This window comes from Pinus tabuliformis, chromosome J (genome assembly GCF_031772625.1).
Source record: "Pinus tabuliformis cultivar Carrire ecotype Pingquan chromosome J, CPIR1, whole genome shotgun sequence".
Lineage (NCBI taxonomy): Eukaryota > Viridiplantae > Streptophyta > Pinopsida > Pinales > Pinaceae > Pinus > Pinus tabuliformis.
Genome location: NC_142295.1, coordinates 1,623,203,127 through 1,623,275,215, shown reverse-complemented (window position 1 = coordinate 1,623,275,215; position 72,089 = coordinate 1,623,203,127). Strand labels below are relative to the sequence as shown.

Sequence of the window (72,089 nt, the reverse complement as noted above, 5' to 3'; positions counted from 1 at the left end):
AATAGAGCGAAGCTCAAAAGGGTAGAAGGTAGCTTTTGGGGAGTTGGAATGAGACTTCGTGTTATGGGTCTGTGAAGATAGTATATTCTGTGTCTTTAAGTCTGAGTCAAGGGTGTGTTGGGTAGATAGAGGCTCTATAGCTATGTGAGTAAAGGCCTGGTCGAGTCCACAGCTGTTTGCGCGGACCCCTGTAGCTGAGTGCACAGGGCAGATCTGGATGTATTGGCGAAAGGGTTGAATAAAGATAATTTGGTTCTGAAATACTGTGTCAAATCTAAAATATTGTGGATCTGGTTAATTTATGGTTGATATATCTATTTGATCTATGTGTTTATGCTTATGTTATGAGTTTATGCAATTCTATAACTTTTCTAGGTGCGCGAACTAGTTATCTCTATTAAATGTTTGCTTAAAAGTAGATCTGATCTATAACAGCTCATTAATAATAAGTATTAAGGAATTTCCTGGGTCCAGATCTACACGGAGCAGAGTGGCACGAAGCCACAAAATGGTGCGTGAACCTTCCAAACCACATCAAGACATCTGAATGGTGCGAAAACCTAGTTCCAACACCATCCCCTGCTACCTCGGGTGAGGCCTTTGTTGAAAAACAATCTGGACATCAAATTCTTAAGCTAAGATCTAATAATGGCGGAGAATATGTTAATAACAAATTCATCAACTTTTGCACTGAGAATGGAATTCCAATGCAACATATTGTTCCATATACTCCACAACAAAATGGTGTACCTGAAAGGAAGAATCGCACCTTAAAGGAAATGGCTAATTGTATGCTTCAATCTAAAGGACTTAGTCTTAATTTTTGGGCAGAAGCAATTAACTGTGAAAATTACATAGTAAATCGCACTCCTACTAAGGTTTTAAAGAATATCACTCCAAAAGAAGCATGGAGCTCAATTAAGCCAGATGTAAGTCACTTTCGTGTTTTTGGAAGTGAAGCATGGGCCCATATTCCAGATGAGAAACATAAATCTTTAGAACCTAAGAGTGAAAAATGTATTTTTGTTGGATATTCTGAAGATGTCAAAGGATATATACTTATTCCACTTAAGTCCAATTTTTTTTTTTTTTTCTGTGAGCACTTCCAGCTTCATGAGGACTTGTTTGTCACTCAACTATTTGTTTTCCTGCTCTAAGTATGTGATGACATACTTGGCCCTCTCTAAGTTGTTCATCAGAGCCTGCACCTGAGCCTCCTTTTCTTGTATGATGATGTTTTTTATTGTCTCCCTCTCCTGGGCCTCTAAGTCAATGGTCTCAATGTCATGCTCCTCGGGCTCATCATGTTCTACCAAGTCAAAGTCACTTTCCTCCTCATCATCATCCGACATTTTCTCCTTTCCTTTGTGCAACCGCTGCACCTGTACCTGTTGTGTCAATGAAGAAGGAAAATCCCCTTCCACATCCTATGGAGTTAGAATTTTCCTATGGGCTGATGAAGAAGGCAAAGCCCCTTCCACATCCCGTAGAGAAAACACTTGCTTATCTGCTGCAAATAGTCTCCTAGTGCCCCTTTGATAGGTCAAGTAAACTAGCACCTCAGCAATTCTTGTCTCCTTGGCCTCCTCACCTGTTTCCACTTGACTAGAAGGTCCCCTTGCTTCTTGAGACACTGGTGGGGGAATATGAGGACCCCTGAATATGTCATGAGCAATAAAAGTCTCCCAAGGGATGTTGAGGAGACTAAGATGATGAAGCACAAGGATTTTGATTAGGGAGTAGTGATAGAGGTTGGTCATCTGCTGGGGGTATGGCTTCTTCTAGAAAAAATGAGCCATCTTCTCAATATTCTTGAACAAAAGTTATGGGAGGTTTAACATCTTCACCCTGGTAAAATGCATGAGGAGCCAAATGTGATTAGTGTACAGCCTAGAGAATCTGCCCTCACAAGTGAAATATTTCATGATGATTCTCATCAAGGGGACATACTTGTTCTCAAGAAACTTGAAAGGAAATAGTCTCTTCACCTGATTTCCGTACTGTGGTTTAATGTAAGGCTCATAATAGTGTTCATCAAGGTCCCGGGCCTTATACCACTTCTCACCAACATTAGAAATCCTGGTGGCATCTGAAATGATAGATGGTGAAACTGTGAAAGTTACTCCAGCAAGAGTCACTCTGTTGTGCTGAAGGTGGGCCACAAAAAGACTAGTGAGCTCTGGGTGATATTGAACTCTCTCCACCTGTTCACAGAACTCATAGCAGCCAAGGTATCTGAAACATGAGATAGCTAACTCAGAAGCCTGCAATTCCCTAAGGTTTAATGGCTCCTCTCTGATGATCTTGCCTCCCTTGTGTGGTTTTCTTGGTTGCCTGGTTCTATCTGCTGAAGTATCACTTCCTGTGTTTTCCTCCTCATAATCCCGTCTTCTTTATCCATGTTTTCAAGATCCAAGGTTGCACTCTCCTAGAAAGGGATAAAGGGAATGAGTAGGAGCGTTTTAGGAATGAAGGGATGTGTTAGGGTAAACTGGAAATGAAGGGTAAGATGTGAATTATGAGAGTGAGGGAGGGGAGTTTTAGGATAAGAGGATATAATGAGGGAATATAGATGAGGGGATATGTAGTGATGTAGAGAGGAGTTTTAGTTTCTAATGATAAGTGATGGGGACAAACAGACGGGTTTAGGGTTTTTAGGATGAATGGAGTGAAACTAGGGTTTGATTTTTAACATGGAGAATGGCACTTATAACTTTGATATGCAAACCAAAAATAAAGTAAAGGAGGTTAACTTACTTGGAATGAGGGAAAGAGAGAGCAATTTGGAGATTTTTTGAAGTTTTGAGGGTTTTGGAGCCTTCCTGCTCAACGCACAACGCCGGTGCCCAACGCGCAGCGCCACCCTCTACGTGCAACGCTAGTGTTAAAATGCACTATGGATTTCTCCCAGATGCGCAACGCCAAGTCTTAAACGCGTAGCGCTGACCTGTCTCGCCCAGAAGTGCAGCACCACTCAGCCTACGTGCTGCGCCACTGCTCCACTTCTCCAGAAGTGCAGTGCCAAGCTCTAAACACGCAGCGCCAAGCTCTAAACGCACAACACCAAGCTTTCCTTCGCCAAAACTCACTCAATCTTGCCTCTTTTTCTCAATTTTTAGACTCCTTGCTTGCCAATCAGAATAATGAACTTAGAAATGAAACGTGGGAGCTTAAATAGGAGTAGATTTTGATTTTTCATTTGAAAAACCCACTTTCTAATGTTTCTTGTCCTTCTTCAAAACTCTATTTTAATGCCTTTTCCTTCTTTGTGTCTTTGCAGGTGAATGAATGCTCAATTTGACCTGAAATTTGTAGTGTTTCTTTGTTTTACAGCGAAGAGAGATGCTCTGGTGCAGCTAGGATTACTTATTACATATAGTGACTTAAAATTACATATAAAATACAAATAAATAAAAAATACTATGTTTTCACCTCAAAAACATGTTTTTGAGGTGAAAATTACATTAATTTAAAAGATAATATTTTCAGTAGCTATGACTTACAAGCCATCATGCTTGATTTATTAATCATCATCATACCCTTGCTAACCTTTACTTATACTTTAAAATCAAGTGCTTGCCTCTGATGATGAAACCCTAAGACCTAATGAAACCATGCCTTAAGACCTAATGGAATGGACTGCAGATGATTATGAAACCATAAACTGAAGACAATCTGAAGAAGGATCAGCAAGTATACTTATGAGGGAAAGACTTTCTGAAGAACAAACAACCATCAGTGGACCAATATGTGATGACCTAATGAAATGATGCAAAATTTTCAGTATGGGACCCCTACTATGAAAATGTAAAGAGTGAATTTTGATCCCTGACGGAAGTATGAAAATATTGACACTAACAAACACTACAGTTGGAAGGAGACAACACACAAAATCCTCAAGGCATGATTTTACTGGCCCATGCTATTTGGAGATGTTTATTCTAAGGTCGGGTCATGCCAAAAATGCTAGTTGTTTGCTGAAAGACAAAAGTTTACTCCTCTCCCCATGATTCCTATGCATGTAGAGGAGCCCTTTAGAGAGTGGGGATTGGACTTCATCGAAGAAATCAACCCACCTTTTAGCGGCCAACACAAATCAATTTTAACAGCAAATGGATATTTCACCAAGTGGATAGAGGCTATCCTAGCTAGGAATACTATTTGATTCAGTGATGATAAAATTCATGGAGGAGAACATACTATCCCACTTTGGGTGCCCTTTTAAAATCATCACTGATAGTGCTCAGGTCTTCAAATCTTCCAAGTTCACCAACTTCTGCCGCAAATTCAACATCATTGTTGGACTGTCCACTACATACTACCCTCAAGGGAATGGCTTGGCTAAGTCTTATATTAAAACTGTGGTGAGAGTTATAAAGAAGACCATCACTGAAAATCAAAGGAACTTAGACTCTCAACTAAAGTTTTCTCTGTGGGATAACCGTGTAACACCCAAAACATCCACTGGGAAATCTCCTTTTGAGCTAGTATATGGCAAGGTTGTTGTCTTCCCTATCTAATTAGCAATGTCAGTAGCTAAGTTGCTGCAAGAAGCTGAGGAAGAGCCCAACGCCTTGACTAGAAGAATAAATCAGCTGGTGGAACTTCACGAGAACAAAGAGCAGGTCGAGACCAAACTGTTAAACTACCAACAAAGGATGAAATCTCTATTTGACAAGAAGGCTAAGGACAAAGCTCTTCAACAAGGAGATTTAGTTCTCAGGTGGGATGTCAGACGAGAAGACAAAGGCAAACATGGGAAGTTTGATCCACTATGGTTCAGCCCTTTCATGATTGCAGAAGAAGGGGGAAACAACACCTACATGCTTAAAAACTTGGATGGTGAACTACTGGAACTTCTTGTAAATGGTCAGTTTCTAAAATTTTATTTTCAGAATTAGAGATATCTGTCTCTTGCTCATTGTAAATATATGATGTGTATGTTGAGATTGTTATTTGAATTTTTCAATTTATTTTTAGAAAAGTCCTTTTCACATAATTATATTTTTTTTAAGAATAACTCCATGCCCAATGGAAGGAAAGACTACTAGTCTACAGGTCCTCAGCACCTTGCCAGCAAAGCAATGTCCCCAGTTGGAGCCAATGTTGTCACTCACTGCATTATGGGTTTCAAATGGTCAAAGTTTCCCAAGAGCAGTGAAATTTGAGCCCCTTTCTCAGGCCATAGAAGATATCAGCGTTGAATCAAACCCTCTCCATTGTGTAGTGTTCGTAAAGAGATTTCCAATGGTATATGGAAGTCCAAAAATGGAATCCTAGAGAAAACGATAAAGCGTTTTGAGGGTCTACCTTGGAAAATCCTAGCAAACCAAAAATGACTAAGTATGGAGGGAATATCACAATTGGAGGTCCGAGGGGGGGCGATCGCAAATCGGCTATCGAAAGGATCCTAGGACACATGCTTAATCCAAAACTTCAAAGACTTGCGGGGGTCGATCTATGATATAATGTTGTATTTCCAAGAAAGGGATGAAAATGTTAACAAAGGAAATTCTCAACAAAACCAAGGCGGGCAGCCCACTTTCTCTCTCCTCCATGTGGCATCGGCGATCAACTATTGACAGATCAGTAGGGTTTCAACTTAAAAATACCTGCAAACCATCAAAATCGCGATACAGTGGTGCATCGCTATGAGGTTGAGAAAACCAAATACAAAGGAAAAGCATGAAAAAATAGGGACGGGCAAGCCTTTTTCTCTCTCCTCCAGGGGGCCACGTGGTGACCTATGATTGGTCCTCAGAGTAGACATGGAAGCTGACATCACCAATGATGTGGTAGTATGAATGCCAAGTGGTAGTATGGAGGACACGTGGTAGTACAGATGCTGACATGGCAGGATGACACGTGTCACCCAGTTTCAGCGTTTTCAGGGATCCTATGGGACTATTTCAAGGTGACACGTGTCACCACTCACAGGGTGACACATGGCAAATATGACATCATCCCGCATATCAGTGATCGCAACTACTTAGCAGAAAAAATTAAGGGAAAGTGTATTCAGTACCTGATGCGGGATTGTGATTGCGATAAGAAAAAGGGCCCCTCGAATGCAATGCAGTGTAAGGGGTTATTAAAGGTTTTTTAAGTAACAAAGGAAAATGCCCCTGCGCGACAATTGAAAGCCTTAGCACCCAAAGAACTAAGTGCTCGGTTCAAGCCCTCGATCACATAAAAGAAGAAGCGGAAGGGGATTGTATTCCCAAGGGCATAAAGGGCAGTTAGGCTCCCTGTTTCATGGTGTTAGGGTCCAACCCTAAGCCCCTTATTTATGAAATAGGGTCGAGTCATAGTTATAGTTAGTTAAAGAGTCAATAAAGCCCATATTAATAATTGTAAGTGGTTGACCCGCATTAAAAGAAGGGACCACAATTAGTTGAAAATGGGCCATGGTATTAGATAGATGGTATTAATAAGAACCTTGGTACTAACCCATGGTATTGCATGTATGAATCCTATATAAAGGATAGAGACTCCCCTTAAGGAGCATCGTGTCTTATTTTGTAATTGAGCCCTGCTCTATTGGAGGTTGCCCCCTCGAAGAGGCAAGTGAACATTACTTTCCTTTCTGAATAATAAAATGCATGCTGTTATTTCTCATTGTTCTATGTTCTGGGTTATATTTCTTTGCATATTTGGTATTCTAGTATCTTCTCGCAGGTCAAGAGCATAACAAGTGGTATCAGAGCACTTTCCAGGGCCGGTGGGATTTCCATTTTTAGCAGATTTTTTTTTTTGGCTAGAGACGTGTTCTTGCATCTTTAAACCATAGGATTTGTCGTTGAGCGCATAAACCTATGGATTTGGGGAGGCATGCACGCAGGAAATACAAGAGGTGGTCATGCTTATTGGACTCCCTTTTAACCCATGTGGCTACCCCTTCGAGTAGTAGCGCATTAGACAGAACCGCGCATTGACTATCTCCAAGTACCCTTTGGGTATATCGAAAGCCCCCTAGGCTCACCTGAAACCTCGCCATAGATAAACCATCGGTCATCTTGTTGCTACAATGCACCGAGAACAGCACACGGAGAGATTACTCATGCATACGATAGGGTGGTCAGGTAGTATGGCTAAGGGTACGATTGATCCTCCTTAGTTAGTGCCCTGAAAGATTGGGTCGAGTACTATTGTTGGACCCTTATGTATATTGTGATCTGTAGCACCCGAACTCCTTGAGACCATAGTTCCCTTGTCTCTCTATAGATCGCACATCATCTTCTTTGCCAGATCATATCTAGGAGGCTGGGTTCTGTCGCAGCCGCAACAATCAGATCCACCATTCAGATCTAGCAGCGGGGGTCCGATCACTGCCACATTCCTACTCATACTCTGCAGTTGAGGGTTTTTTCGATATATTTGACTATTTGTGTAGGGAGGCTAGTGGCTCCTATACCTAGGAGTGATTTTCGTGGGACATTGGGTAGCATTAACTTTTCTGGGAGTTGGCTACTGCAGTATTCCTAAGCGAGGAGTAAAACTCCTTTCGGAGACTTAGCCCATAAGAATCAGGTCAACGAGCTGAGCAAGATGGTACCATTCACTTGCTAGCATCAAAATTTCGGGTGGTCCCAAATTCTTTTTCAGAAACGACCAGTGCACCAGATCTGTGCATGGTACAAACTAGAGCTCAAGCTATGGCAAATGAGAAGATGGACACCCTAGAACAAAAGTTGGAGGACTTAGCGAAGTAGATCCAGTCCTTAAATGACACAATCACAAAGGGAAAGTTGGAGGTACAATCAGAGGCATATTTTAATGAAAACCATGAGGGCGAATCTAGCCATTCTCTTCACTTCTATGGAAACCACCAACAGTCCCATCATCAACCACCCAAGTTGGACATGTATAAATTTGATGGCTCTCATCCGGTCATATGGCTATCACAAATGGAGCAATATTTCACATTAAATCACATCAGAGATGATGCGACTAAGCTAAGTGTGGGAAGCATTTACTTGGACCAAGAAAGGTGGCAATGGTGGCACTGGCATCAATGATTCTATGCAATGCCAGTGACTTGGAATATATTCTCAAAAGCCCTTTTCTGATCGCTTTGACCATGAATCTAACTTTTTGGGTTGTCTTACTAAGCTCTGAAAGACAGGCACGGTGCAAGAATATATTAAAGCCTTTGAGGCATTAGCCTTCCGCACATTAGGTATCGCAGATGAATTCTACTTGGAATGTTTTATCAGTGGTCTCAAAGATGCCATACAAGCCCACGTCTGGATGCACCACCCAACCACATGGTTGATAGCTTGCACAAAATCTCATGAAGTAGAATGTGCATTAGTGGCCCAGTCAAAGGGATGCCCCACCTAGGGTCTGAGCACTACCCAAACACTTAAGGTTCAAAAGGTGTCACCAGCGGAAATGGCAGAAAGAAGAAAGCAAGGATTGTGTTACTACTGTGATGAAAAATACTCCCCGGGGCATAAATGCAAGGAACCCAAATTCTTTCAAATTGATGCTACTGATCACAGTTCATCTGAGGAAGCTCCACCATCTAAGGGACCAAAGGAGGAAGATGTTGACACCCAGTAGGATAATGAGCTCCCAACTACACCAGAAGAACCAGCTATCTCGCTTCATGCTTTGGCAGGTATTTCTTCTCCCCAAACTCTCAAAATCAGAGGTTTTATTAAACATCGCCTTGTAGTAGTCTTGATTGATAGTGGCAGTACGCATAACTTTATCCATCAAAGGGTCACCGAAGCAGTGCATTGTTTTGTCAGAGCAGTCTCTAATTTCTAGGTCCAGATTGCTGATGGGGGGACAATAAAATGTGATGGCCGCTGTGAAAATGTCAAACTTCAGATGGGGGACTATCACCTAAATACCCACATGTTTCCCATCAACATGGGTGGGTGTGACATTGTATTGGGTGCTAAATGGCTTTGCACACTCGGCCCAATCACAATGGATTTCTAGGAGTTATATATGAGATTTAAGAAGAATGACCACACACATACCCTCTGCGGACTCCAGGCAGGTGTTCCTTCTATCATAAACTCGCATAGGATGGAAAAGTTGTTAAAAAAGGGCCACCATGGAGTTATATCCCAATTTAATGCCATCCAGGCTTTCGAGCTCACTTCTCTTCATATTCATCCTGATATGCAACAGGTCTTAAACAACCATCTGCAGGTCTTTGGTAAGCCTCATGAGCTTCCACCCTCAAGAGGGGAACATGATCATAGCATTACTTTGGTCCCTGGGGCACAACCACCAAATTTGCACCCATATAGATATCCTTTCGCCCAAAAGAATGAAATTGAAAAAATCATCAGGGAGCTCCTCGAAGCTGATGTCATTCGTCCTAGTATTGGTCCTTATTCATCGCCTATCGTCATGGTGCTCAAGAAATATGGGGAGTGGTGGATGTGTCCAGACTTCAGAGCCCTCAACAAACTGATGGTCAAAGATAAATTTCCCATCCTAGTTGTTGATGATTTGCTGGATGAACTAAATGGGGCTCAATTCTTTACTAAGCTAGACCTTCGCTCGAGCTATCACCAAATTCGCATGAAAGAAGTAGACATTCCAAATACTACTTTCCAAACTCATGAAGGCCATTATGAATACTTGGTTATGCCATTTGGTCTTTGTAATGCCCTATCCACTTTTCAGAGCCTCATGAATCACCTGCTCAAACCATATCTCAAAAAATTTGTCCTGGTTTTCTTTGATGACATCCTCATCTACAGCTTCACCTGGGAAAAACATCTTCAACATGTAGACCTGCTCTTGTAACTACTCCGAAAGCATAAATTATTTGTCAAATTGTCCAAGTTCTCCTTTGGCATGAAAGAAGTTGAGTATTTGGGCCACATTGTGGGGCGTGACGGTGTCAGGGTGGATGCCAAAAAGATCCAGGCAATGCAAGATTGGCCCCAACCAAATACCTTGAAGAATTTGAGAGGACTTTTGGGTCTCATCGGCTACTATCGCAAATTTTTTCACAATTATGGTTGCGTTGCTAGACCCCTCATTCACCTTCCCAATAAAAATTCATTCCTCTGGAATGATGAAGCGCAATAGGAATTTATAGCTCTCAAACATGCCATGTGTTCCACTCTCGTATTGGCACTACCCAACTTCACCAAATCTTTTTTGATTGAATGTGATGCTTAAGGTACGGGTATTGGGGCTATCTTAATGCATGAAGGTTGACCCTTGGCCTTCACTAGCCAACAACTAAGTGGGACTAATTTGAGACAATCTACCTATGAGAAGGACATGATGGCCATCTTACATGTAGTGGATACCTAGCAACCATACTTATTGGGGTGGTGTTTCCAAATCCGCACAGACCATCAAATCCTTAAATATTTTTTGGAGCAACGCCTATCCTCGCCACAACAAAATAAATGGCTAGCCAAAATGTTGGGATATGATTATGAGATAATTTACAAGAAAGGGCATGAAAATGTCATAGTGGATGCTTTATCATGCCAATTTGAGGAGGAAAGCACCCTGCTAGAAATCTCTCTTCCCATTCCAAAGTGGATTGAAGAGGCTCACAAGGAATGGTTTTCACATCCTTCGCTCTCCAAACTCATTAATAAATTGCAGGAAGATCCAAATTCCACAGCGGGCTACTCTTGGCAGGATGAGATTCTTCGCTACAAGGACAAAGTAGTGATCTCACCAACATCCACCCTCAAAAGTCGTATTTTGGCAGAGTTCCACTCATCTTCCACTGCAGGCCATTCAGGCTTTCAGAAGACTTATGCTCGCACTCGGCGTTCATTCTTTTGGACAGGCATGAAAAAGGACATTCTTACTTTTGTAGCTAAATATGAGGTGTGCCAGCGCCACAAAGGAGAAACAGTCATATCCTCAGGAACTTTACAGCCATTGCCCATCCTTACCTCAATCTAGACGGAGGTTTCCATTACTGGTCTTCCGAAGTCAAGCAACAAGTTAGTCATCATGGTGGTTGTGGACAGACTTTCTAAGTATGCTCATTTTTTCACCCTTCCCCACCCTTTTACACCCACTTTGGTGGCTCAATATTTCATGGACAAAATCTTCAAATTGCATGGCATGCCCGCTTCCATTGTGTCTAATCGTGACCCAATCCTCACCAGTAACTTTTGGTAGGAACTCTTCAGGCTACAAGGTACCCAACTACAACTCAGTACTTCCTATCATCCCCAAACTGATGGTCAAACGGAAGCAGTCAACAAATGTATAGAGACCTACCTCAGATGCTTCACCTCAGAAAAGCAACATCTATGGCTACAATGGTTACCTCTAGTCGAATGGTGGTATAATACTAACTATCATGCCACCACCAAGATGACTCTGTATGAAGCAATTTATGGTCAACTCCCCCCTTCACCTACTTCTTATATCCCAAGATGCTCTAAGGTACAAGCAGTGGATCAAATCCTATGGAATTGTGCAACCATGCTTACCCACCTCAAAGATAATCTCCATCAAGCTCAAAATCGCATGAAGCAACAGGTAGACCAACATCGTTCAGAACACACATTCCAAGAAGGGGATTAAGTATTCTTGAGGTGGCAACCATATAAGAAAAAATCACTCAAGGACAAGAGTTGTCAGAAATTATCTCCAAAATTCTACGAACCGTATCAAATAATTCAATGCATCGGAGAAGTAGCCTACAGGTTAGCCTTGCCAACCACGACAAAAATCCATCCTGTCTTCCACATCTCCTACCTCAAAAAAGTGGTTGGGAGCAATTGCAGAATTCAAACCAATCTACCGGAATTGGATGAAGAATGTTCAATCTGGATCCAACCTGAACAGGTTCTTGATAGGCAAGAACGGCGCCTTCGCGGCCACACGATCAAGGAAGTCCTCGTCAAGTGGAAAGACACCTCTCCAGAAGATGCAACCTGGGAACCATCCACTGTTCTTCAGCAGTGTCCACAGCTTCAGCCTTAAGAACAAGGCTATTTTTATGGGGGAGGGCATGTTAGGGTCCAACCCTAACCCCCTTATTTATGTAATAGGGTCGAGTCATAGTTATAGTTAGTTAAAAAGTCAATAAATCCCATATTAATAATTGTAAGTGGTTGACCCGCATTAAAAGAAGGGACCACAGTTAGTTGCAAATGGGGCATGTTATTAGATATATGGTATTAATAAGAACCATGGTACTGACCCATGGTATTTCATGTATGAATATGAATCCTATATAAAGGATAGAGACTCCCCTTGAGGAACGTCGTGTCTTATTTTGTAATCGAGCCCTACTCTATTGGAGGTTGCCCCCTCGAAGAGGCAAGTGAGAATTACTTTCCTTTCTGAATAATAAAATACATGTTGTTATTTCTCATTGTTCTGTGTTCTCGATTATATTTCTTCGCATATTTGGTATTCTAGTATCTTCTCGCAGGTCAAGAGCATAAAAAACGGTATTCCTATGTTAAAATGCCAACATTCAAAAGGCTCCTTGGTACTCCATGAAGCATGACACTAGACTTTTCAGGGCACCGATTGATCCATCATCGATATTTTCTAACAGAAAGTTAAAAGGGCATATGAGTTGGTAGTTGTTTCAGAGGTTGCTAAATACTGAGAGTGACCTAGATCCGACTGAGAGAGGATTAACCATCACTTAGTAGGAACACACCAGGACCAAAGGCCAGCAAAGAAGAGTGGCATAAATATATTTCCAGAAACCATCATTTTAGTTGTGATACATTAATTATGTTTTGTTGTTTTTCTCATTATATTGTTATTCGATTTTTCTTTCAAGAAAGGAATCTCCCTATTGTAATAGTTAGAGGATTTATGTCGAGATAGCCCTTCATACGAATAACTGTAAATTTCCACTTGAAGATATTTCTGTAACTGATTTTCTTACCCTCCCTCTCATTATAAAAGGGAGGAAGAAACATTGAAGAAAGGTTATGAATTGTAGGAAAGAACTACATGTGCTTATGAAGTTGTATGGATTCCAGATCTACATCTTTTTAAATATGAATGAAACAATGGTGATTCCCATGTTCAAGTATTACAATATGTTGTTTCTTTTTTAAAATTCCATTATGTTTGCACTTCTTCTCTGATTTCAAGCAATTTTAGCTACCAGAAATATCTCTTATATTCTTACAGATTCATTGGTGTTAACTAGTTAATACATATGCATGTATGTAAGTCTGAGATTATACCTTTAAATGCGCTCTTCTAGAAATCATATCATTCACTCTTCTTACATCCACCTGTCTATCTTTAGCTCAGATAAGTATAGAAATATTGACGTTTCAAGCTCCATGTGATGAGTTATTATTCTCATTCTCTTCTTTCATTATTCTGCAAAATCTGATTAAACTGTAAGTCCCTAATTACTCGGCCTCCACTTGTTTTTTTCCTTATTCTTGTGAGTTGTATATGTGAAAGGATACCAGAAATACATGGCTTATATCCTTCGATGAAGGAACCAACCCTTGTTATTATGTGTAGATTTGTATATTTGTAATTACTATGTGTAGAAGATGCATATGATGCCTTCAATTTCTTGAGAATCATATGAGATACTTAGAATTTAGATGTGCCCAGGAACTGGTCTTGTAAGTAATCCATGGCTATCTCTGGGAGAGACAACACCATCAGTCCCACATACTTCCTCACGCAGTTTTCAATCTCCTTTCGAACTAAGTGCCCTGTCTATTCAAATCAATGAATTCTTGCAAATTAGTGAAATTGTCTCCCTTGCAGTCTACTTCTTTGATCATCTTCTTCACCTCTTCTTTGGTTGCCTCTCAACTAGATGGGAACCTAGAAAATGAAGTTTGTTCCACAAAATCTGAACATTTAGGCCACAGTCTCAATTTATGATATCTTCACTGCACAGTGATGGCTTCACCGAGGGCGCTTCACAGCGCTTAGGCTGTGATGACTCTCTAGTTCAATCTCCACAACTAGATTCTTCACAACAGAGCTCAATCCTTTTCACTCACGAACATAACCCACGATGGGCACCAAGCTCAGTCCTCTCTCTCCAGCTCAATCCACAGTGGGCTCACACGACAAGCTCTCATAGCAAACAACAATGACTACGCTTTTGATAAAAACACACTGCAATCTTCACCTTCACACTGACAACAATCGCTTGCACTACAATATTCGCCTAGTCGATATCTTTGATTTGTAGATCGAGCTTATCTTCACCTTCACGTTGTCATCTAATGGCAAGAAGATCACACTCCCTCACACTTGTCTTATGAGGGGATACATGCACAACTAGACTCGAAATACCGAGCAATTTCTCACAAAAAAAAGAACAAGAAAGCAACTCTAAAGGTGAAAGAAAACATGAAAGGTGGTACATTCCAAATCCCATGTCATTCCATATCTTTGACATGATGGCCAGATGCAAGGCTCGAGTCAATCTAATTCAATATGCCACTTGTGAAGAAAGAAACCCTCGAAGATCTTGAAGTTTCAGGTTTGGAGGCATGAATATTTTCTTGCTTAAAAGCTTGATTGATGACAATTGTGAATCTGACTGATGTCAAGGAATTTAGTGGTTGGACCTAAAGGATGATGGAAAAAATACTCACAAATTACACTCTCTATTCCCCAGCACGCCCATGAGGGAGGCCAGGCCCAGGCCCATACGGGCTCTAATACCAAATAAAAATTTGCAGATCACACACTATATTAAACAAATAATGTTACATATAAATACATGTAGTGTTTCCTCAAGATAGGTAGACTATATTGGATAAACAGTCACTTTGTTGAGAGAATATATCAACCACACACCAATCTATGAAACATCTAGATCTCAACAAACTCCCAAATACTAGGAACAAACTCCTACACATAGAAAGCATCACAATGAAGACAAGTAGGAATTATATTTTATAAGTTTATTGTTAGGTTTTTTTTTAATTTTATTATTTTTATTTATTTATTTATTTATTTTCTGATAAATGTCTTTAAAACCACATAAAATTTCGTAACAACTAATGAAAAACAATAAATTTGATTCCTATAAAAGTTAGAAACTAATTTTTTGTTTTCAGAAATTTATTTTAATATAAACTTTTGAAAACTATTATGAAAACTTTATAAGTTTTTTTGGTTTTAATAGAAGTCAATTTTTTTTACCAAAATTCAAAAACAATATAGCACTGCTTTTCACAGGTATAAAAAACTAATCTGGTGTTCAATTGATTTGGTTTTCTCAGTAAACAAAGTTTTGAACATATAACAAAACAAAGACAGAACATGTGGGAGTTTCTCTCTCATTTTTTTCACTCAGCATTGTAAAATCAATGAGTTGCGTTGTTGCTACACCATTTTCTCAAACCCAGTGTAACGTGTTCATGAATGCATTTCAACCATTGAATGTTGTTTGCTGAACTGGAACGAATCAATACAGTAATGACTACATTGATAGAAGACTACCTGCATGACTTGCCTACTCTTATGTGATTGTTCAAGTATTTATAATTAAATTAAATAATCAAAACTATTGAACCAAGAGAGTTATCTCAATTGGTTGGGAGTTCTCATCATTAAAGCACCTTTATTATTGAAAGGTCACAGGTTCAATTCTCGACACTCACTCTCGCGCAAGCTCCAAATTTGAGCCGACATAAAGTGATCCTAGTTGGAAAATATAATTCCTACTTGTCTTGTGGTTAAGATATTCACTCAACCAAGAGATTGTATGTCCAAGATAGATTAGCTATCTCGAGACATAGTTTCTTGTATTTATATTGTATTATTATTTTGATGTGGATAGAATAACTTTGTGTGAATTATATTGCAAATTTAACTTGGAAAATATAATTCCTACTTGTTCTTAGTGTTTAGGAGTTGGTTGGGCTCTAGTTGGTTGAGAGATTCTCTACAACTAGTTAGCCTCCTAGATTGGTGTGTGGTTGAGATATTCACTCAACCAAAATATTGTATGTCCAAGATTGATTAGCTATCTTGAAAAATATTTTATTGTATTTATATTATATTATTATTTTGATGCGCATAGAATATTTTTATTATGCAAGTTTAACTTGCTATCAAAGACCGTATGGGCCTCGGCCTTGGCCTCTCATGGGCTGAGGAAAATAGGGAGTATATGTATTTGTTCTAAGAGTGTATAATGCGTTCATTTTTAAATTTGCACTATGTTGTGAGTGGTGTTATGAATCCTGTGAGAGCCACCGAGAAGTATGATTAGAAGAGTCCACATACAGAGAAGAATCTATGTAATGATATTTATGGTGAGGATATAACATGTTGGAGTGTCGAACATCATTCTGGTCATGTGTTGTGGTCGCGGGTCCATGCCCCGTGGTGGATCACCATTCTACCTATTGAGAACCTCCATTCAGTGTTTTCCTTACGTGAATGGAGCATGGGAGCGTATATGTTTGATGATGTGTGGAAGACCTGTGCAATGAACACACGAGGGATTTCTTGTTAAAATTTTGGTTGTTTTTTGGTTAGGTCTCTACCAGTTTGTGGGCTCAGCAATTTGGTGCAATGAGCATTCAACATTACAATTTGAGTCACGGAGTCGTCGGTGGTGCTCATCTTGTGAGCCAATGGAACTGTGAGCCATGGAACTGTCGATGGTTCTTGCTGCTTAGTTCCCTTGTGAAGAATGAGTTGTATTGGAGCATAGAGTGGATATATGCGTAAATCCAACCACATAATTGGGTCGGATCCATTCTTTATGTGCTCCGTTCTGTACGCCTTCATTTTGTAAACTTGCCAACGTTCCATTATGTGCATCTACTCCTACTAAGGAGCTTTTCAATTGTGTGCATGAGGGTTGTTGCTTGGTATTTGAAAGAGGGAGAACACTCAATCGATTTGTCTTATGTTCACTCCATAATCAGTCAGATCCATTCTTTGTTGGGAAAGGTTTTGCAGAAGGTTTTTTTTTTTTTTTTTTTTTCTTTCTTTTCGGATTGTAGTTGATCCATTTTCATGATCCGACAAGAAGTTGTTTGACAAATGAAAGTCGCGCTCTATGCAAACGGAGGTGTGTTGAGGCTACCACTTATGTAGCTTCCAAGCTCCTTTCGTTTGGGAGAAAATTATGCTATAAGTGATTTAAAAGTGATCAATTGATTTGATTTGAACACTGTTTATGAATGGTTAATTTGGTATATTTTAAATTTTTCATGCCATATTTATTAGAAGTGACATTTAGTTTGGCCAATTATTGTCACGAATTTGAGTTTGTGTTGGAATTTCCCATTTCAATAACAAACATGCTTATTTGCATGACAAGAATATGAAAACAATGAAGATGACATCAAAAGATAGTGATTGGAGCAACATCAAATATTAAAGGATGATGGACAATCAGGTGAAAGTTTGTCTGAATATGTGGAATAGACTCACGATGGTGGTGTATTATGTGTCACACACATATTAGTAAGCAAGTCTATGACGTTTTGTAGTGGTCATTTGAAAGTTTTTTAATAATTTGTACCTGGAGTTGTGTGTACCCCCATGAAGTTTATGGTAATCTTAAAACCACTTTGTAAGTGCAAGTTTGTGGCAAGCTAGAAACCACTTGTGAGCGTGTATGCAAGTGCAAGTTTGTGGTAAGTCGGAAACCAATTTGCAGTTTAGGTTTTCGGTAATCCAAAAACCACGTGTGTGAGAAGTGGACATGGATTCATGTAGCGTGGTTTAGGCTCAACCAACAAAACCTTAGGCATGGTTTAGGGTAAGCTGATAAAACACTTTGCGTGGTTATGGGTAATATGAGAAAACCCGAGTTGATAATGATGGAGGGGGACTTGCAGGTACAGGTAAAAGGATGTAGATATAATGGTTGACTGAACCATGTACATGAAAGACATCCTAGTAGACTAGCGGTTGCAGTGGTTGGTACCCATGCATTCTAGTAGATGGTTATTCCTTTATATGGATGTCGACATATTCTTTTTTATCATATTTGAAAATATTAGGACCACAAATAGACTTTGTTGACAGAGATCAAGAGAAGTAGTCATTAAGGGGGGGAATTGGAAAATATAATTTCTACTTGTCTTAGTTCTGATTCTTTTTAAGTATAGGAGTTTGTTCCTAGTGTTTAGGAATTTGTTGGGGTCTAGTTGGTTGAGAGATACTCCCCAACTAGTTAGCCTCCTAGATTGGTGTGTGGTTGAGATATTCACTCAACCAAGACATTGCATGTCCAATATATATTAGCTATCTCAAGACATAGTTTCTTGTAATTATATTGTATTATTATTTTGATGTGAATAGAATAATTTTGTGTGCATTATGCAAAGTTGACTATCCCTTTGTGTTGATCTGCTTGGTACAACACATGAACATAGCGGTTACCATTCTCTTGAGACCATAAACCACATAAAAGAAAAAATAAATAAATAACATAAAAATAAAAAACTACTGATATTGACAACGTATTTATAATTAGACGAAGTATTTAGAAGTATTTTATGTTCTATTTGCTCAAACATTTAATAAATAAATAGTTTTTTCTTAGTTTAATTAATAAATAAATAAGAAAATGGTAAAATTTAGAGAAATTTTAATATTTAATATAAAAGCAATTATTATTATGTTGAGTGGTGTGTTTGGTTTTAGAATAAGATTTCAAAATTTTTAATTTAATTATCAATATTTATTAGGTAAATGAGAGGGATTTAATCTCCATGAAATATTCACGAAATATTTTTAATGATTGTCATGATAATTTTAAAGGTGGTTATGACTATTTTAATTTTAATTTTAATTAAAAATGTCATGGCCACAAGCGTCATATATGTTCAACCTATATGTTTAAATTTTTTATAATTATTATTATTTAAAATAAAGTTCTAATATAATTAATTTTTATGATGTGTTTAATCCTAACAATGTGAGATGTATCATGAGCTAGGTGTTTTGATGCTTATCGATATTTATCAACCATTTAATTTATATGGATATCATACAAGTCTTAAATTTTGATCTATTTTGTAAACCTTGTAGAATTTAGATTTGAAGCCACCCTTATATGAGAGATAAACTTAGTTAAATTTAGATTTGAAGCTTTCTTTATACTAATATATTGTTAGGATCACATAACACTAAGAGAAGTGGTGATGTTTAGAGACACCATTGTTGTGTTACCAATGGCCACTAGGAAAAAATAGCATGGAGCTTTTTGGCCTTTAAATAAGCTACATTGAAGATAAATAACATGGGAAAAATCACTAATAACTGAAATTGAGTCAAGTTTACTAGAACCACACTAACGATCCCCACCTTAAAATTGACTTAGGGATATTGACCTTGTCTTAATCATTCATCAACCATCTCACCCAAGATCTCACATCCCCTTTCTTAAGCTAGGATACCAGTACACTTACCATCCTAGTACCTCTCCAAGTGGTCCATTCCACAACTTGATTACTCCATTCACCAGTACACTACATGTATGCCTGAACAAAGTCTTCAGGCTTTACAACAATGCATGCTCTTGCTTAACATGTATGCATGAACATCACGCCTTACAATTTCTTGGGGAAATAGATATGCCTTGGACCAAAACCCTTAGGGTGTTCACACACCATACACAAAAACCTTCACTCTATATGACACTATCTTCATGCTTTCTCTTGTTTATACCACCCCCCTCTCTCTCTTGTTATATCTTGTTTGATCCATACCTTAACTTGGGTTTTTCTTTCTACTAGTCCCCTTACATGGCTATCAATCACTTTGGTCATGCTTATTGTCTTCGCTACCATTATCTGCATATTGGTATTCTTTCTTATCCACTAACATTTTTGTCCCAGACACACAATTCTCAATCTTGAAGTGAACTTATGTACTTCAATAGTAACAATAAATCTAACTAGTCTCTACACCTTTTAAAGCCTTGTCCATTACCACTCCAATGTTAATATTGCCTCTAAAGCATGAGTTTTATCACTGGCATCATTTCTATATCCTCCACAATTACCATAACCCTTGTGGAAAATTCCCTTATAGATTTGAAGTGTGAATTTCTAAAGACAAAAGAAATGTTGGACAAATGCAAGAGACTGTTTTTTGACACTGCGAGATCAAGGTAGCAAATCGCTAGGACGTGACTCAAGACTCAAAAGTTCGTGATGCAATAGTCCTCAATTTCTCCATAACTCCAACAACAAATTTTATTGAAACACTATAACTTTATTGACTATACACGCAAAACCAACCATTCATATTGAAACACGTGTCTAGGCTAGATGATCTTAGAAAAAATGGAAAAGAATAAATTTGTGTAAACAGAAAATGTGTACAGTGATACAAAAGTAGTGTGTATAAAAAAATACATACAAAAGAAACTTTTGCATCTTCCACACCTCCCATCCCATCCCATTACAATTTATTTATTTATTTTTATACATTTTATTTTATATATATACATATATTTTCCCACGTGGTCAACCCTCGTCAAGTCTGACACACCTTTAGGCGCCCCAACTACCCCTACCCGGGCCCGACCATATTCAGACCTTCACACGATTTTTTTTCCTGTGTGAGCCGGACCTCATTCAGACCCCGCACCAACATTGTTCGACCTATGCCTTTGATTTGGGCTCCACACATTTGTTGTTTGAGCCTAGGCCTCATTCTATCCCGCATATTCTGGCCCAACACTCCATGCACTTCCACACCACACTTTTGCATCAACAATTTAACTAGATCGAATAATTCAGGATTGTTAACCAAACTACCATAGAATCCATACTCGACATTGACAACAACATTAGCGACTGCAAAGTTAGACCCTTGGGAATTGGCCTAATCAAGCATTGCAAAAGTGGGGAGCGATATAAACTAAAGTAGTTGACCTTGAATTCCTCAAGCCACACATATTCAAGCGAATATAGCTAACCAAAATAATAGTATTGTCCTTACGTTCCGATTCTCATTACTTTCTTTAACTAATATTTGTATCTACATTGTAGACGTACACCCTCTTCCCCACTCTATAATTAATCCCTACGCAATAATCCTTTACTTTAACCTTCCAATCCATTATCAAATAGTTTACCAAGAGTGACGGAAATATATTATAGAAGTTGACATGTTCATTGTATATCCATTTCATTGCTTTAATTCCAACAAGCTTTGAGTATATAAAATGTAGAATTTTATTAAAAGTTTCAAATTTATAAATATTTCTAAAATCATATGAATCAAATAAATGGAGAAGGTTTAAGAAAATATCCGAACTTAGTAAGCCACCTTTTATATAACAAAATTTACAATGCAGTATATAAACGAAAATATGACACGATACTATGATAATCTATACGTGATGAAAATATGACACGATACTATGATAATCTACCTGAGTGATATTCTAATGAAGGGAAGAAACCTTCACGATTGTTTTACAAATTTTAATATGAGAAACTCTGAAAGAAGAACGACTTTAAACAGTATGCTTAAGCGTAATAATAGTAGTGATGTTCTACAGAGGAGTGGAGGTATTACCAGTGTGGTTGCCTGCACCTGCAGAAGAATCTTTATCCCAGAAGAAAACGACTGGACTGTCGTCACAGATCTTGAGAGAGGAGGGAATTGGGGGAAGAGGGGGTACGTCTACAATGCCTTCCAATATGTGCAACACTTCACTCATCGACGGCCTCGCGTCTTCGTCGTCCTGGATGCACCATCCTCCCACTATGGCAGCCCTCTCCACTTGTTCTGCGTCTGCATCGTTCAACAATTTCTTGTCGAGTACCTCCATGGCGTTTCCTCTGCTGATCTGAGCTGCAGCCCACGCTGGAAAGAACAGCTCGCCGGATTCCGAGACCTTGTCCATGTTTCTTCGCCCTGCAATTATTTCGAGCAATGTCATGCCGAAGCTGTAGACATCGGCCTTCACAGTGATGGGCAGGCCTGAGAGCCACTCGGGGGCCAAGTACCCTCTCGTTCCTCTCATGGTCGTCAGGACCTTACTATACTCTCTGCCCAGGAGCTTCGCCATTCCGAAATCGGCCACCTTGGGGCAGAAATTGGAGTCCAGGAGGATGTTTTCCGGCTTGATGTCGCAGTGAATAATGCAGTCCCTGCACTTCTCGTGCAAGTAAACAATTCCCCGGGCAGTCCCCACCAAGACGTCGAAGCGCGTTTTCCAGTCCAACCACTTGTGTTGCTGATGTGTTTTGCCGAAAAGTAAGGAGCTGAGGCAGCCATTAGGCATGTATTCGTACACCAACAGTCTTCGGGAGCCCTCTGTGCAAAATCCCGGAGCCTAACCAAATTCACATGCTGGATAACTCCGATGGTACTCACCTCCATGCAAAATTGCTTCTCTCCTTGGCTCACACCCTCCAACTTCTTAACCGCCACCAGAGAGCCATCTGCTAGAGTTCCTTTGAAGACAGAGCCAAAACCGCCACCTCCCAGATGCTCAGAAAAATTCTTCGTTGCACTCTGCAGCGCTCTGTATCTAAATACAGTAAGCCCAGCAGGCGTGTAGTCTCTTCGAGACAAGCCCGGGGTACGCTTGCAACACCAGAGAAGAAACAATACAAAGGCCAAAATAGCAACTAGCCCGCCCATGATACCTCCCAGCACGCATCCGAGGGACGCCTTCCTATTGGAATTAGAGGAATGAGGCACATCAGCGGCATTTAACCGCAGAAACAGAGAGATCCCGTTGGAGGTATCGTACAGATTTAACAATTCACCGAACCACATTACACACGTCTGCAAAGTGTCGTTAACGTAGGCATATGCGGTGCAGGAGCAATTGCTGAGACAGTCTTCCTGGCACTGCCTTTGCCCTTTGTATTGAACCCCTCTGGGGGGCATAGATTTGCCACTTAATTCTACAAACACGTCGGTGGTGGTCCCGTTTTCGCCATGGCTGCATCGTAACGGCGTCTTCCGAACACAGCCGCTTGACCACTGCTGAGATTCCCATTCTTGGCTGTCTCTGGGGACAAAGCCTGGCACGCAGCTGCAGGACTGAATATTGTTATAGTTGCACGATCCATAAGGGCCGCATGCAGCAAAAACGTCGCATTGAGCGGCGGGCATTTGAACGATCATGATCCATTCTTTATTTTCGAGCATAATGTACGAGAGCAATTGTCCCGACTTATCCAGAACGAAACGGGATCCCTGCCCTAGTGAAAGGGTGAAGTACTTACACGAACCGTTATTGAAATAGCCAATATGGTACGGCCAACGAACATCATTCAATGCGGTGTATGTAATATTGCTGAAATATTCGCCGTTCCAAACACCGCTCTCCCAATATGATGTGTAATTTTTCCACATCAGCATGAACTGGGCGGCTCCGTTTGGATCGATCCCAAGGCTGAAGGGTCCAGGTCTCGGATCCCAAGAACTCCTCCACGACGATAGCTTTTGGTTATTACCCAACTTCATGCCTGGCAACCATGTATTTTGCGGATGGTCAAAGCTCTGCCAAATGATTTCAGTGTTATTCTTGGCACTCAGAACGACCAAGTTACCAGAATCCATTATCACAGCCGAAGAAGGCTTCTTCCCATTTCCCTTGGAGGACCAAACCATGCATCTCCCATAAGACAGACGTAGATTCCCATCCTCTGTGAGATTAAGAACACTGGAAGCGTTCTCTAACGGTTGTTCCACATTGGCCACCCAAGCGATTGTCTGCTGTGAAGCCTGGGCATACCAAATACCTACATACCATTTTTTAACGTTGTTGTCGTTGAGATTGAAAAATCCCAATTTGAAGATACCGCCTTTAGAAATCCTGGTCTGATTACCAGTGAGAGAGGTGCCTAATACTATGATGTCGGAAGCTGTGTCTGCCTCATAGCCGGGCTTTATCTGAAGCAGCAGCGCGAGGAAAAGCAAAAAACAAGACCAAATCTGCGGGAGTTGCTCTCTCATTCTCTTTTCATTCCCCATTATAAAAGCAAAAAACAAGACCGAATCTGCGGGAGTTGCTCTCTCATTCTCTTTTCACTCCCCATTATAAAAGCAATCAGCCGCCCTGTGCTACACCATTTTCTCAAATTTCTCAAATCCATTATAACGTGTTGAAGGGTGCGGTCAGGCCTATGAATGTTTTAGGTTCAACTTGAACGAATCGATACGGTAATACCTACACTAATGGCGGACTGACTGTATGACTTGTCTTCCACGTATGGATGAAATCTTCAACCACTCCATAATTAAAACGACGACTAAGATTGACAAAATATTGATTTTATCATTCAAATTGTTCACACTTGGAATAAATAAGGTGAGTCATGTTGAACTATTCCCTGAGACTTGTAAAAAACTTATTTTATTTGTCATTTTCCAACGTTAGCATATAAATTAATTGATTTATCATTTGTTTGGTTTTATCATTATCATACAGCTAGCTGCATGAAATTTCTAATTTGATTTTAGTTTTATAAAATTTATGAATACCAATTTTCTTGCTTTTATTTTTATAAAATTGATTAATAGTAAATTTTCAACTTTAATCTATTAAATTATTTGATTTATCATTGAAAATCCAGTTATATTAAATTTGTGATTCGCATTGATTCTAATGGATTGACATACCAAGAAAACTAATTTGGTGTTGAATTGATTTTGTTTGCCCGGTAAGCGAAGTTTGAAGATACAACAAAACAAAACAAAGACAGAACTTTGTACCGTGATCATTAAAAGCTTTTGGAGGGCCACAAACAATAATGATAGTTGGGGGAAAACCATTGGAGATAAATATATGAACGAACTAATCCTCTCAATTTGATTTATGAGATGGTCCATCGGAGATGGCAAATTGGCGGAGGTTGGGTTGGACGCTTTGAAGGGATTCGTTGCAATCACGCCTTTTCGGCTCCCCTCATCTCCATCCTCCGCCAAAAGGAAACTATAACTTCCGCACACATTGCCAATATATGTCACACTATTTGGCAATGATTAAGTTCAATTCGAATTCAAATTTTCTGAATTTTCAAATGAGGTTTGATATTAAGTTCAACTATATATATTTTTCAATATATATATGATATAAAATAATAAAAAATCAAAATTAATCGATAAAGTTATATGAGTCGCATTGAGTACTCATGAGCCACAAATCACAACCACTATTCACTTCACGCTTTGGGTGGCAGTGACAAGCAACATCTAGAAATTGAATTCAGGGATTACTAAGCACAATAGAGCAAGTACACTCACACTGAAGTTGGCTTGTGAAAATCTATCGACAACCATGGTAAATAAAGCCAAACGAGTGGCCACTGTGGGAAACTCACTGGCGGGAAGCAAAACAAGAGAAAACTATGTGTTGCCCATGGTTTTTCTCATAAACCTTAAGACAAACGACAAAAACAACCTAAAATCTAACATTGAACCCGAAAACTTTTTTAAAAAATTATAAAATTTGGCTTTAAGTTCGCCTTGAGGTTCGTCTTCAGGTTCGAATTCGTTGAGGTTTGAATTTGAGGTTCGACTATCAGGTTCGCCAAACCTGAAAGGATTTGAATTTTTTTTGGGTTCGCCGAATTTTGAACCTCAAGGTTAAAATTTGGCAAACCCTGTGACATAGCCAACAGGTACAATCGGTTCTCTGGTCACCCATCTTGGATGCAGGCCATTGATATGGGATTGTGCGACAATTTGACTATTGAATGGGAGGCTTTTCTCACAAATTTATATGATTCAGGTGCCTATATTGGTGATGGTGTGGACAGTTTGCGGTGGGAAGGCCTTACAAAGAATGGAAACCCCAAAGTCAATGACATTTACAACAATTTTCCATTGGCAGAAAAAACATTTCACTTCAAACTATGGTAGAAGGCAACGTGGGGATGGGAGATTCAAAAGAAATTTTTTTGTTTTGGGTGGCTGGTCATTCACAAAAGAATTCTTACCTAGATAACTTATAGGGTAGAGGCTTTCAAGGCTTGGACATTTGTCCCATGTGCAGGGTATAGGAAGAGGAGACAAACCACCTACTCATTGGTTGCACATTTGCTAAGGAGGCATGGACTCGGGTGACGGATTTTCTGAAGCTACTTTGTTTGGGTACCCCACACACACTGGAGCATTGTTTCATTAATTGGACTAAGGACAAGCTAGAATATCACTCTCTCTCGTCTATATTATATGGGTCATATGGCGTAGTCCGAACACTTGGTTGTTCAAAAACAAGATCTCAATGGTTTGGGAAGTGGTTAGGAAGGCCATCACATATTTTTTTGAGATTGGACCTATAAAGAAAATATTAAAGACAAGGAAGATCATATCTAAGAATATTAAGGGGCTCTACCCCATAGGATCCTTTGATGGGGCATGTTAACAGAGAATATGTGGTTGTGGAGTGGTCACTATTCTAGAGCCAGGGCGATTCTATCATTTCTGATGGCAGGGTGGCATGGGGACTAATAATAGAGCTGAGATCATTGCACTTTGGGGTGCACTCAATTTTGCAAACTGGCTTGGACTGGAAAACATTTTTGTTCATGGAGATGCAAAGAGTATTATTGATTGGGTCAAAGATTACACTCTTTTCTATTCCCATATCTTGTCCAACTGGATGAGCCACATCACAATCCTGACTTCCACCTCCCAGAACATCACATATACACACATATACAGAGAACATAACCAGGTAGCCGATCTTCTATCAAAGAGGGGTATCGATTCAGAGACAAGTATCACTTTGCGACATATGTGGAGGATAGACTCATGAATGCTAGATGCATTGACATCAACTAGGGTACTCTCCACATAATTTTGATGAAATATGTTGTAAATTTCTTGACTTGTTGTATGCCACAATGATAAGGAACTGATATCTATTTTGTATTTAGTAGTATAATCTAGCAACATTCTCACGGATAAGATAGGAAAATATGAATTTAGAGACCATGATTTGGAAAACTTATTTTTATATATATAAAAACTAAGACAAAATACTCACTATTTTGGACAGGTGATGTAAGAAAAAATACTTGGAAACCGACAATGTACTCTCTATTGATAGCTTTTTTTGTTAAAAAAAAACAAAACAAAGATAGAACATGTGGGAGTTGCTCTCTCATATTATTTTCACTCTGCATCGTAAGATCAATGAGTTTGCCCTGTTGTTGTTGGAATAATGTAGAAATGATATGTTCAGATAGAGTTAATGAGTTGTGTTCTTGTAGTCAGTGTTTGAGTCTATCTATCATGAGTTGTGTCTTCGTAGTTGGTGTTGTGAGTTGGTGATCTGAATTATTTGGATCTAGATTGTCCTAGAAGTTGTCCATGTGTGCCTATATAATGTACTAGTTGTCCAAGCAATTTGATCAATGAGATTTGATTTCATTCTTGTGCATCTCTTTGGTTTTCTAATATGGTATCAGAGCGAGAGAGGGAGATCTAGTGAGACTTCAAATCTGAGAGAAAGAGGGTTCAGATCCCTAACGAGGGCTTAGATCTGTGAGGGCTGTGAGATCTTGTGAGATCATGTTGTTATGGTGTTTCTCCCAAGTTTTTTATGTTTTTTGGTTGAGAAAAATCGTTGGAGTGTTCCCTGTCTGCAGCCGTTGTGTGCAATCAAGCTTTGGTTCTCGGTGGCTATCTGCAACCGTTGTGTGCAATCTGAATCTGTAGGTGGGAGGTATTCTCAGGCCTTGTCACAGGTTCCCTATAACAGTTTGGTTCTAGGCAGGGGACATGTAGATCGACTATAGACACATTTGGGAACTCATCGAATAATCTGTTGCAAACATTGAAATGCGAAAATGCCTTTATTTTCTCCACGGTGTGTTTGAAAGGTTTGAATAAGTTTAAACAACTATTTGCCGTCGTTGAATAGTTCACTCTCACCGTGAACTAATTCATTATTTTTTGAAGTAATGTGTGGTAGCATTAAATATTTTGATAAGAAAGTTTTATTTGTGGTGAACGTAAAGTTTATTATAAGGAGAGATAACGATTAAACTATTTTTTTATGGTTATAATGTTTGGTGAAAAGAATTCATATCAAGTTTGTTTTGGGAGCGTTAACTGGGTTTGGTAAAAAGGAGAAATACGAAGTGTTTTTTGGCTTTGTTTTTTATTGGAAGCAAGATTAAGTCTTGTTTTTTAGATCCTGTGCATTTGGAGGGAATCTGGTAAGACAATCATCACACAAAGAAAATATGCAAAGACAATCCCTGAAAGATTTCATATGTTTGAATACAAACCAGCGTCTACTCCTTTGGAACAGAATGCCAAGTTGTATAATGATGATGGATCTAAAGAAGTGAATGGAACTTTTTATCGTCAGTTGGTGGGAAGTGTTAGGTTCCTATACCAATAGGAGTCATAATTTTGAATGACTAAGGTTAAGCCTTGTAATATTGTACATACCTTTGATTTCTGCAAATGTTTTCCATATTATGTAAAAATTAAAAAATGAAAAGAGGGTATGTCCTAAAATAAAATCAAAGGACAAAAAGAATGAGAGAAGGTCAAAAAAATGAAAATATATGAACCCCAAAAAACAAAAAGAGACCATGAAAGTGTGCAAGTCGAAATGCCACCACTATTTACTTTTATGCATAATAATGATTGTGTGCAGCTTGTTATTTATGCCACAATCCATGGTAATCAAACTGTTCAATCTTGGTTATTTCATGCTTTGAATTTTATGTTTATAGTTAGAGAATAAAATCTGACCAAACAATTTAATCTTGGAAGATCATTAGATAGGTAGAGTCTGAAAATAAAAGGAGCTCATTGGTTTAATCTGAGCCCTTGGATGATATAAGGTTAGAAGTAGATATTTTGTTTTATAAAAGAAAAACGGATGATAACGGTTTACTAGCCTAAATGCACCCAAATAAAATGAAGAAAAAATGATAGGGTAAGTAATGGGTAAATAGAACAAAGGTTTTTGAAATCTAATGTTGATTGAATCAAAACACATACATCATGCTTAGACACATATTCTTTTATGTATGATCCATTATGGAAGCAAAAACAAAGGTTTGCAAGTTAATGTGATTAACTCTCCCTCATTCATTTTTCCCCTTACTTACTAATTTCTTATCCACAAGTATATTCTAGCACTTTAACTCCTTCAAGTCAAAGAGGCTCAGAGCATTTCTCTGACTTTTGGTGGGACCAGACCCTCAGCTTAATGAATTATGGACATCAAGTGTTAGAATCCCCTTCATGAAGTTCATTTTCCCCTTATTACCCTAATAGAACCCCTTTTCCTAAGGTTAAACTGCATTTGCCTAGGAAAAGTAAATAAACCCCCATGTGAATTCTATTTTCATTTAAAAAACCCACAAAAACATCTTATCCTAAGTATTGAGTCTATGTAAATAAAGTGCGCAAATATTACATTTCACATTATGCTAAGGATATACCCACTCCACCAATTTCATATTAATTTTTAATTTTATTATATAAATCCCATAAATACCTTTTCCCTTATATTAATTAAATCCCTTATATAAATATTCCAACCCTTAGTTTAAATATAAATTATAAATTACCCCATATCCCAACAAAACCATTAATCCCATCATTAAGCCCTGTCCGATCATTTTAACCCATCGCTAACTTATAAATAATCCCATACAGCCAAAGTTTAAAGCACTGGCCCCCCCCGAAACCCATTATTTTATCATGCGCGCACTTCCCTCGCCTGATTGCCATCCGATCACCATCCCCCTCATCCAACGGTTCACAACCATATCGTCCGTGTCCGATAGCTGATCGTTACCTGCGCGATAAAGCGGTCTTCCCCGGCGCCCCCGATGGCTACGTGTCAATCACTAGAGTAGATCGTGTGACCCCTCCAATCCACAAGAACTGAATTATGGCTGCCCCTGTTGCCATGGATGTAAGACCTATTACAACTCCCCATTTGGACCTAGACCACCTTCCCCTGGCAGAGAGGTTTTTCCAAATCAGAGATACCAGTGCATATGATGTCCTGCTCAAACTTCATTGTTTGAGTAGGGATAGATATCTAAACCATTCTAATGACATTGGTCTTTGGGAATCCAATTTTCCAAAATACCAATTTCCCCAAGTGCATGCCTTCCCTGAAATTGTCCATATGTGCCATTCTTGCTACATTCCTAGCCAGAGAGCAATAATGTCCCCTGACTAGAAAATCCTGTTTACCATCACAACTAAATCAATCAATGAGATGTTACAGCTCCAACTAGGCCCAAACCTAATCCCACTCTCCATTGGGGATTTGTTGGACCAATACTCCAAATTGAGTCTGTCTAGGTTAGCCCAAATATTCCAGACATTCATTGTAGAAGAGCAACATATTCCCAAAGATCCCCCTCCATATGTTTCTGCCATTTTCTCTGAAAGGGGAAAGCACATTGTCACTATGATATCATGCATTTTGGGTTGCACCACTGATGAATTTGTCGATGAGCTTATCCTGGCCTTCATGTCTATTTACACCCCAGGACAACCTCCTATTGTTTTGTATGATTATGCCCAGTTCATAGCTGAAAGAATGCATGAACAGTTCACCAGAATGCACAATGAGAGAGTATTTAAATACTCATCTGTTCTCTACCATATGTTCCTATACTATCAGCCAGATAGATTTCCTTTCACTCTTCAGAAGCTGGATACCAGAGGACAGCCCAGGTCTATCATATTTTGGACCCCACTCTTCCACAAGTTTCAATCACCATATACCTATACAGATTTCATTGATTCTTTTGTTCATCCAGTCATGACCATGCTGATAGGAAGCCCTCCACCTAGAATAAGTCAAGATATTAAAAGATTCCTCCATCTATCCAACCAAAGCAAAGTGGGAGATTGGTACTTTTACCAAAATCACACAGAAATAAGAATCTATGGTTGCCAGCTTGCACCATATAAACTGCCCAAATACCTCCCCATGAGGATATTTGCTCTAGAGTACTATAGACAAATAATGAACTCTGATGAGATCAATTTTGTCTCAACTAAGAAAATATCACAATTTAAAGTGAAAAACCAGTTGGGCCCCTTCATTTGCAATTCTAGAGAGGTAGGGGAGGAGGCAGACCAAATTTTGCAGCAAATGAAGTTCCAAAAGAGTTTCATGTGGAGGTATGACCCCCAGGAGTTTATGACCAGATTGAGAAAGAAGGTCAAGTTGGGACCTTATATTCATCACCCCATACCAGAGATAGAAAGATATGCCAATCAATCTAAGTGGGTGGAAAACACTCTTGTAGACAAGGATAGTACAAAGGTAGATGTAGAGAATACCTTGATTGACTTAGAAAGACAACTTGATGAGAGCTCATTTCTATAGGTACCTGAACAGCTAGAAAGAACCATGAGCACCCCTCCTATCATGTAGACTCCTCAGAATGAGGAAAAGAACCCCAAAAGGACCAGAGAGGAACCCTGAAGTTCAAGAATGGGCACATCAAATATGAAATATGAAACTAGTGAGAGAAAAAGGCCTAGGCTAAATCCTGTTTCAGAGCAGGAAGACACAGAAGGCTCAGTAGAAATAACTGATACTGAGTTGGACAGAAGTAAAGGCACAACTCTATCTGGGGAAACATAGGGACCATCCACATCACAGACCTATATTTTCGAAAGGCAACTATGTGTAGAAGTATCCTCATTCAGTAGGCCTGCTGATAAGGATAAGGATATAAAAGATAGATATAAAGAGATCAAGATGAGAAATGAGAAACTAAAGTCCCAAACTTATGCTTAGTATCTCAAACTCACACTTACCAATTAGACCAGGTTGATGTCAGCTTTCGACATCAAAGAGGGAAAACTACAAATGTCCTTCATAAAACCAACAGCACAATAGCCAAGGACATTAGCATATTACAAGAAAATTGATTTCGAGGTATCGGCAAGGGATATTCATCCCATAGACCAAATTGAATTTCATAAATAGGCTAGAGAAATGATATACTCCACCCTCGCAGGTAAAGCCATAGCTGCTTATCAGTTGCAAAATTCATTGAGCAATATCTCAACCCAATATCAGTTAGAGAAGGCCTCATCATAGGCCAAAGTTACTGTTAGCTTTGCTGAACAAAAAAATCAAAAATGGATTCAAAATGCTCTCAGAGGCTGCAAAAATGCTTATAATCATGCCAAAAGGATTCATTGATGTTGTTCAAGTTCTCAAATCATGGCCAAAGTCTTCCACCGATCGAAAAATTGCAAGGGGAAAGCCCTTTGGAGGGTAGAAATACATTGTTGGGAGGCGGAAATACCCCAAAAACCATGTAAATGTCAAGTTACAGGCCTAAGGATTCGTTTTTATCTCAGCCGTCGGATCTGGCCGATCAACGGTCCAGATCGCATCAGCATATCGCAATCAGGGGTAGTGGCAGTGGCAGTGACATAGTGGAACGCCGATGGGCGATCGCCGATATCGCATCGGCGAGTTGCAATGGAGCATGGCCTTTTGCATATATGAGCATTCGCCGATGGGCCGGACCCGACGGCATATTAACTCCTTTTGATAGATTATCGGGTCCGCAGCAAGGCCTTCACGTATGGTATGCTTCCGACCCGAAAAACTGAACCCGATGGCGTTATAAGCTATTTCTCATAGATTATCGGGTCCGCGGCAATATCGGTGCATCGTTGGGTCAGTGGTATCGGTAGTGGCAGTGGAGATCAGCGATTAAATGAGGATCGTTGATCGCGTGCGCGGATCAACGGTTCACGCTGCATCGGCTTTTCGCTATCGGCAAAACCAAAGGGGCGGGCCTTTACCATTAGTTATATGCCGATGCGATGGGCCGGACCCGATGGATGTACAGAGCTCCATTCTATATTATTTCAAATCCGCGTTCGGGCTATTTTCATTGAATTTTGTGTGTTTTTTAATGTATAGAGGAAATACAAAGGAGGCCTTGTTGAATGCTGAATGCGATGAGGCCCGGACCCGAAAGGTTCCGGGAAGTAAAATATATATTCTTTCAGATCCGGCGGAGGCATTATTAGTGTATTTTCCAATATTCTCATGTATTTTCAAATATAAGGAAAAGCAGAGGATCGGCGATAGCGGCCTGGATCGCAGTTAGCATATCGCCATCGGGGGAATCAGTGGCGCATAACATTTATATATATGAGTGCCAATAGTGATGAAGCCCGGACCCGATGGAGTCCGGGAAGCAAAGTGTATATATATTTCAAGTCCGCCAAAGCCATTTTTCGTGGTTTTGTGGCGATTTTACATGTATTTGTCAAATGTTAAGAAACAAAGGAGGGCCTGTTTAAACGTGCATTGCAAGCCAAAAGCGGACCCGATACTAAATAAAACCATGCCTCAAACCTTTAAAAAAAAAAAAAAAGTCAACATGGAAGCAGTGATGGGCGGGAATGAATAATTTGGGCAGCATTACTCTGTTTAAAAGCCAGAGCAATCATATTAAAGCCATTCAACGATTCAGCAGCAGCATTTAATCAACAGTATGGCCAAGGAGGAGCAGGACACCGCCGATCAAATCAGAGCATTCAGTGGTTATGGGTTGTACCCATATTTCATTCCACCTACCCAAAGAAGGACCGCAGAGAGCCAGAGGGAGGCAAATCCATTTACAACACAACCAAATTCGTATCAGAGGCCCATTCCTGAATGTAAATGTTGTTGGCCTTCATTTATTGATTCCTGCATGCATAACCAGCAAAGCAATTTTGTAAACAAATTCTATATACACCCAGAACAGAGATGTAATGGAGGGAGGGGTGTTTGATGAATGAGAGCTTATTGTAGCCTTTTAACTTCTGGAGACTGTTAATACTATGAGACCTGCAGCTTCTGGTCTTGATTTCCATTAATACAAGCTTCTTTTGCTATCACCTGCTCGCTTTTCACTTCTTCTATGTTCTAGGCTGTGCCTGCTTGCATTTATTTGATGTGTTGTGGATTTTTAATATCAGAGGGGCTGTCATCCCACCTCTATGTTAAAGTTTAGTGGTTCATTGAAAATTGTTTGCAGGTTGCTGTTGTTCTAATAACAGAGAGCTGTCATCCTCACTGTCTATTGAATAATAGTCTTACAGATCCTCTAACTGATTGCAGCTGGCCATCACAAAGCTCTGTGCATCTGCTGGTGCAATCAGTCTTCTCCATCATCACTTTTACCTTAAACCGTGAGTAGTTGGTGGTTGAAAGCCTTGTAATTTGGGGGTCTTCACCCATGTTTGGGGCAAATCATAATAGGAGTGGTTATCTGGCTTAAAAGTGTTGCACATCTTCCATTTATCTATCATCTTATCCAACATGATTGTTGAATTTTTAATGTTCCTGAGCATCACCGATTTACAACCTAGGTGAGTTTCTTGGGGTGATAACATTAATAGGCGCCGTTGCCGGGGAGAGGAGAATTGAAGCTTGGCTTCCCTGGGAGAACGACACAGTTTCAAACTTTGATGACAGACAAGGTTTGAACACAGATTTTGGTTGTAATCATCTGTCTGGCGACTCCACTGGTGGAAGACCATCCTTTGGTGACTCCACTCTGAAGTTCTGGCATAGCACGTGAGGCATACAAGAAGAAATCCGCAGAAGTCTCCAGCTGTTCCAGTGCCTGACCCTGAGAAGATTGTTAACCCGAAGAAAACATCACAGAAAGGAGCATCAGGATCAGGTAAGCCCAAGAAATCTTATTTGTCTCTGCATGAGGAGTTTTTAGTTCAGGATACACAGTTTGAAGATTTAGAGCCTAGTATTCCTAAAGAAGAAATACCTGCAGAGATTCATAAAGCTCCTTGTCCATTTAGTTCCCCTTTGAATCTCAGTCCAAAGAAAGCTTCCCATACTGTCCAAAACATCCCAATATCTTTGCCATCCATTACATTATTTCCTACTGCGCCATCTGCTAGTGTTCTTCCACAAATTCCAAACATGGCAGGACAGCAAGCACCTACTAGGATTGAAAGAATTGTTGCTGCTAGATATGGACCTTTGGTCTTGCCTGCACCTTTAAATGCCATGCCTACAAGAGAATATCAAAAATATATGCCCAAATTTACTGGAACAGAGGGAGTGACAACAGAAGAACATCTTGAAGCATTTTATAGTTACGCTGACAATTTAGATATCAGTGAGAATGATGTATGGATGAGAGTTTTTGTCCAGAGCCTTGATGGAGAGGCTAGGAAGTGGTTTAGAGAATTACCCCAGAGATCTATAACAGATATTGAAGCATTAGATGAGGCATTTTTGAAGCAATGGGGAGATAAGAAGGACCTGCTATATTATCATACAGAATTTGGAAACTTGAAAAGAGAAAGGGGTGAGTCTTTGCCTGACTTCAACAAAAGATTTAATAGAATGTATAGTAAAATACCAATTGAGGTAAAGCCTACCCCCACTGCTGCTAAACTCACATATGCCAATGCTTTTGACGCTGATTTCTGCTTATTGCTGAGGGAAAGACGATGTGCTACTCTGGGTGATATGCAAGAGGCAGCCCTGGAGGTGGAATCCAATATTATGGTAGCAGAGAAGCTCAAGAGTCAGGTTGACAGAAGAAGGCCGAGAGGTGAGGCTTCTTATTCCACTACATCAACTTCCGAGCCTAAGTTAGACAAAATGACCAAAATGATAGAGTCATTGGCTGCTGAAATTTCTAAGTTAAAGGTTGATCAGACTTCAGGCAAAACAAGGCAGCAAAACACATTTGTCCCAAGAAATCCAAACCCATTCAGAAAAGCAAATGAGCAGCTACAAATTATGCAAAGGGGTAAGAAGCAAGAGAAGATCATAAAGTAAAAGCTCCCTTTCAGAATGAAGTCATGGAGGGGGAACAATCTGACGAAGATGAGGATGAAATTCACTGCTTGGAGGATAAAGGTAATGCTACATTTTTAACATTGGCCGAATATGAAGAGTCATTGCTGCAAGAGCAAAACAGCCAGAGATGGGACAGTGGTGCCGTTCTGCAATCTGGTGAGCAGCAGCAAAGATATAATCTAAGATCCAAGGCAAAGAATGTAAAAGAAAACGCTGCGCAAGAAGCAGCTGCTCAAACAGTGCCACAGAATAGCAGGCAAAGAAGACCAGCAGCTGATCTTGTCACCCTCAAAGCCCCTGCTCAAGAGGTAAAAACTACTGATAAATCATTCTCGTCTTTCAGTTTTGAGTCAGAAGTTCAGAAGTTGAAAATAGCTGTCCCTCTGGCTGAGTTGGTTAAGAGTGAATTGTTTAGAAAACCCATCCTTGAAGCCCTTGAGCTAGAGCCTAACCAATCCTCCATTGACTCTGTCAATTTGCAAGACGACAAGCCTGCTGTTGTGCTTAGCCCCATGATTGAACCTGCAGATGATACTTCTCCATCTTTCTATGTTTCATTAACTATCCATGATAAAATCCTCCACAATTGCCTGCTAGACACAGGGGCCAGTCACAATTTAATGCCTAAAACTGTCATGGAAGAGCTAGGCCTTGATATCACTAGACCTTATCATGATTTGTTCTCTTTTGATTCAAGGAAGGTAAAATGCCTTGGATTAATTAAGGATCTGGCCATTACCTTAACCCAGCTGCCCATGAAAAGTATGATGATGGATATAGTGGTGGCTGATGTTCCTCCGAAGTTTGGTATGCTGTTATCTAGAGGGTGGATTAAGAGACTGGGTGGGACATTGCAGAATGATCTATCTTATGCAACTGTTCCAGTGTTTGGAGGAGAAAGCAGGAGGTTATATAGAGAAGCACAGCTGGCATATGTTATTAGTGATGAGAAGAATCCTACAAACCATCCCATATATGCAGTGGACACTGATTTTGGAGCTTGCATTCTCCAAATAGAAGAATCTCATAAGGCTGAATTGCAGATCAGGAAACCAACAGCTCAGGCCGAGCATGATACAAGAGGTCAGATTTGGGAGATGTTCTTTGATGGGGCATGTACCAAGGAAACTGCAGGAGTAGGGGTGGTGCTAGTGTCTCCACAGCAAGAAACAGTTCAGTTATCTGTAAAGCTGGTTTTTCAGGTGACTAACAACATAGCAGAATATGAAGCACTGCTGTTGGGCCTTCATGAAGCCAAAGATAGAGGAATAAAAAATCTGAAGGTATTTGGAGATGCTGACCTGATAATTCAGCAAGTAAACAGAACGTTCCAAGCAAAGCATCCAAGGCTGAAAGCTTATAGAGATGAGGTATGGAGAGTCAAAGAGTTCTTTGATTTTTTCTGCATTTCATATATTCCTAGGGCCCAAAATCAGCTTGCTGATTCCCTTGCTGTCTCTGCTAGTTTGTTCATCCCTCCATCGCCTCCCAAACTAGTTTATGAGGTACAAATGAAGTATAGACCCTCTGTGCCTGATAATGTCCACCATTGGAAGGTTTTTGATGATGATGATGAGTTAAATAGGTTCCTTCAAGTCATTGATGAGTTCTCTGAAATGCATATTGACCAAAATAATGATGCTTTGCTAGAGGATCCCAAGGCCCAACTTAGAAATAAAATTGGCAAGAATAGCATAGTCCAGCTTCCTAGTAACCATATTCCTAAGGGTCTAATTCCTCTTGAGAGATTGTTTGACCACAATGATGTGCCTTACAAAGCTGCCCAAAAAGAAGATCAGTCTGAAGTTTGCAAGCATGATATAGGAGGTCCAGGTCAGCCCAAATTCATAAATCTGTCCACTAATCTATCTGCTGATCAGAGTGCTGAATATTGCAAATTAATGAGGCAATTTGCTGATGTGTTCGCTTGGGAGTACAGTGATCTGAAAACATATGACAGGAATATAATTCAGCACAAAATTCCACTTGAGAAAGGCACTACTCCTTTCAAACAGAAGTTGAGGCCAATGAATCCTATGCTCCTTCCTCTGGTTGAGAAAGAAATTAAAAAGTTGTTGGCTGCTAAAATTATAGTGCCTCTTAGATATTCTAAATGGGTGGCCAATCTGGTTGTTGTGAGGAAGAAGAATGGAGAAATCAGACTGTGCGTTGATTTCAGGAATCTAAATAAATGCTCCAAAAAAGATAATTATCCCCTGCCAAAAATGGAGCGTTTGTTGCAGCAAGTCTCAGGTGCCAAAGTGATGTCTTTCATAGATGGATTTTCAGGCTTTAATCAAATCGCTGTGTATCCAAATGATCAAGAAAAGACAGCATTTACCACTCCTTGGGGCACATTCATGTATGCCAAAATGCCATTTGGGCTGATGAATGCTGGAGCCACCTTTCAGCGCGCTATGGATATTGCTTTTGTGGGTGAAAAGGATAAATTTGTGCTGATATATCTTGATGACATAACTGTTTATTCTGGCAGCCACCATGATCATTTACAGCATTTAAGAAAGGTGTTTTTGAAGTGCAGAAGGTTTGGGATTTCACTCAATCCCAAAAAATCCCAATTCGCTTTGGAAGAAGGCAAACTGTTGGGGCATGTAGTGTCTGCTGCAGGTGTTCAGATTGACCCAGAAAGAGTCAAAGCAATTCAGGCCTTGACTCTTCCAAGATCAAAGAAGGATATACAGTCTTTTCTGGGCAAAATTAACTTTGTAAGGAGGTTCATTCCTAATTTTGCTGAGCTGGTTAAGCACATAACCTCCATGTTAAAAAAGGGAGCAGAGGTGAAGTGGACTGTTGCGGCTAGAAGATCTTTTGAGTCCATTAAGATGGCTATTGCAGAAGCTCCTACTTTAATAAGACCTAATTATAGCAAGGAGTTTCATCTATTCTCATTTGCCTCTAAGGATACCATTGCAGCTGTCTTGTTGCAGCAAGATGAAGCAGGCCAAGAACATCCAGTTGCCTTTTTAGCAAGAATCTGAGGGATGCTGAACTAAGGTATGATATTATTGAAAAGCAGGCTTATGCTCTTATCAAATCTTTGAAGGCTTTCAGAGTATACATCTTGCATTCCAAAATAGTTGCATATGTCCCCTCTGCTGCAGTAAAGGATGTTTTAATGCAGCCTGATGCCGATGGGAAAAGAGCGAAGTGGATTGCAAAAATGATAGAATTCAACATAGAGCTGAAGCCCACCAAGCTGATAAGAGGTCAGGGACTTGCTAAACTGTTGGCTGAAGAAAATTGCAGCTCTTTGGACATTGATTGCTTGTTCAATATAGCAGAAAATGGTCAAATGGAAGAGCGTGAAATAACTGAAACGCAGAAGGGACAGTCAGTGGCCCAGAACCTAGCTTCATGTAGCTGGTATGCTGCGATAATTAATTTCCTGCTAAAACTAGAAGTTCCTTCGGAAATTTCTCAAAGTCAAGAAAGAACATTAAAACTCAAGGCAACGAAATATTGCATCAATGGTGGCTTGCTTTATTGGAGGGACCCATCTGGAGTGCTTTTAAGATGCTTGGATAAACAGCAGTCAATAGAAGCTATGCAGCAGTTCCATGACAGCATGTGTGGGGGACATCATTATTGGAGAACTACAGCCCAAAAGATTCTCAGAGCCGGATACTATTGGCCCTCTTTATTTTCTGACGTATTTGCTTTTGTTAAATCTTGTGACAGGTGCCAGAGATTTGAAGGTAAGCAGCAGTTGAAATCCCTGCCCTTAAAGCCAATAATTGCAAAAGGACCTTTTCAGCAGTGGGGCTTGGATTTCATTGGTGAAATCAACCCACATTCCAGTGGCCAGCACAGATGGATATTAGTTGCCACTGATTATTTTACAAAATGGATTGAAGCAATCCCAACAAGGAAGGCTGATCATAATGTGGTGATGAAATTTTTATCTGAAAACATTTTCAGCAGATTCGGTTGCCCACATAAGCTTATAACAGATAATGCAGCAGCCTTCAAGGCGAAAGAGTTGGTGGAAATGTGTGATTCAATGGGCATTAAACTTGTCCATTCCACCTCCTATTACCCCCAAGGGAATGGTCTAGCAGAATCCTCTAATAAAAGTCTGATCAGGATTATTAAGAAACTGTTAGAGGATAATAAGAAGAATTGGGATGCCAAGTTGAAGTATGCACTTTGGGCGGACAGAGTGACCATTAAGAGATCTACAAGCTGTTCTCCTTTCAAGCTGGTATATGGTACTGATGCTGTTTTTCCCATTCAACTTACCCTCCCTGTGGCAAAGCTGCTCCAAACAACACAGAATGAAGAAGATGATATGGCCAACAGAATCACTGATTTAACAGAATGATATCAGACCAGAGAATAGCTGATTGAAAAAGCTGCAGTACATCAACAAAAGGTCAAGGAAGCCTTTGACAAGAAGACAAAAAGAAACAATTTCCAGGTTGGTGATTTGGTCATGAAATGGGATTCTTTTAAAGAAAAGAAAGGCAATCATGGGAAGTTTGATGCTCTTTGGACAGGCCCTTTCATCATTTCACAGATTCAAGGGAACAATACCTTCATACTGAAAAGTATGGGAGGAGAACCAGTCTTTGATGGCCCAGTTAATGGGCGGTTTCTGAAGAATTATGTGATTTAAGGTCTTTTGGCCTTAAAAGCTGTAAATATTCTGCTTTTATCAGTTTTTAGTGTAGCTGTAATAGACTCCATGCCCAATGGAACACTAGGAATTTTGGCTAATTTGTTTGCTGCTGGAAAGGCATTGATCTACAGGTTCTTGAGACCTCACAGGGAGGATCTCATCCCCAGAAGGAGCCAGTGTTAGCTTTGCTGAACAAAAAAATCAAAAATGGATTCAAAATGCTCTCAGAGGCTGCAAAAATGCTTATAATCATGCCAAAAGGATTCATTGATGCTGTTCAAGTTCTCAAATCATGGCCAAAGTCTTCCACCGATCGAAAAATGGCAAGGGGAAAGCCCTTTGGAGGGTAGAAATACATTGTTGGGAGGCGGAAATACCTCAAAAACCATGTAAATGTCAAGTTACAGGCCTAAGGATTCGTTTTTATCTCAGCCGTCGGATCTGGCCGATCAATGGTCCAGATCGCATCAGCATATCGCAATCGGGGGTAGTGGCAGTGGCAGCGACATAGTGTAACGCCGATGGGCGATCGCTGATATCGCATCGGCGAGTTGCAATGGAGCATGGCCTTTTGCATATATGAGCATTCGTCGATGGGCCAGACCCGACGGCATATTAACTCCTTTTGATAGATTATCGGGTCCGCAGCAAGGCCTTCACGTATGGTATGCTTCCAACCCGAAAAACTGAACCCGATGGCATTATAAGCTATTTCTCATAGATTATCGGGTCCGCGGCAATATCGGCGCATCGTTGGGTCAGTGGTATCGGTAGTGGCAGTGGAGATCAGCGATTAAATGAGGATCGTTGATTGCGTGCGTGGATCACCGGTTCACGCTGCGTCGGCTTTTCGCTATCGGAAAAACCAAAGGGGCGGGCCTTTACCATTAGTTATATGCCGATGCGATGGGCTGGACCCGATGGATGTACAGAGCTCCATTCTATATTATTTCAAATCTGCGCCTGGGCTATTTTCATTAAATTTTGTGTGTTTTTTAATGTATAGAGGAAATACAAAGGAGGCCTTGTTGAATGCTGAATGCGATGAGGCCCGGACCCGAAAGGTTCCGAGAAGTAAAATATATATTCTTTCAGATCCGGCGGAGGCATTATTAGTGTATTTTCCAATATTCTCATGTATTTTCAAATATAAGGAAAAGCAGAGGATCGGCGATAGCGGCCTGGATCGCAGTCGGCATATCGCCATCGGGGGAATCAGTGGCGCATACCATTTATATATATGAGTGCCGATAGCGATGAAGCCCAGACCCGATGGAGTCCGGGAAGCAAAGTGTATATATATTTCAAGTCCGCCAAAGCCATTTTTCGTGGTTTTGTGGCGATTTTACATGTATTTGTCAAATGTTAAGAAACAAAGGAGGGCCTGTTTAAACATACATTGCAAGCCAAAAGCGGACCCGATACTAAATAAAACCATGCCTCAAACCTTTAAAAAAAAAAAATGTCAACATGGAAGCAGTGATGGGCGGGAATGAATAATTTGGGCAGCATTACTCTGTTTAAAAGCCAGAGAAATCATATTAAAGCCATTCAACGATTCAGCAGCAGCATTTAATCAACAGTATGGCCGAGGAGGAGCAGGACACCGCTGATCAAATGAGAGCATTCAGTGGTTATGAGTTGTACCCATATTTCATTCCACCTACCCAAAGAAGGACCGCAGAGAGCCAGAGGGAGGCAAATCCATTTACAACACAACAAGATTCGTATCAGAGGCCCATTCCTGAATGTAAATGTTGTTGGCCTTCATTTATTGATTCCTGCATGCATAACCAGCAAAGCAATTTTGTAAACAAATTCTATATACACCCAGAACAGAGATGTAATGGAGGGAGGGGTGTTTGATGAATGAGAGCTTAATGTAGCCTTTTAACTTCTGGAGACTGTTAATACTATGAGACCTGCAGCTTCTGGTCTTGATTTCCATTAATACAAGCTTCTTTTGCTATCATCTGCTCGCTTTTCACTTCTTCTATGTTCTAGGCTGTGCCTGCTTGCATTTATTTGATGTGCTGTGGATTTTTAATATCAGAGGGGCTGTCATCCCACCTCTATGTTAAAGTTTAGTGGTTCATTGAAAATTGTTTGCAGGTTGCTATTGTTCTAATAACAGAGAGCTGTCATCCTCACTGTCTATTGAATAATAGTCTTACAGATCCTCTAACTGGTTGCAGCTGGCCATCACAGAGCTCTGTGCATCTGCTGGTGCAATCAGTCTTCTCCATCATCACTTTTACCTTAAACCGTGAGTAGTTGGTGGTTGAAAGCCTTGTAGTTTGGGGGTCTTCACCCATGTCTGGGGCAAATCATAATAGGAGTGGTTATCTGGCTTAAAAGTGTTGCACATCTTCCATTTATCTATCATCTTATCCAACATGATTGTTGAATTTTTAATGTTCCTGAGCATCACCGATTTACAACCTAGGTGAGTTTCTTGGGGTGATAACAGTTACCAGAATTAAGTCTTTGGAAGACTTAGTGATTGAATTAGGACATGATCCCAAAGACATTAAAGCCACTGAACAGCTGATAAAGAAGAAGAATGATGACGTTGCAGCGCTTAAAAAAAATTGAAGATACCTCAGCTGCAACATCCCTAAACATTGGAAGTTTTGGAGAACCAGACTAGACATGAAGAATTGATGGACTTAGTCCTGAAACTCAATGATCAGTTAAGGGAGATAGAGAAGGAATTGGACACTTTAATCCAATTGAAGCAGACTGATATTGCCACTACATCTGCAAATGTCATCCCAACAGTCTCAACAATAGTCCCTTCCACATTGGCAGCCTCATTGGCTCCCACAGCTCCTATGCCTACAACACAACCAGTTTCCACAGAGTCTACATCAGCAGCAGGTGCATCAGGTGAGGAAGCAGCAAAGTTGGTCAGAGCCATGGAGGAAATGTCCATACAGGCTACAGAGATGAATAAGCTGAAGGAAAATGTGACAATCTTGGAAACAGATTACAAGCTTGCCAAGATCATGCACAAGGAAGAAGTGTAAAAATATGTTACAATGAATGAAAGGTTAAAGGCCATGGAGAAAGATCTAACATTAAAGGAACCCCTTGGGCAAGCCAAGGAATTATTATGGGCCAATATCATTGAATCTGTCAACAATATTTGGCCATCCATTCAAGTAGTTTTTGAACAGATAGATCTAATAAAGATAGCTACAGAAGCTATCCAAAGAGTCAAGGAAGAGTTAGGAGACATGCCTGAAGATGAAACCAGACTTATCCACTTCTTCAACAGTAAAAACAAGTATGAAATTGAGGAATTGGAAATAGAAGACATGACAAAAACCATTTTGGAGATGAGAAAGGTCCTTTCCAAGAGAAACTTAATGTTAAACTTGGAGGACAAGTGTCAAAATATGCAGGTAACAGTTGATAGATTTATGGCCAAGTTTCAAATTTTGAGAGAGAAAGGGTTACCCAGTCCCTTGGTCATCAATGAAAAGCTCATGCCACAACAAGATTACGACAACAAAATCAAAGAGCTAGCTAAAGAACAAGCCAGTACATCATCAATAAAGGCATTGCCAACAGGAAAGGTTCTTTACCAAACATTTGAAAACTTGTTTTTCCTCCAACATGAGGTAAAACACTTATTCATCACTAAGCCTACTTTTGCTAAGTACGCCAAGGCAGATGAAATATATAGAAGGATGTTGAAAATCAAATTACCTGATGCTGAATGGTGAGAAAAATTGACTGATTTACTGTAAGGAAAATGCAGTAAAAAGGTAAAAGCAAAACAGCTAGGTGAAAAGATAAAGACAGGTCAGCAGCTTTCAAGAGTATCAGTGTCAAAGAGTATCAGATGAAAGCCAAAAGTGACTAAAGCCTCTAGCGTGAAAGTTCAAACATCAAAGAGAATAAAGAGCTAAAAATCAAACCATAAAGGCCAGAAGTATCACAATAAATGGGACAACATGAAAGCAATGCAATAGTTGTCTCTATCTTCTTGCAAGAAGATAGTTTGATTTCCTAAATTAAATATCAAGTTAGTTTGAGATATTTTGTAATAATTTTTGTATAAATACTTCACAATTCAAAGTATGTAGGTGGATTCTTAGACATTTCTATAGAATTCTTGATTAAAAGACTGTAAAACTATTGTATCATTGACTGATCCAACAAGATGGATTGATGAATAAAGACAAGATATTTCACAGGATTCATGTGTTGAGCGAAGCGCAGACAAGTATTCTCTTATGTTATTGTTATCTTTCTTAAATTTTTTCCACAATCTTTAATGTATTTTTGAGTTTTAATGCTATAACTGGAACAATATCTCAGAATTTGTTTAATTACACTCTGTTTTAATAGTTAGGCATATAAATGTTTTCAATTGATATCTAAGTTAAGGAATTCTTAATTGCTCCTTAGTTTAGGTTGTTTCCTGATAATATAGGCTAGAGGATTCTTAATTTACCTTTCTTTTTTATTACCCTCTATTCCTCGTTTATATCCCGGTTTGAGAACCCTTAATTTCTCTCTTACCCTGATTAAAACCATTTCACCCCCCTGTTCCAAAGACCTGCACTTTACTCTGGTGGCTTTCCCTTTGAACACTCCCTTTAGTGAGTTGATCTAGTTTTGCTGCCCTTCTGTTGACTCCATAGCCCAATGGTCTAGAGACATCATTCTATCCATCTGTTTCAAGGATCCCACCACCCAATCTTCAATACAAATAAAAAACACCCAAAACATTCATAACTAGCATGAAATCCCAGCAAACAAAACTAAATCATATAGAGATAGCCCTCTCTAAGCCTAGGTTGGCTAGAGCCTATGCCCAAAAGTTGGTTTGTGGTTACCTCGATCATTTTCTTTCTTCTAATAACTTCTAAAGAAATTTTTGAGTGATAACATAGTGGCAACCATACTGGGGAGCATCAAATCCTCAGTCCTATTAAAGCTTTAAGAAAATTATAAATCTACATTTTGAGCCTCTTAAAGTTATTTGTTAGAAGTTATTTTGAAAAATCTAACAAAAACAATTAAAAAATTTGAAATTCTGGCTTCTAGGAAGACTCATTTTACTACGGCTAATCCAGATCCAAACCTTGCCCCAGTAGTTGATAATCCCAACCTAATTTCAAGAAAATCTAAAAGAGAAGAAAGTTTGGTTAGCCAATTACCATTGGTTAAAACTAATTCATGTCCTAATGAATGGTTGTTTTTAGAAGAACTCCCCTTTGATGTACAATTTGATCTTTCATTATTTAGAACAAAATCTAAAAATGCAATCGATGAAACAATTTTAGACCCCGATTTTATTGTAGACCTTGAAATTCAATAGGCCAACAAATCAATTGACGAGTACATTTTGAAATCTCCACAATCATCCATTAATACTGCCACTACCCTTGAGCTTTCTGAACAATTGTCCACTACTTTGAGTTCACCATTGTTCCCTTCAACTTCAACAATAATACCTTAGACCCCTACTTGACTTAGCATTAATAAAGTTCCCTGATGGTTTTGACATAGACATGGCATACCAACTTAGGGAAAGAAACCCCCCAACATTAGAAGAAATGCAAAGTGTAGTTGTTAGTGTAGAAGCTAATCTGTTAGCTAAAAGGGCTAGAGTTAGAAATGAAAGGAGAGAAACTGAAAAGGATGAAACTTCACCATCTGACATTAAAATAGAAAGTTTAACCAAAAGTATGGAAAGACTAATGGATAGAATAGAGAACATGGAGAGGAAACCTCAATGGGATAACCAACAAGCACCTCCAGCTAGAAACCCAAATTTTAGAAAAAACCAAAACATTGGGAAAAATGGACTAGATCAGAACATCAGGCCTCCTTTTCAAGAAAATTATGCAGAGACATCCCATCCAGAAGATCCAGAACAAGATACACAAATTAATCTAATGGGAATCAATGATGAGGACACTGTTTTTCTAACCCAAGATGAGCAGGAATTGTATATGCTACAACAATTACAAATACAGTCTGGGGAATCATTTAATTATAAACAAGGATATGATTCTGCCATCTTTGAAGTGCATAAACAGTATAATCTAAGAAGCAAAAAGAATGTTCATGTCCTTGACCAAACCAAGAAAACAATACAAAATCAACCCAAGAAAATAAAAGAAGCCCCTATTTCAAAAATCCTCCAAATTCTCCCTAGGGAAAACCCAAAACCTTCTAGCCCCACAATTGTAGACATAACCTCTGATCAACCTTCTGCTGATCAACCATCCACTTCAATTCCACCTAAGGAACCAGTGGAAAAATCTCAAAACATCAGATTTGAAAATCCACATAAGGAGGTCCCCAATAAAGGAAAAGAAGATAAGCCTACACAAATCCATGCTGCAAAATTCAAAACCTTCAAATAGAAAAAGTCTCTTTGCCATTCAATTTGGGAAGAGAGATAGCAAAGCTAAAGATTTCAGTTCCTTTAACATAACTCATCAAGAATGAAACTTATAAATCGCAGATAACCCAGACCATAAACATTGCTGAAAATGAGGATTCACTCAACTTGTTTGATGACCAACCATAACTCATATTTGATCCAGATGTTAATGGAAAACCATTAGAAGGAGGAGTTCCACCTTTCTACATTAGCCTTAGTATCCATGACAAAATTCTACACAATGCAATGTTGGATTTTGGGGCCTCCCACAATTTAATGCCCAAATCATTAATGGAGAAATTAAACCTAGACATTACAAGGCCTTATAAAGACTTATTCTCATTTGACTCCAGTTAGGTAAAGTGTCTAGGATTTATTAAAGACCTTTGTGTCACTTTAGTCCAATATCTTGTTTTTGGGCATGGAAATCCCCCCACAACATGTTTTGGGGCTCAAAGCCCAAGTTTTTAGTAATATTATTGTAAAGACTCCATGAATTGCGGGCGCGGAGCGCGAATTGTATGTTAGAGTCATAGGGTTGTCTGCCCTAAGTTTTGAATGTAGTGTTGGCCTACCCATGGTCCGCGGACCATGGGATTGTATAAATAGAGTGAGGCTCTAAGTTGTAAAGTAACCGATGATGATAGAATATAATGGATAAAATAAGATAGCGAGCATAGAGCAAGAGTCTAAGTATTTTGGGTCGTAGTAGTAGGAAGAGGCTCTGTAGCTGAGTGCATAGAGGCCTAGTAGAGTCCGCAACTGAGTGCGCGAACCTCTGCAGTTGAGTGTGCACAGGGTGGAATAGAGTCTGTAACCGAAGGACGAAAATAATAATGAGAAGTTTTATCTGAATCTCGTGTATCTATTCTTGTGCTATTATATGGTTGATCTCATTTACAATTATATTGTTTATTTACTGCATGCACTTATATGAATTGTGAATATTGTTAAGTATAATTGAAGCATACAAATAAGTTAAGTTAATCAACTAATATTGGGCTACTAGTAAGGATTTGGGTAATAACACTGTTCGGCCCCCGAGGAGGGCTGCGTGAAGGCAACATCTCAGGCTGCAAGGTACGGGTAAGTGCACGTAGCGACGTGTGCGCAGGGTCGAACCACGGACCACTTGAAACCATCAGACATCTCCAGCGTGTAGAAATCTGGTTTTAGCACCCTCCCATACTACTTCGGGTGAGACCTTAGTCCGCGCTCTGCAGACTGTTGCCAAAAGGGCCAGTAGTACCAGGATTTGTTTGGATAAATCACCTCCGAACCTGGGTCAAGCCCCAATAAGCCAACAAATGGTTCCATTGCTAGGACCGGGATTTGCATAAGGGATGTCTGATGTCGTGTCATTGGAATCCAACAAAGAATGAAATTGAAGGGTGGTTGGACAGGAAGATTCACGAGTTCGCGGCGTAGGAAAATAGGAATCCATGAGTATCAAAGGAACAGTGGTTGGAGCGCTACTTATATATGGAAATCCATGAAATTTTCTTTACATCCTTCCCCTCTGAGTTGTGTGAGTGGATCGCGAAGCTAGCAGACAGTCATGGAAGGTGTAGGCTTGATAAACCAATTGTGTGGACTCTGGAATTGGTGCGCAAACTAGAAGCATCGAAAGATAAGATCGCGCACGCTATGGACCATTGGCTCAATTGAATTATAGGAGGGTTTATCACCAAGTTCACGATAGATACGACTGTCAGCTACAGTGAGGCGGAACGACGCTTCCTCAAAGGATCACGAGGTAAGTACATTAAATCATTGAACAGTTGGATTAAAATTCTATTGTGTGAAAAGCGGGTTATATGAATAAATTGATGTTTGGTACTATGTGAAGTGGGAGGATCTATAGAAATGAAGGTAGTGAAGAGATAGAAAATATTCCCTTGATTTCACTGCGGAAGGAAAGTGAGGAAGAGCTCGCGAAAGTCTCTCTGAGAAGAATGATTAGTCTGATAAGGCAGCGAATTCTGCACATACCACCTCCACCTACACCATCACCAGTCTCACCATCTTCACCTCCATCTCCGCCCACACCACCTCCGCAACCACCATAGTTCAATATGGCGAGCACGATAAAATTGTTGTTATTCAGAGGAGTAGGGAACAAAGATCCAGACCAATTTTGGTTTGTGGTAAAAGCTGTATGGGAAGCACAAGGAGTCGTAGATGACAATATAAAGAAAGCAACGCTGGTAAGCGCATTGCAGGATCGCGCACTAACATGGTACATTAAGCATTCTAATGACCATCTGAATGCGGGGATCATAGATGTCCAGGCCCCGTTGAACAGGGAATTTAGCAGGCCAAAATCAGAGACACAATCAATTATCAGGTTTAAGAAAATCGCGATGCTTCTAGGTGAGACCCTGTGGGATATGGACCAAAGACTGAAGAGTATGATTCACAAAGCCAACATGACCTTGACAGATGGACAACACCGCGCATGGTTTGTAGCGTCACTAACACCACATTTAAGGATGGCGTTGTCACAGCAGAAGCTATCCACCCAGGCCGAAGCTTTGGAGATTGCGATGAGACTGCACGAGACCCCAATACAAGATCCTGGTCTCGGGGTCCAACAAATCCACGTGCAACTACAAAATTTGTGTTTGGAAATGCAAAGTTTGAAACAGGATAGGACAACTTGGCCAGAGGCGCGCAAGGAGGTATGGTGCATAAAATGCAAAGGCCAGGGGCATGACAAGGACCACTGTCCAGTTTTCGCAAATTACTTGGCGGGAGGAGGGCTGATGCCATTAAGACCAGAGGCACAAGCAGGATTAAGCGTGGCACCTACATTATGGTGCACAATTTGTTAGATAGGAGGAAAACACACTACATATAATTGTCACCTATTACAGAAGTATATGCAGACATCCTAGCAATTTTTCTGTAATTTCTGCAGGTTGGTAGGCCATGATGAGTGCACCTGCAGAAGTTACGAGGTAATGATGGATCAGACCCCTACCTATAGAGTGCAGACCGAAACGCGAGCCCTCAATCCAAATGCAATGATGGCACATGCTAGATTTTAGGGGCGCAGACGAGGTTGAGGTGGAATGGGACCAGGAAGGGGTCGCAGACAACTAATTTGTTACAATTGTGGAGGGCCAGGGCACTACGCCTGCGATTGTATGAATCCGACGAGAGAATCATGTTTATACTGCACCCAATTTTATCATGAGACGAAGGACTTCCCTACATTGATAGTGAGGTTGCGCGACAAAGGAGTACTCCAGCCTCCCTCGACTCAGAACCTAAAAATGATGAGCTCTGAGCCACGCGAAGAGGACCCAAATATAAAAATAGTGCTTCGAAGTGGTATCACAATAGGAGATGACAAAGGTAAGCAGCCAGAAGAAAGTGCATGGGTTCGCAAGGCTCCTACAAAGGAACTTGAATTTGATTTGGAGTGCACGAAGGAGACATTCATGGAAGCTAAGAATAGCTTCAGGGAGGCCTCCACTTCAGGTAGTAAGGATCAACTAGAACTGGGGAAGGATCCTTCAATGCTCACTACCTTTCTGGAGACATGCATGAAACTGCTGCGCGACATCAAGGCTGTAAAAGGACTGCAGGAACTTATCACTAGGTGCGCTGGGTTAGGAGAACCGCGGGTAGTCTGGAAACTTGGAAAGCATGCATTGTGAACAAGAAGGGAAATCAGATTTACTGCGCAAATCAAGTACGAAATGGATCAAGTAATTCTGGATCTCGGATTGGTTGCGAATGTACTGCCAAAGCAAACATGGGAACGCATGGGCAGGCCTGCGTTACAATGGTATCCTATTCAATAACAAATGGTGAACTAGAAGAAGATCCTACCGATGGGAAGATTGCAGGGGATAATAGTAGACATCGAAGGTGTGAGTGCACTTGTAGATTTTGAGGTGATATAGATTGTCGATGACAACAATCCCTATCTCGCGCTACTAGGAATAGATTGGTCCACTAATATGAACGAAGTAATAAATCTAAAGGAGCGCAAAATGATTTTTGAGAAAAAGTCACTACGCATAGTGGTACCCTTAGATCCTGCGAAAGGAGCGCACTACACAGAGCCAGTGTGCGACAATGAGAGTGATGACGAGCTAGACTGTATCTACAAGATAACCACTCGGGAATAGGATTGGGTAAATCCTATAGCCGATGGCAGGATTTTATGGGAGTGCGAAAGCTCCTACACATCAGATTCGGATGAGGAAACAGAACAATGGTAGAACCAGTTACACGAGGTAACCACGCTCAATTGCAACATGATGGTAAGATCACTACACTACATGACAACAGAAGTAAGGGATCTGCCTATGTATGATGTGTTGACAACGGTGGATGAATTCTTGAACAAATTTGAAAACGCAGTGCCAGAACAACAGCAATTCGATGCTCTGAAATGGGCATTGCGCGCTACACCCACAAGGTGGTGGGTTACAGATTAGAGAAGCTTTGAGGACTAGCACAGATGTAGAAGGATGATGTGCCTACGATTTGAGAAATCATAGATACAGCTAGCAGACAAGTATGACGGATGGGATGATCCACGTACACACCTCGCGAAATGGACCAAGGTCTACGGGGAAGAGCCATAGCCTGAATGGATGCATTTGTTGTATCATAAACTGGATGTCATACCCATGAATTGCTATACTAAGACGGAGCTCCGCCATGGTACAAGTGAATGGGATATCTTGCGTGAGGGATTTTTGTTAACTTTCATATTTGAAGATCGTTGGTGGGATACTGTTGATGATGCGTTACAAGCAGTAAAAGTAGCTATCTTCAAAATACCCCAGGAGCCAATAAAAGTGCTTCAACCAGAATGGGCGACACAGCTGAGCTGCGCGCTGGAGTGTTACAATGTAAATGTTGAGGAGGATGATGAGGACCCATGAAATATTAACATTCCAGAAATGGAAGGCTGTTGCGAGGTTCGAGGACCATTGATTGAGGATCCCGACATCACTGCGCCACTAAAAATGAAGCAGGTAAACATTGGAACAGAGGCAGAACCAAAGTATGCCACACTTGAAGACTATTGGGATGATGCCATGGTGGATAAGGTTGCTGAGTTACTCCGCGAATACCAAGACTTTTTCCCGACCAAAATTACGGATTTAAAAGGGATCATTGGCAACTTAGGAATGATGAAGATCACCTTGAAACTTGAAGTGAAGCTAGTTAAGCAAAGGCTTTGCTGCTTGAATCCGAAATATAAGGAAAGGTCCACGAAGAGCTAGACAAAATGCTTGCAGCCGAAATTATTGAGCCAGTGGAAGAATCCGACTGGGTGAGTCCTATGGTAGTGCAGGAGAAAAAGCAGAAGGAAAAATTAATAATATGCATGGACCTCAGGAAGTTGAACGACGCCTGTGTACACGATCCATTCCCGACACCGTTCACAGATGAAGTACTGGAAAATTTTAGTAGCCAAGAAGCATACTCATTCATGGATGGGTTCTCAGGGTACCATCAGATCAAGATCATGCCGGAAGACAGGATACCAGAGGACAGTCCAGGTCTGTCATATTCTGGACCCCACTCTTCCACAAGTTTCAATCACCATATACCTATACAGATTTCATTGATTCTTTTGTTCATCCAGTCATGACCATGCTGACAGGAAGCCTTCCACCTAGAATAAGCCAAGATATTAAAAGAGTCCTCCATCTGTCCAAGTAAAGAAAAGTGGGAGATTGGTACCTTTACCAAAATCACACATAAATAAGAATCTATGGTTGCCATCTTGCACCATATAAACTACCCAAATACCTCCCCATGAGGTTATTTGCTCTAGAGTACTATAGACAAATAATGAACTCTGATGAGATCAATTTTGTCTCAGCTAAGAAAAGATCACAATTTAAAGTCAAAAACCAGTTAGGCCCCTTCATTTGCAATTCTAGAGAGGTAGGGGAGGAGGCAGACCAAATTTTGCAGCAAATGAAGTTCCAAAAGAGTTTCATGTGGAGGTATGACCCCCAGGAGTTTATGACCAGATTGAGAAAGAAGGCCAAGTTGGGACCTTATATTCATCACCCCATACCAGAGATAGAAAGATATGCCAATCAATCTGAGTGGGTGGAAAACACTCTTGTAGATAGGGATAGTACAAAGGTAGATGTAGAGAATACCTTGATTGACTTAGAAAGACAGCTTGATGAGAGCTCATTTCTGCAGGTACTTGAACAGCTAGAAAGAACCATGAGCACCCCTCCTATCATGCAGACTCCTCAAAATGAGGAAAAGAACCCCAAAAGGACCAGGGAGGAATCCTCAAGTTCAAGAATGGCACATAAAATATAAAATATGTGACTAGTTAGAGCAAAATGCCTAGGCTAAATCCTGTTTTAGAGACGGAAGACATGGAAGGCTTAGTAGAAATAACTGATACTGAGCTGGATAGAAGTAAAGGCATAACTCTATCTGGGGAAACACAAGGACCATCCACATCACAAACCCAGATTTTGGAAAGGCAGCTAAGTGTAGAAGTATCCTCATTCAGTAGGCCTGCTGATAAGGATAAGGATATAAAAGATAGATATAAAGAGATCAAGATGAGAAATGAGAAACTAAAGGCCCAAACTTATGCTCAGTATCTCAAACTCACACCTACCAATCAGACCAGGTTGATGTCAACTTTCGACATCAGAGAGGGAAAACTATAGATGTCCTTCATAAAACCAACTGCACAACAGCCAAGGACATCAGCAGATTACAAGAAAATTGATTTTGAGATACTGGCAAGGGATATTCATTTTATAGACCAAATTGAATTTCATAAATAGGCTAGAGAAATGATATACTCCACCCTCACAAGTAAAGCCATAACTGCTCATCAGTTGCAAAATTCATTGAGCAATATCTCAGCCCAATATCAGTTAGAGAAGGCCTCCTCATAGGCCAAAGATACCAGAATTAAGTCTTTGGAAGACTTAGTGATTGAATTGGGACATGATCCCAAAGACATTAAAGCCACTGAATAGTTGATAAAGAAGAAGAATGATGACATTGTAGCACTTAAAAAAAAATTGAAGATACCTCAGCTGCAACACCCCCAAACACTGGAAGTTTTGGAGAACCAGACTAGACATGAAGAATTGATGGACTGTTAGGCCCCTATACTACTAGTGTAACCCCCTATTGTTGTTAGTATAACCCACTTATTATATTGATGTACCCATGTAGTGCCCATATTGTTACTATTGTGCCACATAGAAGCCCACTATTGTTATTATTGTGCCCTTACATTATTATTGTTATGTCGGCTCTGATTATGTTATAACCCCTTAGACTCCTATATATAGAAAGTAGGTATTTTCATTTGTATCATCGAAGAATTGTTCATTTATGTAATGTAAAGGAGGTTTCCCCCTCGAAGAGGCTTAATTCTAAGTCTTTGATCTCTCTTTTCTATCTTTTCTTGAGCTGGTTTCATAACATTTGGTATCAGAGCTTTGGATTCTAGGGTTTCGCTGCTCCAAACAGGTCATCGTGGCATTTTCGCTATAACTTGTGTTCTGTGATGTTTCAGAAGTCGCAAAAAAAACCCATTTGAGAATAAATCACGCTAAACCTTGGGTCCAAATTTCAAAGCTTTTCGCGCGATATTTGCGGAGCTATGATCTGAGGAATTTGGTCTTTTTGCAGACTCCTGAATTACATTCAAAACAGGTGACGTTAAAGGCCATGGAGAAAGATCTAACACTAAAGGAACCCCTTGGGAAAGCCAAGGAACTATTATGGGCCAATATAATTGACTCTGTCAATGATATTTGGCCATCTGTTCAAGTAAGTTTTGAATAGATAGATCTAATAAAGATAGCTATACAAGCTATCCAAAGAGTCAAGGAAGAGTTAGGATACATGCATGAATATGCAACCAGACTTATCCACTTCCTCAATAGTAAAAACAGGTATGAACTTCAGGAATTGGAAATATAAGACAAGACATAAACCATTTTGGAGATGAGAAAGGCCTTTCCAAGAGAAACTTAATGTTAAACTTGGAGGACAAGTGTCAAAATATGCAGGTAGCAGTTGATAGATTTATGGCCAAGTTTCAAATTTTGAGAGAGAATGGGTTACCCAGCCCCTTGTTCATCAATGACAAGATCATGACATAGTAGGATTACGACAACAAAATCAGAGAGCTATCTAAAGAACAGGCTAGTACATCATCAATAAAGGCATTGCCAACAGGCAAGGTTCTTTACCAAACGTTTGAAAACTTGTTTTTCCTCCAGCATGAGGTAAAACACTTATTCATCACTAAACCTACTTTTGATAAGTACACCGAGGCAGATAAAATATATAGAAGGATATTGAAAATCAAATTACCTGATGCTGAATGGTGGGAAAAATTGACTGATTTACTGTAAGGAAAATACAGTAAAAAGGTAAAAGCAAAACAACTAGGTGAAAAGATAAAGGCAGGCCAGTAGGGTCAAAGAGTATCAGATGAAAGCCAAAAGTGACTAAAGCCTCCTTCGTGAAAGTTGAAACAGAAAAGAGCATAAAGAGCTAAAAATAAAACCATAAAGGCCAGCAGTACCACAATAAATGGGACAACATGAAAGCAGTTCAATAGCTGTCTCTATCTTCTTGCAAGAAGATATTTTGATTTCCTAAATTAAATATCAAGTTAGTTTGAGATATTTTGTAATAATTTTTGTATAAATACTTCACAATTCGAAGTATGTAGGTGGATTCTTAGACATTTCTATAGACTTCTTGATCAAAAGACTGTAAAGTTATTGTATCATTGACTGAGCCAGCAAGCTAGATTCATGAATAAAGACAAGATATTTCACAGGATTCATGTGTTGAGTGAAGTGCAGAAAAGTATTCTCTTATGTTATTGTTATCTTTCTTAAAGTTTTTCCACAATCTTTATTGTATTTGTGAATCTGAATGCTATAATTGGAACAATATCTCTGAGAATTTGTTTAATTACACTCTGTTTTAACAGGTAGGAAAATAAATGTTTTCAATTGATATCTAAGTTAAGGAATTCCTAATTACTCCTTAGTTTAGATTGTTTCCTGATAATCTAGGCCAAAGGATTCTTAATTGCCCTTTGTTTTTGATTACCCTCTATTCCTCGTTTATATCCCGGTCTGAGAACCCTTAATTTCTCTCTTACCCTGATTAAAACCATTTCAGGCCCCTGTTCCAAAGACCTGCACTTTACTCTGCTATCTTACCCTTTGAACACTCCCTTTAGTGAGTTGATCCAGTTCTGCTACCTTTCTGTTCACTCCATAGCCCAATGGTCTAGAGAAATCATTTTGTCCATCTGTTTCAAGGATCCCACCACTCAATCTTCAATACAAATAAAAAACACCCAGAACATTCATAACTAGCCTGAAATCCTAGCAAACAAAACTAAATCATATAGAGAGAGTCCTCTCTAATCCTAGGTTGGCTAGAGCCTATGCCCAAAAGTTGGTTTGTGGTTACCTCAGTCATTTTCTTTCTTCTAATAACTTCTAGAGAAATTTCTGAGTGATAACAGGAATTTTGAACTACCTCACCACTACCATGCCAGATATAACATATTCTATGAGCATCCTTAGTCAATTTATGGCTAAGCTTTGTGAAAGCCTTTGGAAAGCAACAAAGAAAGTCCTTCGATATCTGAAGGGAACACTTTATTTTGCTATTTTGTATATTGATGAATTTGATGTTAAGTTGGCAGTTTTTTTTTATTCATATTGGGTTGGAAATCATAATGACAGAAGATCAACCTATGGATATGTATTCAATTTAGGATTGGGGGTAATATCATGGAGCAGTGAGAAGCAACCAATTGTTTCTTTGTCATCCATAAAAGTTGAATACAAAGCTTTGACCAATGCAACTTGTGAAGCTATTTGGTTAAGGAGGATTCTTGAAGATGTTGGATAAAATAAAAGAGGACTAACAAGAATCAAATGTGACAATCAGAGTTCCATGAAGTTGGAAAATAATCCAATTTATCATTCCAAAACAAAACATATTGAAGTTCAGCATCATTTTGTAAGAGAAAAGATACAATCAAATGAGATTCATTTAGTGTATTGTAATACAAGTGAGAAGGTAGCTGACATCTTTACCAAGCCTCTTGGAAAGATGAACTTTGAAATATGTAGACAACAACTAGGCATTACTGAAAATCCATTTCTCCATTAAGGGGGGATATTGGAATAATGTAGAAATTATATGTTCAGATAGAGTTGATGACTTGCGTTCTCATAGTCAATGTTTGAGTCTATCTGTCATGAGTTGTGTCTTCATAGTTTGTGTTGTGAGTTGGTGATCTCAATTATTTGGATCTAGATTGTCCTATAAGTTGTCCATGTGTGCCTATATAATGTACTAGTTTTCCAAGCAGTTTGATCAATGAGATTTGATTTCATTCTTGTGCGTCTATTTGGTTTTCTAATAGTTTCTACACCATTTTCTCTAACCCAGTGTAACATGTTCATGAATTTGTTTCGACCTTTAGATGTTGTGCGCTGAATTGGAAAGAATTGATACAGTAATGCCTACACTAATGGTGGACTGCCTTCATGACTTGTCTGCAATTATGCAATTATGCAATTGTTCAAGCATTTATAATTAAAATTACTTATATTTAATAATCAAAACTATTGAGCTTAGTTGAGAGTTTTTGTTATAGTAACTTTGTCAATGAAAGGTGTTAGGTTCAATTCTCTATTGACATTTTGGGCCAGGCTTTCCATGTTGAGCTTGTAAAAAGCGATCCTTCTACTAAATCTATTTAGTACAGATTCCTTTAACATAACCTTCACCTATCAGTATTTTAGATAAGAGAAAAATAAATAATTAAATAAATAAAAATATTCACAAGTAAAGTAGATTAATATTTTTTTGGCTTAATTAATAAATAAAATAAGAAACTGGTAATATTTGGAGAAGTTTTAATGTTTAATATAAAAGTAAATTATTATGTTGAGAGGTGTGTTTATTTTTAGAATATGATTTTTAAATTTTTAATTTAATTATCAATATTTATTAGGTAGATGGGAGGGATTTAATCTCCATAAAATATTCACCAAATATATTTAGTAATAGTCATGATAATTTAAAGGTGGTTATGTGGATTTTATTTTTCAGTTTAATTAAAAAAATGTTAAGTGCACAAATATTATAATTTTTTATCTTATGTTTAATTCATTTTATAAATAGTAATAATTATTCTTATTTAGAATAAAGTTATAACATAATTAATTTTTATGATTTGTTTAATCCTAGCAATATGAGATGTATCATGAGTTAGATGTTTTGATGCTTATTATGGATGGATGCTTATCGACATTTTTCAGGCTGACAAGTATTAAATTTTGAGTTGTTTAGTAAATCTAATAAAACTTAGATTTGAAACCATAGGTAAACTTAGCTAAATTTAGAATTGAAGTCTCCTTCATATTGATGGATTGTTAAGATCACCTAACACCAATAGAAGTGGTGATATATAAAGACACTGTTGTTGTGTTTCCAATGGCTATTGGGACAAATTAACATGGATTTTTTTTGGCCATTAAATAGGCTACATTCAAGATAAATACCATAGGAACCATGGGTGCCCATAAACTAGGTGCCCAAAAGCCACCAGTAACTTGATCAAGACAAGTTTACCAGAACCACCCTAACAATCCCCCTCTTAAACTTAAATAAGGGAGATTCACGTGGTCCCAATCATTTAGCAACCATTTCACTTAAGATCTCACATTCACCAACTTGATGACTCCATGAACCTTCCACCCTAGTACCTATCCAAGTGGGCTATTCAGCAATTTGATGACTCGATGCACCACTACACTACATGCATCTCTGAACAAAATCTTAAGAGCTTACAACAATGTCTGCTCCTACTCAACATGTATCCCTGAACATTATTCTTATAATTTTTAGAAAAATAAACATACCTTGGAACAAAACCCTTAAGATATTCACACATCACACACTAGATCCTTCACTCTATACCACTCCATCTTCATTCTTACTCTTCTTTATACAACCCATCTCTCGCTATATCTCTCAATCCATATCTTGACTTAGGTTTTTCTCATTACTAACTGCATTACATGGCTATCAATCACTTCCATCATGCTTATTATCTTCCTTGCCATTCTCTACATCGTGCATTTTTCCTCATTCACTAACATTTTGATCCGAGGTTCACAATTCTCAATATTGAAGCGAACTTCTGAACCTTCAATTGTAACAATAAATCTAATCGGTCCAAACCTTCCAAAGCCTCATCTAGTACCACTCCAATGTTCATATTGCCTCCAAAGCATATGATTTTCACCAACAACATCATTTCTATATCCTCCATGACTACCATAGCTTTTTGTGACACATACACAATATTTTCCAGGTTGTATGTCCATGAACTCTAGAATGCGATCTGCATGCTCCACTTTGACTGTTTATAAATTCGAGCACTCTTGGATCGCCTCCTCACGTTTTTTTTTTAATTATTATTATTATTATTATTCATTTCTCATAGACCTGCATCCTTAGGGACCTGGCACTACTACATAAAGGGGGGTTTTAAGACAATATTTGAGACAATTTTTGGGTAAATTGTCTTAACTTGAGACAAAAAAAACTTTTTATTGTCTTAAATATTATCTTTAAGCGGGTGTCTAAAAAATTATTGTTTTAAAAAATATTGTCTTAAAGATTATTGTCTTAAAAAATTGTCTCTATAAAGACAATATATAACACAAGCATTATTGTCTCTTAGGAGACAATTTCATTTTTGTCTCTCTGGAGACAATTTCATTTTTGTCTCTCTAGAGACAACACTCGGATTAGAGACAATATGTATTTAATACTAGCGATTGTATCTTTAGAGACAATAAATTTTTTATTTAAATATCACTTTTGTCTCTCTAGAGACAATATAAAACAATGAATCCATAAATATGTCACCATCGAAATAAATCGATATAAAAACATTTAATTAAAAATAAACTGCAAAATCGTTGATTAATTCATGTTAGTACATAGTTGAATCGAACCACCAACCTCCTTCTTGTAAGTCAGTGATCCAAAATGGATCCTAAAAACCCTCTAAGTCTTCAATACTTGAGAACTATCGCCAAGGATAAACCTTCAAGAACGGCGGAAAACACTATTAGACGAGAGAAACACGCAGAAATGGTGAAAACAGAGCCTATCGGAGGCTAAAACAACAATACATAGGAGCCATTGGATCTAGCTGATCAATGGCCCAGATCTAATCGGCATATCGCACTCGGAGGCAGCAGGTGAAGTCTATCAGAGGTGGCCCTATTGAAATCATGATAGCAATCAGCGTGATTTAAGGAGGACTATTGATCAAGTGCACAGATCAATGGCCTAGATTAAATCGCAATATCACATCGCTCATATGCAGAAGGACTTAGCCCACGGTTGGAAGGATTGGCGATATGCGATTGCGATATATTGCATCACATTATCGCATCACAGCGATACCAAGGAGCGGGGCCAATACAACATGCCATAGGCCAACGACCATGCGATATGCCGATAGTCGATAAGGCCAATCAGAGCAATCGACAATCAAAATTCAAAAGGGATATGCAACATGTGATATGGCTAGACCCGAAAGGGTTTATGAATGCGATATGATAATATTTCAAGTCTGATATGAAGCCATTTTGTCGGGTTTTTTGTGTATTTGGGGATTTTCGCTATAAACCCAAATACGAAGGAAACCATGACTAGTAACTTGCGATAGCGATTTAAAGGCAGACCTGATAGAATTTAGGGAAAAATTGATGATATTTGAAGTCCGATAAATGGAAGTTTGGCGGATTTTATAGCGTTTCTGTGTATTTCTCTGTGTAAACGGAGAAACGATATTTTTTTGGGATTTTCAATGAGCCAGGGTCCTTTCCGTTTCATAACAGGTGGCCACCATACCTGGAGATGTTTAACAATGATTGTTTAACACTTAGAGGGGATTTGAGCGGACAGAGGCCGAGAGTGAGAAAGCCCGAAAGGGAAAATGAATAGACAAGTGTCGATTAGCTTAAAAAAGCCACTGAATGACAGAGAAAGGGGTAGGTAGTGCTGAGACAGAGAGAAAGCGGAGACAAAGAACGAGAGGGAGAATCTGTGTACTCAAAAAGACTTGAGGGATTCAAGAAAAACCCTGTTGTTTGTTCCTATTGTGTTGAGACTCAATTTGAGCTCACATTTATAAAAACTTTGCTCTTGAAGACATAATAGAGAGGTCACCACTGAAGGCTGGACCAAGAGACGTAGCCCAAGAGTTTTGGGTGAACTCCTTGATTATTTGTTGTGTTATGTGTGTGTGTTTGTTATGTTTCTCTAACTGCTCATTGTCTATGTTATTCACAATCGTTTCAATCTGTTGCACTAAGTAATATAGGCAAAGCCTACACATGAGTTTGTAATACCTTAATATTAATCTAAGATCTCATTTTCAGATCAAGTGGTATCAGAGCTTTTGGTTTTGGTTTTGTTAAAGTTAGACAAGCTTGTGCTGGATTTTGTATGCTGACTAGGTCAAAGCTCAAACTAGGAGAAGGAGAACTTGTAGAGGCTAATCCAGAGATTGGAAGAGTCTACCCTCAGAGGAGAATGGTGGAATAAATCCATTGGAAATAGAATCTTAGTTCATGAATAGTTTTATGCCCGTGCGAGCCATGGTGGAAGAGATGTATCGGGAATTTAAGAAGGGTCGAGGTGAAAGCACTTCAACACCCAAACAAGACAAGGGAGCAGAAGAGCCTTCTCTAGCTGACCCTCCAAAGGGCAAAGGGAAAGGGGAAAAGCCTCCTCCATCATCTCCTCCACCATCACCTTCATCATCATCATCTGCTAGCCTTGATAAGAAAAAGAAGAAAGCTTCCTTGATTAAATTAGATGTAAAGTTTGATTTGGCAATTTATGATGGAGAACTAAATGCAGAAAAGCTAGATAACTGGATTAGATAGATTGATGTATATTGAAAGGTGCAAAACATTGATTTAGAAAGGAGAAAGATTCAGCTGGCTAGCCTTCGCCTTGGAGGAACTGCACTAGTGTGGTGGGAAGGCAAGACACAAGCTAATCTGAAGAGACATGGTAAAATTCTTTCTACCTGGAATGAATTTGTTTTTGCTATCAAAAAAAAATTCTATCCTCTAGCTTATATACAACAAGTGATGATGAGTTGGCAAACTCTTCTCCAATTAAAGGGCCAAAGTGTACAAAGTTATACCCAGGAATTTAGAAAAAGAGCTTTAACTCTAGGCATATCTCTAGACTCACCTGTAACTTTGTTGAAGTATATAGGTGGTCTGCATAGCTATTTGAAGCACGGCATTCTCATGTTTAATCCCACTAGCCTAGATGATGTATCAGTTCAGGCTACACATCTAGAAGCTAGAGGCAAGAATGTGAACCCAAAGATTGGGGGATCATCAAAACCCTCTGCAAGCAAGAACAAGGAAAAGAAGAAGCTGAAATGGAAGGAGAGGAAGAAAAACACTGTACAGAAGGACAAACCTTCATGCACTCATTGCAAGAAGGATGGACACGATGATGAACACTACTGGTCTTTGCATCCAGAGCTGAAACCTAAGAAGTTCGGTGGTAAGAAGAAGAAGATTGCTGCTGCTATTCAGAAAGACTTGGGGTTAGACTCAGGTGATGAAACAACAGTCACAGCCACAAGTGTAAAAGGTTATCTGCTTTAGAGAATGCAAAGATCAAGAAGCAGGTACAGGAGCTACTCGATAAAGGGTTCATCAGGCCAAGCACATCACCATGTGGATCTCCAATCGTACTGGTGAGAAAGAAAGATGGTTCGTGGAGGATGTGCATTGATTATAGAGCACTGAATAAAATAACGATCAAGAATCGTTATCCTCTTCCTCACGTTGATGTTCTATTAGATGAGTTGAAAGAAGCAGTTTACTTTTCCAAGTTAGACTTGCATAGTGGCTATCATTAGGTTAGAGTTACAGAACAAGATGCATGAAATACTGCTTTCAAGACAAAGCAAGGGCTGTATGAATGGCTGGTTATGCTGTTTGGCTTAACTAATGCTCCTGCCACTTTCATGAGAGTTATGAATGATGTACTCAGACCTTTTATTGATGATTCTGTAATTGTATATTTAGATGACATTCTTGTTTTCAATAAAACATGGGAAGAACATTTGAAGCATGTAAAGAAGACTTTAGATGTGTTGAAAAGAGAAAATCTCTATGTGAAGTTATCAAAATGTGAATTTGGAAAAACATCTTTAAATTGTTTGGGTCATATTGTAGGGGGTGGTGAATTGAATATAGATCCCTCTAAGGTTGAAGTCATTGTGAAGTGGCCTAAACCCAAATCTGCTATAGAAGTTAGGAGTTTCCTAGGAGCAACACAATATTGTAGAAATTTTATTGCTAACTTTTATTTGATTGCAGCTCCATTACATGCTTTAACATGATTGAACAAGGTGTTTCAGTGGGGAGGCAAATAGTAGAAGGCCTTTGACACCTTAAAAGAAAAAAAAGGTACAACGCCAGTTCTAGCACTCCCAGATCTTCAACGTCCATTTGAGATTGAAACAGATGCCAATGACTATGCCATGGGAGTAGTGTTGAAGCAACACGGTAAACCCACATGTTATCATTCTGAGACATTTAATTCTGCAGTAGTTAATTATCCCACATATGATAATGAATTGTATGCATTAGTGCAGAGTGTGAAAAATTGGAAACATTACCTAATGAGAAAAGAAACAGTTATACATACAGACCATCAACCACTTCAATATTTGCACTCACAAACTAAATTGCAGCAATCAAGACATAATAGGTGGATGGGTTTCCTACAACAATTTCATCTTGTCATCAGATATAAGAAAGACATACACAATAAAGTTGCAGATATGTTATCAAGACCAATCATAAATGCATCTACTATACTTAAGCATAACTCAATAATGCATGAAAGCTACATTGAACAATATGCCCAAGATGTAGATTTTAAAGATGTATATGCAACTTTAAGTCTTGGAAAACAAGTATAAGAATTGGATTAATATGTTAAGGACCAACTCTTGTATCATTTGGGAAAGTTATGCATTCCACAAACTGAAAGAGTTAACATAATCCAAGAAGCACATACTTCTCTCATATCAGGTCATTTTGGTGTAAGTAAAATAGTTGCATAGTTACAAAGGTTCTGTTATTGGCCAAGAATGCATGAAACAGTTTCTAGATATATTAAAGGGTGTACTATGTGTGCTAAAAGCAAGCCCAGCAATAGAAAAATAGGCTTGTACACTCCACTTCCAGTTCCTTCTCGTCCTTGGGAAAGTGTTTCCATGGAATTTGTTGGGGGATTGCCAAAATCTAGAAAAGGTCATGATTATTTATATGTTATTGTGGATAGGTTCAACAAAATTTGTATTTTGATACCTTGTAACAAGTAGGTTACAGCTGAACAAATAGTGAAGTTGTTCTTTCAACATGTATGGGTTCATTTTGGGTTACCCACTTCCATTATATCTGATCGAGATTCCCGATTTGTTGGGAAATTTTGGTCAAGTCTATGGGAGTTGATGGACACTAGTTTGAAGAAGAGCACAACATTCCATCCACAAACAGATGGTCAAACAGAGGTGGTCAACATGACAATGATCCAGTTTCTCAGAGGCTATTACAGCAAGCATCCCAACATTTGTGTTATGTGCAACATGTTTACAATCGTGCCAAGCACTCTTCTACTCAGAGATCTATTTTTGAGACTTGTTTTGGTTTTATACCAAAGTCTCCCTTGGATTTTGTCTTTGGTAAAGACATAGTAGTTGATGGACACAGTGATGTGGACAAAGCAACCAAGTTCATTAAACAGATCCAAGAAATTCACCAGGCAATGCAGGAATAGTTGGAAAGAAGCCAAGCCAAGTACAAGGCAAGGCATGACAAGCATCGAATTGAGCATAGCTTCCAAGTTGGTGATCAAGTCTGGTTGTACATCAACAAAGACAAAATGCAAGGTGAAGGTAAGAAGCTGAAACCAATAAGGTATGGGCCTTTCAATATACTTGAGAAAATTGGTGAAAATGCTTTTCGCCTTGATTTGCTAGCTTATATGCATATATATTCAGTCGTTAATGCAGAGAATTTGAGACTGTATGAACCTTCATTGATTAAAGATCTTGAAGAGAAAATTCAGTTGCCTTCTATCGATGATCTGTTGCCTGAATATCTCAATGAGTTGCAAGAAGACATAGTTTTGGACAGGAAGGTGAGAACTATGCGCAGAGGGGATGTTGAGTACCTAAGAATCAGAATCAAAGGTTCAAAACCAAGCAGTGCACAATGGATAGAGATTGGACAAGTGAGGAAGTTGTATCCTCACTTGATCAATGCTTAAAAACCATCTTTTGGTGGTCCAAAAGCTTTTCAGTGGGAAGGTGTGATCCAAAATGGATCCTAAAAACCCTCTAAGTCTTCAATACTTGAGAACTATTGCCAAGGATAAACCTTCAAGAATGGAGTAAAACACTATCGGACAAGAAAAAAACATAGAAATGGTGAAAACAGAGCCTATCGGAGGCTAAAACAACAATGCACAGGAGCCGTCGGATCTGGCCAATCAACGGCCCAGATCTAATCGGCATATCACAATCGGAGGCAACAGGCGGAGTCTATTGGAGGTGGCCCTATGGAAATCGTAATAGCAATCAACGCGATTTAATGAGGACCATTAATCAAGCGTGCAGATCAACGACCCAGATTAAATCGCAATATCGCATCGCTCATATGGCAGCAGAAGGACTTAGCTTGCGGTTGGAAGGATTGGTGATATGTGATTGCGATATATCGCATCGCATTATTGCATCGCAGTGATACCAAGGAGCGGGGCCAATACAACATGCCATAGGCTAGCGACCATGCGATACAGTGATGTGTCGATAGTCAATAAGGCTAATCGGAGCAATCGATGATCGAAAGTCAAAAGCGATATGCAACATGCCATATGGCCAGACCCAAAAGGGTTTATGAATGTGATATGATAATGTTTCAAGTCCGATATGAAGCCATTTTGTCGGATTTTCTATGTATTTGGCGTTTTTTGCTATAAACCCATATACAAAGGAAACCACAACTAGCGACTTGCGATAGTGATTTAAAGGCAGACCCAATGGAATTTAGGGTGGAATTGATGATATTTGAAGTCCGATAAATAGCAGTTTGGTGGATTTTACAGTGTTTCTGTGTATTTCTCTGTGTAAACAAAGAAACGATATTTTTTTGGGATTTTCAATGTGCCAGGGTCCTTTCCGTTTCATAACAGGTGGCCACCATACCTGGAGACGTTTAACAATGATTGTTTAATGCTCAGAGGGGATTTGTGTCGACAGAGGCCGGGATCCAGAGAGCCCGAAAGGGAAAATGAATAGACAAGTGCCGATTGGCTTAAAAAAGCCACTGAATGACAGAGATAGGGGCAGGCAGTGTTGAGACAGAGAGAAAAAAGAGACAGAGAATGAGAGGGAGTGTCTGTGTACTCAGAAAGACTTGAGGGATTCAAGCAAAACCCTGTTGTTTGTTCCTGTTGTGTTGAGACTCAATTTGAGCTCACATTTGTAAAACTCTGCTCTTGAAGACATAATAGAGAGGTCACCACTGAAGGCTGGACCAGGAGACGTAGCCCAAGAGTTTTGGGTGAACTCCTTGATTATTTGTTGTGTTATGTGTGTGTGTCTGTTATGTTTCTCTAACTGCTCATTGTCTATATTATTCGCAATCTTTTCGATCCATTGCACTAAGTAATATAGGAAAATCCTGCACATGAGTCTGTAATACCTTAATATTAATCTAAGATCTCATTTTTAGATCAGTCAGACACTCTTCCATTGAGCTAGCACACTTTAAAGAATTATGTGGATAGTTATGGCAATCTTGAAAATTACAACCATTGATTTAAAAAAAAAAATGTTTGACACATGATATATAATCTTTATAAAAACTATAATCATGTAGACCATATTTTTAACTTACTAAAACTAGAAATTGCCCCAAAAGGTGCAAAGAGAGGCCGATAGGATTGCTAAATTGGAAAAAAAAAAAAAATCATTTCTCTAGCAAAAAAAAAAAAAATAAAATCCTTTTTCATATCTCTAGCAAAAAAATTCAAAATCTTATATTAGTATACAGTTAAATGTTCATGTAGAAACACACAATGGCTAAGTCATCTTTAGACAAATCTATATGAAATTGGCCACAAGAAACAACAAAATAATGTTTTATATTCATTGCTAAGAGAATTCAGATGTAAAAAATAGGCCTTCTGCTCCTTACCAGTACTCAATGAATTCTCTTAATGACTCATTGCCATAGAAGAAGTTTACAACAACATTTCAAATGAAATCCTATGTGTAGACATCAACCTGAATTTGATGTAAAACAAGTGTGATTGAGCCAATCTTTAACCAGTCATTCAAGCGTTGTAGTTCTTAACGAAAAGTGAGATTTCTAACGAGTTGTCTTTAGTGAGACTTTTTGGAAGCTTTTCTATTGGGTTTTTCCGGTCTAATTTCTCTAAAATCTGGCATATGGGTAACCCCTGCACAATCTAAGTGCCCTAGGGTTTTTTCAGGGTGTTGAATCCATATATATAGTAAAAAACCAGTTTAAAAAACACAGATCAAGATTTCACCTCAATTTTTTCTAGAGCATTCTGGTGTCGGAAAGTCCAAAAAGTCTCACTAAAGACAACTCTGATTTCTAAATGCTTTGTTAGCTTTTAAGTTTTAAGCCATCAAGCTTGACTAACTTTATTTTTGAATAACTTGTAAGGGGATAGTACAATGGACCTCCTAAGCATCCAAATTCATTTAAAAAATGTAAAAAATGTGTGTGAAGGCTGGTTTGTCTTTTATCAAGAAACTTTAAGTACATTTGATAGTTCTTCAAGACAACCAGTTACCCAACTCTATGTCTTGGAAATATTTCCATGTGTGGGAAAAAATGTGGTAGACCTCTTCCCTCGAAAAAAATAAACAAACACTATCTGCCAATTCTGTTGGGGTTACAATATTAAAAATTTCTATAGTTTTTGGCACTGTTTCCTAGACATTTTCAGCAGAATTTTGGCACAGACTTCAAGTGTAGATTGTTGTTATTAACAACATAATTCTGCACGAGATTTAAAGTGATTTCTGGCACTTTTATGCACAGAAATCAGGGCTGTTATCTAAAGTTGTTTAAGCATGGAAATTTTGGTAGAAATTTTCTGTCATTCTTGGATAGAATTCAAGACTTATTGTTCTATAATTTTGTTTTTCAGATTTCTCTGTCAAGACTGAATAAGAAAAACACTCTAGCTGGTTTTTCCCTTCGGGGTTTCCAGGGTACATTCCGTGTCATTTTTGTGTGACATGGGGTTCTATTAAATTTCGTTGTAAATCTAGTTAAAGGTTTTGTGTATTTAATTTTCTAAATACATGCATAGGTGAAAACTTAATGAAAATTAAATCAACTGCAAAACCTTCAAGAAATCAACACATTGAATACGAAAATAGCTTCTGAAGTAAGATATGTCCAACAAAACTCGATACACATTAAGAAAATTAATGACATATTGAATAACGTCATCTAACGCTTTCTCCTGTGAGCCACAATACAAATTTTCAATGCCAAATGGCTCACTCTGATCTATATTAGCTTGGTCTTTTATGGCAGAATAAATGTGATTATTGTTGTGCGTCCTTTATGTTCTTGTCCTTGAATATTTGTTTATGAACTCGTTGTTTATCAAATTTCTGAATCAACAGAAAGATTGTAAGAAATATATGTTAGTGTCATGCATATCAACTGATTTTCCTTCTCTTATTTCTATGAGGATCGAGAGAAAAAGACCTGAACAAGAAAGTGAATAAGTCCAACATGACAACCAATAGTGGGATAGATCCATGTAATGGAAGAGGTATAGTCCAAGAACAAGTTGAGAAGAACCAGATTTAGAATCCTATGAATGCCCAACATTGGTTTTCCCAATGTTACTTTTCTTGCCAAAGCCACTCAACCTTTTCCCTCTAAAGCCTTTGCTCCCAATACTCCTGACAGTTGAGAGACGCAGAACACATTCATAATTGTTCATGTACCAAATTGATATATTATACGTTTAAATATAAATCCACCAAATAGAGATATTTTCCTGTGGAAACAATATATTCCCTTTGCTTTTGTCTTGGGAAGAAGTGAACAATGGGAAAGTTTCTGTGAGTACCTTTTGCTTAATAAAACACTCAACTCTCCTAAACACACAACATCGCCAAAAACCCTTGTCTAGAATCAATTCAGGTTTTAGATTGAATGAAAAGGAGAGATAATATATATATTAAAAGATAAAGTGAAGGTACAAGTGAAAAAGTTAATAATAAACACAATTAACTTGCACCAGAATTCTCACATGTCTACATAGAGGACATTTAGAGTTAGGGTTTGCACTGTACAAACCATCCACAATTGTAATTGTAGCAGCAGAACAAGCACAACTAAAGCAAAATATGTGCCCTCATTTCAAAGAGACTGGATCAAACAATGTTTCCTAACCAATGAAAGAGAATGGGAAGAATTTTAGGACACTTCTATAAATCATTTATTGCACTATGCCCACATTTAAGGATTCTACCAATAAAAACACTATGCACTCTAGATTTACTCAAATCTTTGAAGTGAAAATTGTTCATTTTGATGTATAAACATTGCTAATTTGAGTTTGATTTTAAGTTTGAACTTATACCAATAAAAACACGATACTTTCCCAATTTACTCAGCACCTATGTTTTAATTGTGATTTAGGAAAATCTAAAATGGCCCAGTCTCTATTGATACAATCTCAAGACCCAAAAGTGGCTACTTGTAAAAACCTACTGGTGCTTTGTTAGGGGGTAGACTTCCACTCTTTCCAAACACCTCTAGGTCTTGGGTCATACACCTATTTCCTTATATTTGAGAAAGATAAGTTCTTTGACAATCAAAAACAATTTATGGTTTTACAAAAGAACCAAAAAGGCAGTTTCAACATAGATATTATCTGCAAATAAACTAGTACCCTTTGTAGATCATCACCTAGGTTATTACACTGGAATCATGTGCTTACAAGTAGCATCTAGACCTAGTCATGTAGCCCCTACATGAGTCTAGACATAACTAACCACATACCTAGGAGATACCTAAAGCATCTCTCGAAATGAAAAGAAAGTACATAAAATAAAAATCTCATCTAGTAAAACTACAAATAACAAAACAAAAAAGCTAAATCTTGTACGATAAAGTAGAGATGGAGGAAGGAGAACATGCACTCCTGTATCAGAGTATTTTGTCTTGAGATTAATCATTAATATTGAAAATTCTACAGAAAAAAAATCAACAAATTCTTGTTATTAATGTCCATATGGACAAACCTTGTCCTACTTTTCCAGTATCTTGCATTGCCAGAGCATTTATGGCAGCATATTTTACTAAATTTCCCCCCTCTTTGATCATTGCAAAGTGATCACTAGTCCTTTTACTTGTCAGCAATGCAAGATACTTCCCAAATCCAGTGGCAAGGTGCAATTCTAATAACTGTTTTGCACGCGTATTGAAGCAACAAACCACAACAACCATCTCATTCAACAATGATGGAAAGAACATCTTGTCACACACTGGATACAAATTGGAGCCCATTTTAATTCACAACTTTGAGCTACTTTGCAAAACTTATGCCTCCATATGTTGAATACATTTTGATACTTAAATCAGAGTAACAACATGTAAGTTCTTTGAAATTAGTCAGAAACTAAATCAAATTTAATTCAAGTAACCTTCGCAAAAATTCTTTATAGAGTCCAGTACAAAGCAACAGGGAAATCAAATCAATCTATATTAATTTAGAAGCAATGGAAATTGAGCATGACCCTGAGCTGTAGTTACATGGTTTCTGGCTTCCGAAATAACAATATATTTTGACATATGTAGATGCATCTGTGGTGCTCTAAATCTAAAGGAAGTTCTCTAGGAAAAAAATTACAAATGTAGCCTAGGGAAAGGAGAAACAAGTGAAATTGCTACTTTCACATCGGAGAAGAGAGAAATTACTTCTTTTGCAAAATACTCACAGCTCATAGAAATTATGCATATGAAGTAAGCATTCGCTATTAAATATATTTTTATTTTTCAAGAGAAGAAAAAAATATTTAAAAATTGTAAATAAAAGCTAATTGAATCATTCTCTCATACAGGAATAGAAAAATAAAAGAAAAATTTACAACAATGAAAAACAATTGCTGGAAACTATTTCTTTTACTCTGTAATTATGTGCTTCCATGGTTATAATCGAAAACAGGGGATTTCATTCTCTTTTTGTTTTTCTGTGAGTGTTAAAAAATCCATATTTATTCAACCGTTGTTTTATAGAAAGGAAGAATAGAGTCTTCTGGAACTTACTAGGATAGTAGGTGTGGAAGGTCCTACAAACACCATCTCCCTCTACATTAATATTACAGACCTCACTGGAACTATTTCCTTCATCCGAAGACAGACCTGTGTTGCTTTGCTTGTGGCATTTAGTAGTGCAGTGCTTGAAAACTTTCTCCAATTTCTTAAATTCAATGTAGGAGACTCCGGGGAGTCACTCCTAGTGCCTTTGCATGTGCTCCAAGTACTTCTTGCAGAACTTCATCGCTGAATCCTCCCAGTGCACATACAATTAACCAAGATTCCTACAGTTTCACCAGTAGGAAGCTTTCATGTTCAAATATTTTCATATTTATCTAGAACGTCAAAAACAATATCAAAATAACAAGAAACAAATCATGCACAAATCTAGATCCAGTGTAAATTCTTGATTTAAAGCGAAAAATGGAAAAAATACGCCAGTTTTGCCACGCAACTCTAGAATGGGAATTCCCTATGTATGCAACAAAACAAGCTAAGTTTAGTGCATCACATCATAGATACCCATTAGCTAACACAATTTCAGTAATTTAGCACATTCCACATGATTTAAAGGCAAACCCTCCCGTTCCAATTTAGTAATGAAACAAAAGGTTGTGTCAAAACATAGAACTGGAATTGAATAAGAGTAATGAGATTTATATAGTTTAAAATTATGTTTCCCGAAGAAATCTAGTATTCGACAATACTTCTTTGGTAGTTAAATATTTTAATAGAAACCCTCACTTAATACTATTGTCTTCACCTCTCAAAAACATTAAAAACCTTGAATGTGAATGTTGAATGGACATTAGTGTCAATCTTTGAATTTATTATGGAAATTCC

At 38.9% G+C, this 72,089-nt stretch overlaps 1 protein-coding gene across 1 annotated transcript; it reads right to left on the bottom strand.

Annotated features, from left to right (window-relative positions):
• Positions 1–21,454: 21,454 nt before the first annotated feature.
• LOC149233694 (G-type lectin S-receptor-like serine/threonine-protein kinase At2g19130) lies at positions 21,455–70,496 on the bottom strand. Its single transcript, XM_089382264.1, is given in 5 exon segments — positions 21,455–22,236; positions 22,239–23,945; positions 24,068–24,144; positions 70,071–70,131; positions 70,232–70,496. Coding segments are annotated over 5 exon segments (2,892 nt in total).
• Positions 70,497–72,089: the final 1,593 nt, after the last annotated feature.